Source organism: Cupressus sempervirens, chromosome 8 (genome assembly GCF_028749045.1).
Source record: "Cupressus sempervirens isolate cs-2001-9-10 chromosome 8, ASM2874904v1, whole genome shotgun sequence".
NCBI lineage: Eukaryota > Viridiplantae > Streptophyta > Pinopsida > Cupressales > Cupressaceae > Cupressus > Cupressus sempervirens.
The window spans coordinates 840,268,134-840,340,222 of NC_143125.1; the positions used below are offsets into that span (position 1 = coordinate 840,268,134).

The 72,089-nt window shown below is 34.8% G+C and overlaps 2 protein-coding genes across 2 annotated transcripts; both read right to left on the reverse strand.

Moving 5' to 3' along the window:
- Positions 1-30,070: 30,070 nt before the first annotated feature.
- On the reverse strand, positions 30,071-34,241 carry LOC149545036 (uncharacterized). The gene is made up of 5 exons (XM_089795537.1): positions 33,967-34,241; positions 32,306-32,611; positions 31,795-32,208; positions 30,483-30,573; positions 30,071-30,391 (listed from the first exon to the last, which is right to left on the reverse strand). Exons 3-4 carry the CDS (start codon positions 32,122-32,124, stop codon positions 30,517-30,519), a joined length of 387 nt encoding a protein of 128 aa, XP_089651663.1. The 5' UTR covers positions 32,125-32,208; positions 32,306-32,611; positions 33,967-34,241; the 3' UTR covers positions 30,071-30,391; positions 30,483-30,516.
- Positions 34,242-50,279: 16,038 nt separating this feature from the next.
- LOC149545037 (uncharacterized) lies at positions 50,280-58,136 on the reverse strand. The gene is made up of 3 exons (XM_089795535.1): positions 57,770-58,136; positions 51,953-52,225; positions 50,280-51,865 (listed from the first exon to the last, which is right to left on the reverse strand). Exon 3 carries the CDS (start codon positions 51,178-51,180, stop codon positions 50,767-50,769), a length of 414 nt encoding a protein of 137 aa, XP_089651661.1. The 5' UTR covers positions 51,181-51,865; positions 51,953-52,225; positions 57,770-58,136; the 3' UTR covers positions 50,280-50,766.
- Positions 58,137-72,089: the final 13,953 nt, after the last annotated feature.

Below are 72,089 nucleotides of genomic sequence, written 5' to 3' on the forward strand. Positions count from 1 at the left end.
GCACAACTATGAAAGCAAAAAAAATGGGTCCTGACAATAAGGCCTGATCAGGTACCCAATACAAGCAAATCTCTGTAAACTGGAGAAATAGAGAAAACCACATGGGAAAAACCCTACTCCAAAAAGAGATAGCAAAGAATTTTCTAGAAGAAGGAACAAAGAGAGATCATGAAGAGAACCACTGAAGCATGAAAAGCTACAAAACTTTGTCAAAAAGTGTTGATCTGTAGAACCTCCATGGAAACAGAAGGTACGAACTAAGTGTGTCTATATGGTAGATGATCCATCTCACCAAAATGCATAGGTAGCTAGCCACTACAATCACCTAGTATGTAGGATCAAGTACTAAATACATAGCTCACACTAATGAACCATCAAACCAAGGAAGCATTAAAACCAACAATATAACCCCCCCTTAATGCAGACAGGGTGAGGTGATAGGCAACTGAAAAAGTGGGCCAAAAATCTCCTACAACACAAGAACCAGACACATCAAGAGTGAGATACAAGCACCTATAAAGGCACGTGTCACCGACACTACATGAGGCAAAAGAGAAAGAGGGCAAAAAATGGAAAATAACTATCCCCCCCATGGCACTTTATAAAATAGTGTGAGTACAACGAATCACAATGATGAAAAGGATCCCAAAATGCAAGAGTGGCACTTTATCTTAGTGTGTTTGCATAAAGATGCTTTAAAATGATATTAACAATGATTAGAAAAAGTATAAGACTGATATAAAAGATAGTACAGTCCAAAACAAAGCAACTGAAGCAACAAAATCGATCCCCGGACCTGAAACAACCAGGATATCCACCAGAATGCAAAAATGCATAAGACTGAATAAAAGGTGCTTGGATAATAATTTGGAACAACAACCAACATCACTAGAAAGAGCATGGAAACAGCTTTCCAATGATATAAAGAAATCCAAAATCGGAGATCGAATGCTCAAGATATGCCTCCCAGAGTGCAAAACAAAACATCTAGCTTTGACTGCCAAAATAGGCAACCCAAACTACATCAAAAGTCCAAATAACCAACACCATCATGACGGGCTCAAAAAGAGCTTCCCGACGATATAAGATTTGTCAAAAAATACCTCTGTATGACAAAGATACGGCCAAAAAACCATAGACAGCTTTTAAGACAAAACAAATTATAGAAATGATGGTTTGAAAGCCATCAAATTTCAGCCCAAAGATGGATGATGTCAGCACCTACAGCTGTCAGACCTATGTTAGTACCTTGCTGATGTCATGACTCTGTCAGTACTTTGCTAATGCAGAGTCCTTTTTTAGAAGATTTAAAAAGGTTTTTTTTTTAAACAAAAAACAAAAATCTTTGAAAATTTTTTGTAAAAAAAGCATACGCTTTTTTTTAAAAAAATCATGAGCTTTTTTTTTTAATAAAGCCTTTTGATTTTGTGATTTTTTTTTTAATAAAAAAAATAAATTGTCTCTTTGGAAAGCATGCCCAAATCTTATAGCAAATTTTTGCCTCAAATTTCAGCTGTGTCCAAATTGGACAAATTTTATATGGAAATAGGAGTTTTTGGGTGCTACAAATCCAATGGTGAGGTCTGTTTGGGCTCAAAAGGCACCAAAAAAAATGGCCCCCACAAATCCAATACAAAATAACTCTAAAAATTAAAACCCTTTGAAATAAAAAAAGCATAGATCTGAAAGCCAAGAAAAATCTCTCATAAATTGAATAGGGGCATGAAGATCTAGAGCTCTGATACCATGTAGAAGTTGATAAAAGCTCAACACACAACTCCCAAGAATCACCTGCATGCAAACACCTGTTACAAAAAGAGAGAAAAAAAAGCTATGGAGGCAAGAATTGCAAGATCCATAGATGAGACATTCTTGATGAGCAAAAAGAGAGATTGCTATTATCAAAACTGAATGAATTAATTTACAAAGAGATCAATACTTATAAAAGGAGATCAAAACTTGAAAAAGGGTAACCTAAAGCCTAAAAAAATTAGGTTGTACATTATAATTAATAAAATATTAATTATATGCACCTACGAGATAGCTTAAGAAAACTAGAGTAATAGGCAACTTATTTAATTAAATCAAAGTGATTTAATTAATAAGTGAAAACAACTAATTACTCTAACACAAGTAATTGACTAGACATAGAACACACAAAATTTGTATAAATGTACTTGAGAAAAACTAAGGAAAAATAATTGTTGATGCAGGAGCATCTTGGGTTGATGAGTGATATTGCATCAACCAAAATAATTATTGCTTTTTGTACCTATCTTCAATTTGTGAATTTGTCATTTCTTCTTTTGGTTTTAGGGTGTGCATAATTGACATCATGTCAAGGACCTATTATAGATCCTTGGCCTATGTTTGCACATTCTAATGTTGCATATGGTTCGACTTCTATGTCATTGTTTGTAGTCTTTGTTCCTTGCATATTTCATCCAATGAGGCATGTTGTTTCATTTTGCATAGTTCGGATTTGACTCTTAACTCCCATATGGACCTATCTTTAAGTGCATGTGATCTTTTATTGTCCTTTTATTAGGTTTTGGTTTACTCTTCCAAGATTGGACCTATAATGTAATTAAACACTTGACCAGATGAATTGTAGCTTAACTAGCTATATAAAAAGCTTGGTTAGATGCAGAGAAGAGATTAGAAATGATTAGAGATTTAGATAGCAGATTCTAGATCTAGAAAGTAGAAGATGTGAGCTTGGAATATGAATTGTAATTCTTATTCTATATAAGGTTGCAACCTGGAAGGCCTCATAGTTGGGCATGTTGTTTTTTTATATGTGAATTTAAATAATTACACCTATTGAATTGCTACATATAGCCTCTTTTTACATGTTGTGTATTTGATTAAGCTCTATGTGTAACTATTAACAAGGGTAGTTTGGGGTTTATTTCCTTGAAGTAAACCTTAACTTGCGTCTAGTGGTATCAGAGTAGAGTTCTTTCTTGAGGCTTGTATAGTGTAGAACCTTCTTGAATTTGGTTGTAGGGTGGAAAATCTAAAATCTAACTGATAACTTGTAGAAGGTTACGATCTTGCAAGAACTATTGTCAAGATGGTTCATGGTAGAGGTAATGCTAATAATACTATTATGGACATGTTGAGGCACATTATAGTGAGACTTGAAGCTGTTGAGACAACACAAAGAAGAAGTGCACATCTTGAATATGTTAGTGATGAAGAAGAAAAAGCACCTAATCCTAATCTCAAACTTGAGGTTGAAAAAGATGAATACTAGATTTTTGAGACTTTTGTCTAGGGCAAATGCGAGACCTATTGTTGAAGTTTCTTGGTATGATGGAAGACCGAAGACTACTGATGTATTGGATTCGATCTCTAAGATGGATAAATACTTTGAGTATGAAGGTACTCCTGATAACAAGAAGGTTAAGATAACAATCATAAATTTGAAGGGTCATGCTTCGCTTTGGTGGGATCATTTGCAAACTAAAAGATAGAAGAGAGGAAAAGAAAAGATCAAGACATGGGTGAAAATGATTGGAAAGATGGAAAAGTTTCTCCTTGCTGATTACTAAGATAACTTGTCGAGAAAAATTCCAAATTTGAGGCAAAAGGACATGAGTGTGAAGGAATATACTGAAGAATTATACAAGTTAGATATCATATCTGGACATATGGGTGATGAAGTTGAGAAAGTGGCTAGATACCTAAATGGTTTGCGGACATCAATTCAAGATAAGATCATTTATGTTAAGATGGACAATGTGGAAGAAGCATATCAATGCGATATGAAGGCTAAAGAAATATTGGAAAATAAACATGATCAAAGATAGAGAGGAAGAGGTGGATCATTTCAAATAAATAGAGGTAGAACCTTTCAAGAAAATAGTAGATCTGAAGTGCAAGAGAAAGGAAAATATGATTGGAAAGATGACAATGCTGGTAAGAAAGGTAACTCTACTAGAGGTAGCTATACTGGTTACTTTAGGAATAGTAATAATTTGGTAAGAGGGATAAAATATCTTGGTTTAAAGGTACTTGTTATAAATCTGGTGAAGAAGGACATAAGGCTTTTGAATGTACTAATTATGGTAAAACTTTGGGAGGAAGTGGCATAAATGTTTTGTCTTGCGAAGAAGTTGCTAAAATATCTATTGAACTTGAAAATGGTGAGAATTTGATGATAAGAAGAGTCTTGTGGAATGATAAGTCAGATAAAGGGCCTATTTTGAGAATTCTATTCAAAACCAAATTTAATATTGATGGAAAATGTTGTAAAGTGATAATTGACAATGGTAGTTTAAACAATTTGGCTTCTAAGGAACTGGTAAACAAGTTACAGTTGTAGACGTTGAGACATCTAAACCCTTATCATTTTTCTTGGATTTAGGATGAGCATAAATTAATGGTAAGTGAACAATGCCTTGTAAAATTTAAAATTTGGAATTACTATGATGAAGTCTTGTGTGATATTATGCATACGGATTGTTTGTCACATTATGTTGGGTAGACAATGGTAATATGATAGACAAGCACTACATGATGGTAGACTGAATTAGTATACTATTTGAGGAAATGGGAAGAAGTAGATTTTGTTACCTTTTATTGAGAAACTTGATGAGAAATATTGTACTACAATGTGAGTTTTTTTGGAGGACGAAAGTCAATTCGTAATAGATACTAACCGACACCCAAAGTTATCCTAGACAATGTTTGGGAATTTCTTCAATAGGCAATTTTATGTCACTCAAGAAGGTTCTAGACACTCACACTTAATACCTAGGGCCAATACACCTTAAAAATACACATAGAGTTGGCCAAATACATCTTTAACATTTATTTTGGAAGTTTTGGTCGGCCCAACTTTGGAAGGCAATAACTCTCAAATCGTTACTTTGATTGGCTATTAGAACCACTTTTTGGAATCCTCAGCTCTTGATCTATAGGCTCAAATATGTGCAAGCACCCATTTGTCAATTTTTCAGGCCTTGTCCAAGCACATTTAGGCCTTCAACAGTGAGCCTAATGTTTTTATTCCAAAATTGCAAACCAAAAATCCATGAATACTCATAATATGGCATTGAGCCTCAATTGGTAGGCTAATATATCTAAGATGAACAACCACCTATGAAATTAGGACATTCAGAGCTCGTATGACTGATTTACTAAGTAGCAAGCCATCAGAAACAACAAATCTGCACTAAGACAACCCTTATTCAAGAAACAAAAAGGAAATATTTTTGGGTGATGCAAGATTGCTATTACACCCAAGATTCTACTTCATCATCGTCAAATAGAAGCTAACATACATAAACAAGAAACATAAATGATAAATCCATCACATATATAAAATGTAACTTGTAGCTAAAGTAAATAGAAAACATAGGATCATATGACATAGATATATAGAATTATAATCACATCATAAATGTATGTAAGATCGGTCCAGAAAACCAATGACATCAAATCATACATGTATGCAGGGATAACTTTAAGAAATCCCTCCCAAGAAAAGTATGTAAAATGTTGGCGAATTCAACATTAAATATGCAGGAAAAATTTCTAATCGAGGGTGATTTTTCATTCGAGGCAAGGGAGAAAATTATTTTCTATTGGCAAAATTTTCCTTTCCATATGAAAATTTAATAATAACTATGGCAAATTTTTTTAAAAAAATTGGTACGCAAATAAATGTAGGCAATTTTTTTTGTTGGTCATAAACATTTGTGTAATGTAATAGGCAAATTAATTATTTCATATAAGACAAAATATTAATATACTTGGATAATATGTCGGTTTCCAAAGAGAGATTATTTAATTTTTAGGTGAATTTATAGAGTCACAAGTAGCCCGTGACCCACATGCCAAGTGTACACTGTACAATGTACTTGTAATATGTCAATCCATTAAGATTCAATTAATAATGTGCCCTTTTTTATTTCCAACTTGGTCGTCATCACTTTTAATGTTGTCATTTTTATGGTGAAAGGAATTAATTTGGACCGTTGGTGTAATATAGATCAATGGCTTCAGCTTTATTTCAAGCCTAATTTTAAACGACATACCATAAAGTCTAAATCTTCCCGAAATTAGGACACATATCCAAAAGACCAAAACATAAAATAGTTGGCTAAATGGGGATAGTTCGAGACACACATGAGTAAAATGGTAGGCGATGTTCAACCTGAGGAAAAATATTATTTTATTTTAAGGGCAAAATAACATTGTTCAATAAGAAAACATTAGGGAAACGCTAGCGAAAATTTTAAAATAATTATGTTCTAAATGTAGATTACATTGGTGATTGGATCGAGATTTGAAACCAATTATGCATAAACTAATGAGAGATTAGCCTTGGATTTTGACCCAAATTATTGAATATCTCAGCGACATGGTTGACCCCATATGTAGGTTTTATTTGCCAAATTGTGATTTCCCAAAGAGATGGAATAGCCAATTGGTGAAGATTCGCCACTAAAAAAATTAGTTCATGTATGTAAGATTCATGATGATGAAACAATAACACTATGAACAAAAAACAAGTGTATCTCCTCAAGCCTCATCCTCAAGCTCAGTCCTAGCCTCAGCCACAACCTTAGACTCTAAGTATATTATATTTTCTACTACAAAGGCATTTAAGGCAGGTCCTAGAGACCTAAGTATCCATAGCCCCCACATGTGAGTTGGACTTGTGAGCAACATCAATAGGGCATGTGTCAGTGGTTGTGTGTGCATGTGTGCATGTGCATCTACCAGAACATGTTCTATCCTCCTCCTTTTCCATAGCCACAACCTCAACCTCTCTATCTACTTAGTCAACCGATTCAAAGTCCTTCATGAAGATTGGCTTAATAACCTCTGTGAGCCACTCTAGATTGATCTCCGCTAGAGTGATCGAAGAGGTTTTAGGTTCCAAAATCTATTTGGTCTAAGATAAAGGTTGTAATAAATTTTTTAAAAGATCATTCAACTTCTGTATAGACAACTTATTTCTCCTCTTCAAGTGGATATGCTCGAACATGGACCAATTGCACTCACATCTTGAAGTGTTTCCTAGTTGAGTCAATATACAAATCACAATTTTCTAAAGATTTGGGATTCAGGGACCAAACATATTCCGCCATCTATCTCAAATAAGGGTAAAGACAAATAATTAATCTCATTTACAAGTACAACTTTAAGCCTAAATTACAAAATCAAAAATTAAAATGCATAACTTTATAAGCCATAAACTTAAGAAGATTTTTTTTTTTTACCTAGTAATGATGTCCAAGAATCTATCATATCCTAGTAGAGAAAATTGCCCCTTCATGATTATTAAATTAATCTAGCTCAATCGTTGTAGCTGAGACATTCTCATTGCCACTCATCTTTTACATCATTGTATATAGGTTGGTAAGAACCTCCTCATCCACCTTGAAGTTGGGATGGTAAAAATCTTAACACAATCGAATCCAGAAACATACTAGTACAATATAATGGATTGTGGAAATTTGTTCTCTTTAATGGAAATGAAATGCTGAATACAAGTAATAAGTTGTTGTAGGGATGGGCTTGTGAAGTTGATTTTGTCATCTCCTATCAATGATCTCCTAAATGGGGGGCATACTTCTCCTGCACTCCTGAATACTAGGATCTAATGGCCTCCTTGGCCCTATCCATGGCCTTATATATGTAGCTCATAAAGGGTTTCTTCCCACCAACATGATTAAGGGTGCTCCCCTTAATATCACAAACACATAACAAAAACAAAAAAAATAACAATTGGCGAGAACAAAATATGTGTTTCTTATTATTGCCACAAATGCAGAATTACAAAATTTTGAAATTCAATATGTAAAATCACATGGATTTCTTTCTTACAATAATTTGCAACACAAAGCTAGGAACTATCACCTAGAGTTATCCTAAACAATGTATGGGCATTCCTTAAATATACATTTTTACACCGTCCGAGAAGTTTCTAGACATCAAACCCTAACCCTTGAGACTGACTAACTCTAAAATTACATATAGAGTCAACCTGATACACCTTTGACACCTATTTTGGAAATTTTGGTTGGCCCAACTTTGGAAGGTCATAACTTTCGAATCGTTGCTCTAATTGGCTATTATAAGCACTTTTTGAATCCACGGCTTTTGATCTATAACATTTGACTAGCGCAAGTTTTAGTTGACCCCATTTCTAAGCCCATCTAAAGCCTCTAAGGTCTTCAACGGTGAGCCTAAAATTTTTATAGCAAAATTGCACACCAAAAATCTAAAATAAATCCACAAATACTCATGATATGACACTGAGTCTCAATTGATAGGTTGATATATCTAAGATGAACATCTACTCTGAAATTAGGACATTTTGAGCTCATATGGTTGACTTACTAAGAAGAAAGCTTCTAGAATCAACTCTGCCCTAAGACAAACTTTATTTATATATATATATATATTCAATGCTTATATTCAAGGGCACAAATTAATATAAAGACTACATTTCATTCCTAGGGAAGCACAAATGAATTAATATTGTCAAAGGAACTTAGAAATAAACCCAAAAACATATTGTTAAATTTTGTTGAAAGAAATAGTGTCAAATAGAGAAAACAAAGTGTTTGTGTTTGACAAGCATAGTTTGGCTTCAAATAAGCTTACATAATATATTCCATCATTAAAAATTTACAATATTAAAATAAATATATGCTCTATATTTAGATCCAAAAATTATGACAAACAATTTCCCAACATCTCAAAATGCAATACCCCTTCTTTGTTATCATTGTAGACTTAGTTGTTAAAGTTCTATATAAGTCTTCTATAGATGTGTTAGCCCTTATTTAATACTTGAAATGTAATACTTGGATATGTTGAGTAATTGATTATGTCAGATTGTAACAATTTCCTACTTGCAATGGTGATGCTTTAATTGCTCTTAGTTAGTTAATGAAATTACTTATATGATGATGTCATATGGTGTGTCTTAAATATAGGATTTACTATTATACTTACTACATACTTGCATGTGTATGGCGTGTGTGTATGTTTTACATTTATGTTTGACATGCCTAGTATAGTTGAGAGAGGGAGTCGTAGTGACCTACTAATCGGAATATACACCATCTACTACTCTCTGACATTGTCTATTTAGCTTAGATATATATGCACATGTACATGCTCATCTTTTATACAGATTTGTAGGCATTGGATATCGACTTCCTTGAATTGTTAGGATGAGTGTGCCCCATCACAATAATTCAATGATAAGAATGAGGAGATTATGTTCACATCCAATCCAAGCCATGGCTTAATTACTTGTCTTGAGAAGAAGGACATGTATTTGACTTTCCGCCGTTTTTAAACCCATGAGTTTATCTTTGCATGTGTTGTTTAATTTTGAGTTTTAGTCAATTTTGGTAATTTTTTCTTTAATGTGGATTTGACTATGTGATTTATTTGGTAAGTGATTTAATTATAATATTGGATCAATCATATAATATTGAGAATCATAATATATTATTTGATAATAAATTATTAAAATATGAGAATATTTAATTAATTAAAAAATAATTAAATGCTCTTTAATTTAAAGGACTTAATTTTTGGAAGTCTAAATTTGGAAAATTGGTTAAAGAGAAATTAAAATATGATGATATTTAATTAATTAGAATTTAATTAATTATGTGTTTTAATTTAAAAGATTTAGTTTAAAATTATAATTTAAGAAGCTAGATTTAAAAAGAATTAGAATTTTTAAAGATTAAAAAATTAATATTGTTTTATTATAATTATTTATTTAATAATAATTAAATTAGAGTTGTGTCTAAACAATGAGCTCTAATTATTATTATTAATTTAAATAATAAACTATGTTTTAATTAATGTTTGCATTAATTAACAAGAGACGTGAAGCATCACACTTTCCACCATATGTTTAGTGGTTGTTTTGCTCCAAAGGAAGAGAGAAGATTGGTGTTAAGTAGGAAATAGTTCAATGAGAATCCTGATGTATACATTAAAGCTTCATAGATCTAACCAACAAATAAAGTGGAAGGATTTTGAATCTGGGAAGAAGCTTTTAGAGATGCTTGAAATGAAAAAATAGTACAAATGTCATGTAGTATGCGACATATATCATAAAATTGCATGTAATATACATTGACCAATTCATCACTTTCAGAATCATTATTATGTGTAACAGAAAATACAGAGAAAGGTTTTTCAATCCATAAAGAAGTTTTTGGAAATGCCTCAAATGAATAACAATATAAAATTAAAAATATTAATTAAAAAATTTATGTGTAATATACCCTAATGAAGTTTGGAAAACATTGAACGAGAAGAACATTCAAAATTTTGAAGCTCCATTACAACTAAAAGTGACTTAGTTTTGATGATGCAACCAAATCATTGAAAGTTGGGATATTGAAGATCAAGCAGCAAGTCAAAATGGTGCATCTATGGACTAGCCTTGGTTGAGTTCTGAAAATTAATCTAGCGAACAAATTCATTCCTATAGAAGTTTTTTCTATTCATCTATGTGTAGAGGCCACCAAATCTACATTGATCATTTCTATATGCTAGTAGATATATACATGTATTTAATTTGATGCTTATGGAGACACTTTGTAATGAGCAAAAAAATAGTAGAGATATATGTCATTGGCCAAAAGAATGTATCTAATAGAAAAACTTTGAAGACTGGTAATATATATAAGGTTGTTTGGTTGTCCAAATGTGATGCCTGGAAAATTGATAACATAGTTAGTGATTAGTTAAAACATGGACGTAAAATCTTTTATTTTTTGAATTGAGTAAATGCAAGTTAAGGCTGGGGTCCCATGGGCACCCGCTTGCTTAAAAATAGAGCGGGTGCCAGTGAGCTTTTTTAGGAACATTTAAAGGGGAGCGGTCTCATGGGCATTACATACAAATCTGCTTAAAAAATTTAACTCCTAAATTGAAGGAAATATTAAAAATATAAATTTTTGTTTTTAGAATTTTTGGCAAGATGATTTCAATTTGGAGGAAAATGAAGGGTAGGTTCTTGCCAAGTGGCAGAATTCTTCCCTAAATAGTAGGGGCTATTTCCAGCGCCCCCCCTTTTGCATCCGCTCAACTAAAAAGTAAGGGCTCCTAGTTAATAGGAAAAGATTCCAAATTAAGCTTTAGCCCCCCCAAAATATTATCATGGGACCTCCAGCTCCTTAAATATATAGCCCAAGCCCCCCCCCCCACATGGGACCCCAGGGTAAATATCAAAGTTTGCATAGGAGACATGAATGTTTCCAATGTTTACACATTACTTGTAGTTTGTGTAATTAGAAATTTACAGGCAATAGGTAGTCAAAGCATTTTCACCTTCACCAGTCATATTACTTATGGAATATTTGTTGGAATATTTAATGCAAGAGGTTGTTTTCCCCTGGAGCCAAATGCCCACCTACCTCCATGATAGCTTGTAGAACGATCAAAAGAATTTATTGCTTGGTAGGTGAGTTTTCAAATTTGGAAAAGAGGGGGAAATTTTTTGTGGTAGAAGACAAAAAGGAATGTCTCAAATTCATTCGACTAGACAGAGAGAGAGCAGTAGAAGTTGAAGTTGAAGAGCTCAGAAGTTGTAGAGAGAAGAGAAGTAATCAACAAATCCAGTCGTCAGAGTGCAGAGAAAGAAGAAAGTTCATTTCGTGCCTGCAGTTGCACGTATTTCTTCTTAGATCATTCTGTAAGTTTATTGTTTGTTGAGTTCATCTTGTTGAAGAAGTGATTGCTCCAGGCATTATTGTATGCATCCTTTAGAGCTACAAGTTTAAAGTTTTTTGAAGTATTGAAGTTGTTTAAAGTTTTAGGGTTATTTTAGGGTTTTTTGGTTGAAACCGAATGCTCCCATATTTTGTAATAGTTTAATTAAAGTTGAATAAAAAGCAAGCAGGCATACTTGAATCCTTTGTTCTTCTTCTTCTTCTATTCCTTGAATTTGAAAAGTTTATTTGAAAGCTTCAAGTTCTGGCTCTCTAGTTTTAATGGTGAAAAGGAGTTCATGTTATAGTTCTGTCACTCAGTATTGTCTTTGGTAGAAGTCATCCGCAGTGGCTACCGACCTCACTCTATGCTTTCTTCTATCGAGCTCCACCATCCTGTGGCTACCGAATTCACTCGGTAATCACACTACCGAGCTCACTCGGCATCCTTTGGCTACTGAGTTGTTTGTTCTTAATTTACCGAGATCACTTGGTAAACTCTCCTGCCACTCGATTTCTTAGTGTTTATCGAGCAAAACTGTCACTCAGCAATTGTGAGTGCCGAGCAAATTTTTTAAGTTTAGGGTTGATTTTTTAAAGTTGTTATTAATTTCTCACAAAATTGAGTCAAATTTGTCTTTTGAAGCAATTGGGGGTGGTTTCTAGTAGGTCTATTATGTTTTTGTAGTTGTTTGATCACTGTGGGTGCAAATGGGTATTCAAATCCCTTGCTTAGAAGGAAAAATGGGGATTTGTTGCATATCAAAGATGTCAGAGTGATGGTATCAATGATATACTATATTATCTGGGGATGCATTTCTTGCAAAAATTGACCCTGTCTCCACGTTCCCCTGTCCTGGAAACTTTTGGAAACTAAATTATTTAACACAAACATTATACGTTAAGGTTCTATAATTTATATAAGCATGTGTTATCCATGTTTTTATATAAATATTTAAAAGTTCTCTATATATTTTAAATTTTCCCTACTTTTTATATAGTTGTTCACACTGCCATCCCCTACTCCAACCCATTCGAAACCTGGGGTAACATAGATGATATACAATAATAAAAGGTGTGCCAATACAAAATTTGTGAGCAGTAATATACATCAAGAATGAAAGGGAAGTTCAGAGGTTCCAAAATATGGAAAGGATCATAAATATAACAATGATCTGTGCACTTTATTTACTATGGAAATAAACCACATTAAAAATATAGAGCAACATAGAAATCAACATGAACTTTACAGTAGTACTCAAGAGTTGCAGTCTTGTCAAAGGGTTGTTTGCAAATTCAAAGAATCAGAGTGTCAGAGTCACCATGGGATGGATAACAGGTAGAAAAGATTATGTCTTTATTGATATTCAATATATCTAAAGGACTGAAAGTCTCAAATGCTATTGTTTTGCATAATACAGAATGATCATCTACAGTCAAATGGTACAATCATGATGCCAATAGAGTTATGGACAGCGGCAATGCAAAAGCAAAATATCCAAACACTGGTAAATAATGGCACCGGCTACGGTGCAACTTATTTGCACCGTGCCGTTTATTTTCCGTCAGTCTCTCTGCATTCTCTATCGTACGGTCAGCCATCTCCTCCTCTGACATGCATGCTTCCTCTCTCTTGTAGTATTGTCAGGGTTTAATCTTATTGTAAATTTTTTTATATATATTATCATCTGTATAAATTTAAAGTTTTTGCTTTAACAACATAAAAGTATTATAGTTTATAAATTTTTTTAAGGTTAAATATATATATTTTTATTATTTTAAATATTTTTTTATAATTAATTATTGTAATAGGTCATTATTATTATTAAATGATAAATTATTCTGATTATTTTGTTTTAAAAAAAAATTAAAACTAAAAATGAAATATTTATTATCGATTAGAAATCATAGATTTTATTTAGTTAAAAGGTTTTATGTTTGAAGTTATCATTTGTAAATTTTGAGATTAATCGTAGTGTAATTTTAATATCACAAGTCAACAAAACCAAACACATTAATTTTAATTGAATCCAAGTTAATAAATTTAAAAGTAAAATAACATAAATAATAATAATTATCTAACCTTTAAAAATAAAAGTGATTATCTACAATGATTTAAAAAAATATTATTTCTATTATTTTTTTATAAATAATTAATATCATTTAGTTTGATAATAATATTATGAAAGTTATTATTTTATAAAAAATAGTATATGAAGTTTAAATTAAAAGTGTAATTAGAAAATTTATTTACTCAAAAATCAAGCCATCACCTAGTGCTTATCATTGTTCCTTCTAACCTTACAAACATCTCACATCCCCACCACCTCATTACACAATATCATGGAATTGATGTGCACAAACTTGTAATTGCAGGAGACTATTCATAGTACCTCAATTTGAACAAGGTCAAATCTATTATATTATAAAATTGCTTTAAGTTATATACAAATGGGTACTAAAAGTATGATCAAATGGATACACACATGAACAAAGTCAATATATCTTTTGTTTGGTTAGTGACAAGTTATGGTGCTTGTATGTGGTTTAATTAATGGTGTAAGCATTTAGGTTTGAACTAAATTGATCTTTTTGAATATGCAAGCATTACTTATCAAAGTAATGGCTCTAAACAACTATGGTTTTATTAAACATGTAGGTTTGAACTAAAATGATCTTAGCATTTTTTTTATCAATGTGGAGACAATAGTTGTAAAAATTAATTAGATTTTATTCAATGAATCTATCAATATATTTATCAAATGTATATACATTTAGACAAAGTTAATATAAGGTTTATTTGGTCAAGTTATTAAAACATAAGAAGACAATAGTTAAGGTTATTATTTAATTTTTTTAAGATTTGATTGTGTATTTTTTAGGCATTAATGTTTTGAGTCACACTTCATAATCTATCATCGTAATGTTGAAGAGTTTAGAAATTATTAATAATCTATAATTTCTTGGAGTATTAATAAAGTATTATAAATAATTATAATAATCTAACATTTAAAATTATATCATTGTAAATAAAATTTACAAATGATAATTTCAAACAAAAAACCTTTTAACTAAATAAAATCTATGATTTCTAATCAATAATAAATATTTCATTTTTAGTTTTAAATTTAAAAAATAAAATAAAAATAATCATAATAATTTAACATTTAATAATAATAATGACCTATTACAATAATTAATTATAAAAAAATTGATAAAAATTAAAAATTAAACCTTCAAACAATTTATAAACTATAATACTTTTATATTGTTATTTAGCAAAAACTTTAAATTTATACAGATGATAATATATATAAAAAATTTCACAATAAGATTAAACCCTGACAGCACTACGAGAGAGAAGAAGCATGCATGTCAGAGGAGGACATGGCTGACAGTACGACAGAGAATGCAAGGAGACTGACGGGAAATAAATGGCACGGTGCAAATAAGTTGCACCGTAGCCGGTGCCGAGAACACTTTAGCCATAAGAACAATAACATTACAAAGAGAGTCGTCAAAAATAAAATATGTAAAGAGATCCATATTTATCATGGGGTTTTGAACAGTAAAAAAAGGTACCATAGATTCAATAAATTCTCAAAAAAATTTGGAGCCTCATGCTCAGATCCCCATAGCACACAGATAAATGAAAACCCCAGATTGGAACCCACAACCAATATGTTTGCACAACATTTCTACCAAATTTTTAATAGAGAATTATATAATATATTTTCTAAAACAAAGGGCTTTATCATTTTCCCTAAAAGCTGAGGTTTGAATTGGAATTTGTAATTGAGGTCAAGGAAACGTAGTAGAATAGAATCTAAGATTTGTTAGCAATTTCAACTCCACCTAGTCTCCAGCTATTACGTACATTTACATTCAGTCCATTAACTTTGGATCACCGCTCAGTTTGAACTATCCAAAATTGAAGCTATAAGTTACGCCCAAATAGACGTGGCTAATGCAAGGTTAACAAATGTTGATTCATCATTTTTAACTGCCAGTTTAGATTGTCATGCATCAATCAAACTCATGATTGACTGCTACGTATGTAGGAGAAGGAATTTTTTTATTCAGTTCACATAATTATGATAACTGTTGTAAATGAAATGTAGTTGTGATTTTTTATTTCTCTAATCTGTTTAATATTACACGTTTTGTTATTTTTGTTATTTGCAAAGATATGTGTTTTTTTCTCTTCTCCTGCTGAGGCTGTGAATTTCACATGGTATAAGAGCAGGTTACAAGAAAGAAAAAATTCAATTTTCTTTTGTTGCAGGAATAGAATATCAGATCTGAAAATGGATTCTCCAGCCTCTGTTATTCTTACACCGTACAACTACTTTGATTCGAAGCCTAAAATTTTGCTCCAAATTTTACTCCAACTCTGGAGTAAAGGCCTTTATCGAATAGTTAAGAATATAGAAGTTGAACCCAATTCAGTAATAAAGAAATCTAAATACTTCAACCGTATGGATAAAGCATTTGGTCTGCTATGCTTCTCCATATCTCAAAAAATGTTGTTCCATGTTGAGGCATGCACAACTCCATGCCAAGTTTGGAATACTTTAGAGACCCTATTTGGAAAACAAGACGAAATGTGGGGTCATATCCTTGAAAATGAGTTCATCTCATTAGATCCAAGATCCAAGGAGTTTTGACAATGTCCAAGATTACTTCACAAAGTTCAAAGCTTTGTTGCTTCAACTGAAAGGATGTGGTATTGATAGGTCCAATGAAGAAAATTCTTTCCATTCTATCAAAGTTGGGTCCATAATATGCAGTATTTGTTTCTTTTTTCCATACAATCGGACTCACAATAGGAGAAAATTGGAAGATGCTCACACTCAATTCCTTCATTGAGTCTCTAATACATGAGCAGGATAAGCTTATTAAGATGGGTAACTTGAAGAATTCCAAAGCTCATGCACTCATTGCGCATACAACTGGGAAGAATAATCCTAAATCCAATCAGCAATCTAAAGGAAAATGGAAGAAGGATTCTGATCCATGTGGCAGCCACAAAAGATGCTCTTTCATCTTTGAAACCATATTCTGGTTCTCCTATTCTCATAGGAGATGGATCTCATGTAGAAGCAGTTGGAACTGGGAAGGTAGAGCTTGGAATTGGAAGTTTTGAGAATGTTTTGCATATCAAACTTTCTATAAATTTACTTTCTGTGTATCAAATGACACATAATGGAACTGGGAGCAAAGTTGAATTCACACCTAATTCAATCATGATCTATGACATGCAAGAGAACTCCAAAGTTATTTTTGGTAAGGTGAATCATCAATATCACTTGTACACTTTCTTTAATTTTGTTACAAGATCAGATTCTACTTTACTTCTAACACATGCAAATGATGAAAGTAGAATTTGGCATAAAAGATTTGGACATCTAAATTTTAGATACATGCAATAGCTTAGCAATTAGGGGATCGTAAAAGGCTTGCCTACCATGGAATTCTCTAATGGAGTAAATTGTGAAGGTTGCGCTCTTGGAAAACATCCAGAAGAAAAGTATCCCAAGGGAATCTCATGGAGAGTCTCTTCTCTAGAGCTTGTTCATGGTGATTTAATGGGTCCTTTTCTTGAGCCCTCTATGAGAAAAGCCATATATGTCCTTACATTCATTGATGATTACTCAAGGTACACATGGGTATACTTTCTTAAATACAAGTTTGAAGTGCTTGAGAATCTCAAGATTTTCAAAGCCCATGTAGAAAAATAATCTAGAAAATTGGTCAAGATCCTTTGCCCAGATAATGGAGGGGAGTATGTCAAAAATGGTGTCAAAATCTTTGTGATGAAGCAGGTATATAGTTGCAGAACATAGTTCCATTTACTCCATAATAGAATGGGGTAGCTGAGAGGAAGAATCAATCTTTAAAGGAGATGGTTAGTTGCATGTTGCATGCTAGGTCACTTCCCTCAAAATTATGGGCTGAAGCAATCAACTATGCTTCATATATCCAAAACAAATCTTTTCACAAATATGTTAAAAGAATAACTCCTTTTGAAGCATGGAGATGTATACAACTAGCGCTCTCTCATTTTTGTATTTGTGGATCTCATAAATGGGCTCACATTCCTACTGATAAAAGGAAGGCTTTGGAGCCTCAAAGAAAGTAATGTATCTTTGTTGGTTATCCAAATGGTGTAAAGGGTTATAGATTGCTAGATCTTTCTACAGAACAACTCTCCATTGAGAGGAGTGTTGTGATGTGGAGCCTAATCAGACTCAGAGATTTATTTAGCACAGTTTCCCTCTAGATTATTTCTACGGAGGTTTGGAGGTAGCACCTCCAAGATGGGATCAAGGGGCAACACCCCTGCGGAGTCTTGGGTTAGTGCCCTAGGTGCGCTCCCTGTCGCAGTACTATTTTTCTAAAAGGTGTTGGCTACTATTGTAAAAAGTTTTGGCTACTATTGTAAAAAGTTTTGGCTAATATTTTTCTATTATTCTAGCCTTAATTTTGTAAGTGAAAAAATCGTATAAAAAGGCTTAGTGTTAGGGATTTCATCGATGTATGGTGATATTGTAGCTTCTTGCGATGGTATTGAGCTATAAATGATTATGAATTTTAATCAAGTTGTAATCACTAGACAATAATAATATTGGACTTGTTGTTGGTGGACGTAGCCCAAGGATTGGGTGAACCACGTTAACTCTTGGTGTCCTTTGTTCTTTTTTATGTGATCTACTATTTTTTGGTATTGGTTATATTTGCATGTAACTGTTATTTTTGTTTGAGGTTAATCCTAACAAGGACTACATATTTTGATGAAAGTCCCATGCTAGCATCTCAAATGCAACATGCTACCACTTCTATGCTTCCTCCTCTCACAAATCTTGAGGATGATGGAGATACCACAAATCTGATTTTAGATCCATCAAAATTTGATGGACATAAACATGAACATGCATGTCTCAATTGGAATTCTAGTAATGATTTAGCATCTCCTATGAGAAGACAAAGAACACGAAGCTTGGCTGATATATATGATGCTTCTAATGCATTTTCAGCTACCGATTCCATTATTCCAATGCATGTTTATCTTCTTCAAGCATCATATCCTCAAACTTATGCAAAAGCTACAGGGAATCCTCATTGGGAAGTTGCCATGGACGAGGAGTAAAATTCTCTTATTGCAAACCAAACTTGGGAGTTGGTTCCACTTCCAACCAATCCTAAGATTGTTAGGTGCAAGTAGATGTATTGAACAAAGAAATCAGAAAATGGTTAAGTGAGTGGATACAAAGCAAGTTTGGTAGCCAAAGGTTTTTAGCAAGTTCAAGGCATTGATTATGATGAGAATTTTTCTCTTGTGGAAAAAATGGATTTGATTCAATTGGCTCCAGCCATTGCAGCATCAAAATAGTGGGAGATTCATCACATGGATGTGAAGAATGTTTTTCTTCATGGTGATCTTGAGGAGGAGATCTACATGGAGTAGCCACAGTGGTATGTACATAATTCCTCACTAGTATGCAAGCTCAAGAAATTACTCTATGGCCTCAAGAAGGCACCTTGTGCTTGGTATGCTAAAATGGATTCTTATCTTCTGTCTCACAATTTTATGAGATGTAGATCTGATCCAAATCTTTATATGTTAAGAACATCTGACTCTTTGTTTCTCCTTGTACTCTATGTAGATGATCTACTAATCATAGGTGATTCATGCTCATCAATTGCAGCGACCAAAGAAACTTTACATGATACATTTTCTATGACATGGGCCTTCTCAATTTCTTTCTTGGTCTTGAAATCAGTCAGAATTAATCAGGTGTCACAATTTCTCAATCCAAGTATGCAAGAGATCTCTTGGTTCCATTTCACATGAGTGATTGTAAACCAGCACCCACACCTTTTCTATCTGGGGTCAAGCTGGAAGATAGAAAAGATATACCATTGGCTGATTGCACACTCTATCATCAGCTTGTGGGAAGTCTTCTTTATCTCACTCATTCTTGTCCAGATCTATCATATGTAGTGGGTGTTGTTTCAAGATACATGCAATAGCCTCATGAGCTGCATTGGAAAGTTGCCAAGTGTATCCTTCATTATGTTCGAGGAACTATTAGCTATGGGATTCATTATTCAACTTGATGTACTTTGGTTCTTATTGGCTATATTGATTCTGATTGGGCTGGTGATAGCATTGATCAGAAGTCCACTTCAGGATATGTTTTCAATTTTGGTTCTGGTCCCATCTGTCTGTCAATCAAAAAGCAATCTTCCATTGCTTTCTCATCCATGAAGGTTGAATATAAAGGCATTGTCAATGCTACTATTCAAACTATTTGGATGCAAAATTTCCTCACTAAGTTGGGTATCTCATTTCCTCAACCGACCATCATATGGTGTGACAATCAAAGTACATTGAAGGTTTGCAAAGATCTAATACAACGATAGCAAATAAAGAACATCAAGATCCATATGCACTTCATCCGAGATCTCATCCATGATGACATCATTAATTTACAATATTGTCCCAGGTCTCATCAGATTGCTAACATTTTTACAAAGAAAAAATTTCAATTTCTCCAAGATCTTCTTGGGGTGAAAGACATTGTAACATAGTAGTTTTCTTGTCTTGTTAGCATCTATTTTGAGGGGGGGTTTTCTTCCCACTGGGTTTTCCCTCTTTCCTCATTCTCTTCTCAAGCTAAGCTAATCTTTAGTTAGAATTAATGGGGGGTGTTAGCAATTATTAATTCCAACTCCAACTAGTCTCCAACTATTATGTACATTTACATTCAGTCCATTAACTTTGGATCACCATTCAGTTTGAACTATCCAAAATTGAAGCTAAATTGAAGCTATAAGTTACGCCCAAATAGATGTGGCTAATGCAAGGTTAACAAATGTTAATTCACCATTTGTAACTGCCAGTTTAGATTGTCATGCATCAGTCAAACTCATGATTGACTAGTACGTATGTAGGAAAAGGAATTTTGTTTTTCGGTTCACATAATTATGATAACTGTTGTAAATGAAATGTAGTTGTAATTTTTTATTTCTCTGCTTTGTATAATATTACAAGTTCTATTTTTTATTATTTGCAGAGATGTGTATTTTTTTTCTTTTCCTACTAAGGCTGTGAATTTCACAAGATTGGTCAAGAAACGGAGGAATTCCCAAACTTTGTGTATGCTACAACACTAAAATCATCATAAAGTTAGAGTGGAAAAGGCATGGAAGTGAGAGGATATGACTTTAACAAAGAACTCAACTATGAAGAACTATTGAAGATAGAAGATTTCCACAATCCATGAAGTATGCCGTTATATTTCTAGGTCAAGATTATGTGTAAATTTTTAACCATCAACGTTTCGGATCATACTCCATGATCCATAATCAAGATGAGTGAAGAACTATTTCAATCAATGCTTATAGCAAGTTTTCAAGCTTCTCATCTTGTCGAGGCAATCAACCCTTTCAATACTATACTTGACTAGGATCTCGCTCACAAACTTGTTAATGAAGGAGGCAGTGTAGAAGCTTTCATACTAAGTATGAAGTGTAAAATATTATGCATTGTTATTTTCTACACACCCTAAAAAGTTAGTCAAATAATAAACTACAATTTGCAAAAATAAAATGACTTTTGTTTCTTTTTCTTATAACAAGGGGCTTTATTGTTTTCCCATAGAAATGACACAGAGAACAACAAAGCGAGCACAGGAACTATAAATATTGCAAGTTTTTAAATTTTATGTCTTAGCTAGGTTTTCGTTTGAAGCTAATAGTTAAGATTTGTTTGAGGCTAACAGTTAATAGGCAAAACATGAGTAGGAAAGCCTGTTAAGAGGAAAAATATGCAAGAAAATAAAGAAACCCAATAAATCTATAAAAGGGCATACCAAAATAAATGCAATGTAAACACACAAAGCATAAAAAACATGAGAAAAATTGTTGTTGCAGAGGACTTCAAGGGGACGGAACAACTTGCTTCATTACCTTTTTTTTCCTTTTTAAAGTCATTTCTTATGTCGATCATAGAAAGCGCTCTCAAAAATGCTTGCAAGCACTGAACTTGGAAGAACACTTGGTATATGGCTTAACACAAGCAGATATTTTTGGTAAGACAATGCTTCAAAAGAGAGTGAGCATTAATGACCATTCAATCAATAAATTAATACCAAATAATATGATTTTTAATTTCTACCTAATGTTTGTTCGAGGAAAATATTACCTTCCTGCATATTTCTTTCTTGTTGTATACAAATGTGCAGATTTTTTCCATAAGAATGTTTTAAATAATTAAAACATTTAATGCACATTTATTTCCAAAGCTAAGTGGCTTGTCTTTCATTGAACAATATATGTAGATATTTAATTTAGCAGGACATGCAACAAGCTTTTGATTCAATAATATATGTACATACTTTATTGTTCACTGTTTGATTTTTAAAATTTCTTTCTAATTTTTCTTAAGAAAAAATATTTTTCTCCTTGCCTTTATTGGTTGGGGCCAATGATATTTTAAATAAATAGTACTTTTATGATTTTAAAAATATGTTAAAAACAATAAGTTTTAGAATAAACTACATAGTTGAAAAAATAATAAAATTCTATTGGTCAAAATAATAACATATTAGCACTGCATGAATGCATAAGTATTCTTGCCTCTAGAAGGAACTAATAAAGTAGAGGAAAAGAAAATATAAGAATATTTTAATTAAAAGATTTTTTAAGTGTGCATGAAAGAATTAAATAATTAAAATATTGATATTTTTAATAAAGTTAGTGGCTTTTGAAATATTAGAGAAGGGAAACCCTAGTTAAGTTATGGTTCTTTATTAGGGTTTGGTAGTTCATTTAAGGGACACGCAGGTTTTGGAGAGCAAAATTTAGAATTAAAACAAAAGAATTGTTGAAAGTTTTGGAGGGGATTTTAGTTGTTTTGAGGTAGGGTTTGAAAACCCATTGTAAAAATTTATTGAAAGATCTATCTACTTTGTATCTTCCTGTGTGCTTGCATAATTCTTATTAATTTATTGTGTTGATTTTGGATAAAGAATTATATTGTAAATTTTGAAAAGGATAACTTATTGATAAAAAAAAAAATTGACTAAGGAAAATTGTAGGAAAACTGCAAAAAATTATTATGATTGTATTCTTTTAAAACCCTTTATAATATAGAGAAATTTCAATTATAAAAAAATTGGAAGAAAACAACAAATTGAATAGCTAAGGTTTCAACTTTAAAATTATCATTAGAACCATGTTATTATGATGAATTTTTCTAAATAACGATAAATATTCTTCTTACATCTAAATTAATTCGGTTATAAAATTTATTGGAAAAACAAAAGATTAATTGAGAGAATGTTGTAACTAAACTTATACATACATATGAAAACAAATATATTAAAAATTGAAAACTAAATATATTATGGTTGCATGATTTGAGAGATCAAAGAAATGCGAAAATAGTGATTGCATGTTTATTTTTATTTTATAAAAATATAATTTAATTTTCATATTTTTGTTTTTAAAAAAAAATGAATTATTATTATTTGTTAATTTCAAAAAAAAAAGAAAAAAAAAATCATTATTTATTAATTTTGAAAATTAAATAAATATTATTGATTTAGTTATAAAGTGAATGTTAGTATTAGTGATTCTTTAAGTCTAGTTAAACTCTTACTTGCATATAAATAATTTTATATTTACTATGCAAGCGAGAAGTTAATAAATAAATATTTATAATTTTATTATATCTTAAGAGTTGTGGTGGAGCTCACTTTGTAATCATCGGTTGGTAGCTATTTGACTTTATGAGAGAAATTATAAATAGTTCAATTAAATTTATAATTTTATCTCTAGTTGCATTATGATTTTATTTTTTAAAGTGAATTTTAATATTAGACTTATATTTAAGTCTTATCTTAATATTTTAGATATGAAATTGATATTACTATTTAATCTAATAATATACATTTATGTTATTAATTAAATCATTTACGATTTAAGATTATTTAAATTAATAACATCATAATGTTGCATGATATTTTATATGCACAAAGAGACTTGACATTCCAATACTTCTTGATTTAAATAAGTATATTAGCATAACATTTTATATTAACATGTATATTCTTACTTTATTTATAAACACGTTCTTATGACCCAACATAATATTTTATATGCACAAAGAGACTTGATAGTTAATACTTATTGATTTAAATAAGTATATTAGCATAACATTTTATATTAACTTGTATATTCTTACTTTATTTATAAACACATCCTTATGGCCCAAACTAAACAAGAGAAATTGATGGAATTAAATCATATGGTTGGGAACTATGTGTTTTCTTATATTCTATTTATAGTCATGTGATGTTTATTTTTGTGATGGTTTTTCTTTATGGGTTGTTTGATTGGCCAAGTTAGAATGTGCACCAAAGGCATTTTTAAATTTTCTTTTATGATTATTTGACTTGATGTGATGACGTATTTTATGATTTGAATTGAGATTTATGTTTTATGAGTTTTATGCTATTGAGCATTTATGAGAAATTGGGTTTTGAGAATCAATATTATTTTTTAATTGCTTATTAATAACTGAATTTGATTAGTATTACTTTTGTGGTATGAGACACAATTGTGGTTTGTGAGTTTTGGGAAGGTAGTCTATGTGCATGTCTATGGGAGTGGCTTGCAATGGAGGTCGGGGCCCAAAGAGGTTACCAGGGTAATTCATTGTGAGTTGTGTAACAAGTGATAACATGGTAATTTAAAATATTTAGACACGCATTAAAAAGATAAGTTAGAGATATTATCTCACCCCATGCCTTGAGCTCTTGTACAAGCTAAGGATGGGAATGGGATGATACCTAGTGAGAGGTATGACTAGTTTGTCTTGTCTTCATTAGAGGGTATTCTAATTTCGCATGTGTCACATTGGGGGTCGGGGTCCAGAGTGACCATTCCAGGGTAACTCAACACTAGAGGATCTGGGATCTAATAAGAGACTAGTTCAGAGTAACTCAAGTAGTTTGACCATGTGATGACACTCCCTAGTATGTAGCCTAAATCTCCTTCACAATTTTTTAATATTTGTTTCTAGTGGTGTACTTGTTGGATATTACTTTTGTTGGTGTATTTTTTGTGAATTGTTACATATTGATTAGATGTCATTATTTTTTTACAGTTGACTTTTATTGATGAGTGTCATATATTTATTGGTGATGTACTTTTTGGTGGTGTAGTTATTGATGGTGGTTTATTGTCGGATGTATCTATTTTTTATTATTACTTTCATTAATGGAAATTGATATTTTGTTGGTTATTGTACTTTATCATGTGGCTTTTGACTTGGAGTGGATTTTTTTGTTGATGTTATCTCTTAAATATTTTAAGACTTGATTTATACTTGGTGTTTGATGTTGACCTTGGTATGTGGTTTGTGATTGGTTGAGTGTCTTGTTTGACTTTGGTTATCTTTCTTTATCAATAGTTTGTGTACCCTTGAGGTGGTTTTGGCTATTAGGATTTCTTGCCTAGGAATGTTTTATGATTAATTAGCCATATGTGGATCGTGCATTATCTTCCTTGCACGGTGGGAGTGGAAGCCTGACTAGGTGACTGTGCAGTCGGGAGGTAGTGTCTTCTTACCCTTTGGGTCCCCCTCATATTTGCAGATGTTGGATGCTCATTGGTGCAATTGTACCCTTTATCATTCTTATTCTTATCTTGGAGACTTCTATTCATTTGATGTATCTATGTATCATGTTTTTTTAGATCTTACGAGATATTGTATTGTATATTATTGTACATGTATCTATTCTCGCATACCATGTGACATGTGTAATGGACTTTTTTATTAAGGAAAACAAGTTTTGAAGGGTGCTGAAAACCCTTTACATATCAAATGATTTACAATGAAGCCCAAACATAAAAATAGCAGTCCCAAGGTGAAATAGGTATCCCACCAAAACAAGGTGACCAGGGTAGCCTCACAGATAACACAGTGCTCTACTACCACCAAAACAGGTTTTAAATGGGATCCTGAAACCCCATGGTTGCAAAATAAGACAATTAATCTAGAACCATGTCAAACTACAAGACAACAGGCCAAAAAGACTAGGAGAAATAAAACAAAATGGGACATCCTCAAAAATATAGAAGGATAAGAAATCCAAACCTCAAGATTTACATTTTGGTCCTATATTTTGATAATGTAAAGACATATCAAATGATGGAATGGAGGGCTTGACCTTTCTACCTTTTACGGTTGTCCATCTATCCTCCACCATCCCTACAGCCTTCTACTAAGCTAAGTCATCCACACCACAAATAGCCCCCAAAACCCTCTCATCCAAAGAATAAAAACCACCACCACACAAAAGAGGGGCAACAACTCCCTCCAGAGAAAAAATCACCTGAGGAGCTACAATCAAATCCGAAATTGCATCATCTGAAGGAGGGAGATCTATATTGGTCACTACCGTAGGGGAAACATCTAAATCATGAGGAACAGCAATAGAGTCCACCACCAAAGAATCCTGAGAAGAGTCAACCAACCCATCCCCAATAGAGAGGGCTTTCTAAACAGTGTAGTGATCATCTGAAACCCCCTTCCACCAAGAAAATGACTTCTTCGATCTAACCTTACCAGAGGAACAACGCGCAGCAAGGTGGTCGATCTTATGGCATTTCTTTAATCTGAAAGGAATACCCTCATAATTGAGAAGTTGAATCCAAGAGCCATTAGAAGAAGCCAACATAATCATTTCTAGGCCACAGGGAAAATCTGGAATAAATCTAAAATGATAGGCTCCCAAAATTTGGAAATCCAAGCATGCAGATCAGACAAGGAAGCCCAAAAACCCCTAAAACGAAAAATGGCAGTTGTAGAGGAGAAGTCCTCCACATAAGTAGAAATCTCATCGACAATATCAAACTCTAGATTGATAATAATAGGGTTACTTACAACAACAGGCTCAGAACCATGGAGTCCCAGACGCATAGCCTGACTACCAAGGCCAGCCTCATAGGCTACCACATCAGCATAGGAAATGGCAAAACCACCCACTACCCTAGGGGAACGAACCACTCCAATAGCAGGAGAAGCTACGAGCAAAGACCGAAACCCTGCCCCAAAGGTGACTTGAGAAAGGGCAAGGGAAGAACGATGGTCATTACCAGCAACATCTCCACCAAAGGAGGCTTGATCAAATGCATTTCTAGTAGCAGGAGCAGCAGCCTTTCTAGTAGCGGAGGCGAGATCAAATGTCAGAATAGAGGCAGAAGCAAGAACGGATGCAGACACGGGAGCCATAAGTCAAATGGAATTGTTATCCAACAATGAAGGCATGAAACTCTAAGGGAAAATTCCAGTCCTCAAAAACTTTGGGGGAAAAGTCTAGTCCTATGCCCCAGGCCAGCAGAGCAGGTACTTGGCACGAAAGTCCCATAAGGGAAACTGGCCTATAGCCCTTCTCCATTACGAAGGGGAGTCAAACCAATGACCTCAAGGAAGTAAACCTCAAGGCATGTGTAGTGGATGTTATTCATTTGATGTGTTCTCATTGTATTAGTTTTATTCATTCATTTGCTTATGAGATGATGTTTTTGTTATTTCTTAAAGATTCATGAACATGTATTGAAGACTTAAAACTTATTAATAAAACTCTCTTAAAGTGACTCAACGCGAAGGAACCCTTGAGGAATGGAAAATTGTATTTGTAATTACTTATGTGTACCTGATGTGTATATGTATATTGCTTCTGAATTGTTACTCTTGTGTTCAAACTTTTTTTTAAAATAGTTCAGTAAACATTGTATCATGTTAGATTATTTATCTTAGGTTCTCGAGCATGGCGGTACACAAAATCCTTGCAAAAAACCATCAAACAAGATGTGAACAACCAAAATTAAGCAACATCAAACAGCTAGACAACCAATTGCTATTCCTTTCTGGATTCAATTGTGTAGCATTTTTTTGCATCAACATTTCGGATCACACTCTAATCCATCATCAAGATGAGTGAAGAAGCATAATGAGTAAGTGCAAAATGTAGCAAACTAGCTCTTGAAAAGGTGGATATAGAGGAGGCTGGGGAAAAATTCAGACAACCAACCTCAAAAGGATATGCTTTAACATATATGCACCCTATAACACACGAACAACATAAAAGCTTCTAAAGCCTTGGAAACTTTATTTTAATGTAATTTGTTCTCTATTCCTCAATCATCATCAAGAACCCTTTGGCTTTGTTAGAATCAACCAAAAAATTGGCAAAGCCACAATCATAGTACTTCGACTAAGTTCAAAGATGGCATTTAGTGCATCATAGACAACTTGTAAGTCTTTTCTTAAATGGGATTCATCCAATTTGATAACTTGAGGCTTAATGAGGGTCTCATTTAGCTTATCAATCAATAGAGACATCTCATCCATGGAACTAGCCATACTTCCCATCGTCTTTGCCCTCCTTGATGATGATGTAGAATGAGCTTGTTTGTCACTTTTCACGCTACATTGATTGAATATAGGTATACTCATATCTTCATCATACAACTCAGCAGCAGCCTAAACATGTGTATCAATATCCTCATAATCATCATCAAGATCTAGGATCTCATCCATAGTGTGCGCTCGTTTTGTCTAGAGTTGTTGCAATTGTGGCACCCTCAGCCATGTCATTCCCCACAATCAAGGCTAAGTCATTGTACTATTGAAATGCCTACCTCTTAAACATTTTGGCATTTTTAAATTATTTTCTCTACATATTAGCATAAGGATTGAATTACTTATTTGACTATCATTGATAACTTAATAAGTTAGATTTAAATAAAAAGAAAACATTTGAAAGGGCATGTTACCTTCAATAGCTCTTCCCAAACCATGTCATTGGCATCCATAGATTGAGTTGATTTATTTAACACAAAACCACTAGTATTTCTTAACTCTTTCATTATTCTATATCCCTGCTTCCATGTTTTGAGCTTGTTCTTGAAGTTATCCTTTGACAAGTTCAAGTTCAACTCTCCATTGAACTTCCTTTCAATGGTTGTCCAATACTCTTTTTAAAACCCTACCTCACCTTTTCTTCTAAGATTGACTTGTTCGTGGAGCTCTATAAACTTGCATTTGATGAATGGCTTCCATGAAGCCTTCTTCGAAGAAGAAGCTGTTTGGGTGGTTTGAACATCATCGTCCATACTCATCAGGGGTGTTGTGTATGACATCAGTCAAAAAAAATCAATCAATAATTTGTACTCCTTTCTTAATACTAAAAAATTGAACAATTGATCAGTAATATATAGACCAAACAAGGTATAGACATTCATCAAGCAACCTATCAACCTATATGAATTCACACTCACATTATTACTGACTGCAAAGTCACATCATTACTAGCCACTCACTCAACACAAACTATGACTAGCAGACTCATATCAGACAAAGCACTTAAAATACAATTAAATGCTACAACGATGATATATAGGGAGTTTACTTCAAGATTGAAATGAGTCAATCAATCTACCCCATCCTTGCTTATATGTCTACTAACTATTTAGACTTCTCTAAAACAAACTTACTGTTGTGTATACAACAAAAATGTGGATGTACATGCTAAAAAGAGAAATGTTAGTACCAAGAAAGTCTAACAATTAGTATCATAAGAGTAAATAAGACCCATATCAACACACATATTACTCTTAGGGTCCATCAGTTTGGTTGTTGGAATATGATTTCAAAATTGGCATTCAGAATCCTTGATTTGGGATTTTGGAACTTGAAATACAGTGTACAGTTTTGGGAATTTGATTTGGAACAGTTTAGTTCACCAATTTTTTATTATGGATGTTGGAATATGATTTCAAAATTGGCATTCAAAATCCTTGATTTAGGATTTTGGAACTTGAAATCCAATTTATAGTTCTGGAAATTTGATTTGGGACAATTTGGTTCACCAAGATTTTATTATGGGAATACGCATTTCCTCCCTTTGGTTGCACATTTTTGGAATTGGAATACACACATGAATAATTATTTATTTTTTGAAATTGTAAGATGAATGGAATGTGTTTCTAATACATCATTTTAGCGTTATTAAAATATACCTTAGACATTATATGATTTTAAAGCCATTATATTTATTGTCATTAAAACTGTGCTAGACATAGAAAATATTTACTCTGAAAACTACTATTACATAGAAAATATTTACTCTGAAAACTACTATTTTTATACAAATTAAACATATCGAGGTAACTCATAAAATATATAATAAATATCTATCTTTATTTAGCTTGTCGTTGCATAAGCTTCCAATATTTAAGGCTGAATAAGAGGCCAATAATTACACATAGAAGGCACTGTAAAACATGTAATAAAGTTCTATCTTTATTAAGTTTGTTGTCAAATAAGGTTCCAAAGTTCATTGTCAAATAAGGTTCCAATATAAAAGGCCGAATAAGAAACCAATAATTACACATAGAAGGCATCGTAAAAAAAAAAAAATTCAGCCTCTCCTGCCTTACACATTTTACATTTTACACTTTTCATCATATATTTCAGCTTTCGTCATTGAACCAATGTTAGCCCTAGCCACCTTTCGTGTCTTCGACGTTTTCCACTCATTTTTTTCATTATGTGCAATTGTAGAGTCAACCCAGCTGAAATGTCCACAACCATCGTTCCCCTACAATACAAAATATACATTAGTTTATACTAAATAGATTACATGTCATTAATTAGAAACATACGATATATAACATGTCATAATTAATGACCTTTTTACTCTCGGGACAACACCAAAACTCGCGCCTAGGATTGCTCGACATGGGCAATTATAAATTGGCACAACTCTCGAAGCCATGAATCCTATATCAAAAAATAATGCACCATGTCTTAATTTGTGTAGAGTATAAACATTCATGGGAATCAAGCGCAAGGAGGATTTATGTCGTTACTACATAGTAAAGTATAAATGTTATGTAATAAATAATAAGATAAAGATGCAAGGGGTTGTTAACCATCTGATATAAGGATAATGCATAGGGGTGTTAACAGTCTGATGGAAAGTCACAAACAAACATGAGATAAAGATGCAAGGGGTTGTTAACCGTCTGATGGAAAGATAATGCAAGGGGCTATTAACGGTTTGATGCAAAGGCACAAACAAACATGAGATAAAGATGGAAAGGGCTATTAACAGTCCGATGGAAGGCATAAACAAACATAAGATAAAGATGCAAGGGGTTGTTAACAGTCAGATGGAAAGATTAAAAAAATATAAAACACTGTCAACATTCTGTAAAAACCAATCAGCCAGCATCTTCAACACACCATTGTTATGATTGTCATCCATCAATAATGATAGCATAAATGTTCCTAAATAATACTTTTGAACCCGTAGAATAAAATATGAAATTTGAAGTTCTAGATTTGAACTAAATTTGTAAGCATGTCATTGGCTGCTATATAAAATTTGCCACAAATACATGACATCAGATGAGAGTTTTTCCTTTATATAGAAAGATTATGACATGAGCAGTACAGATACATAGATACTGATAAACAACTTCAGACCAGTCATCGTAAAATTCATGATATTTTAGAGTAATCTACATCAGACTAATTGCATTCACATAAAGATAACAGATTTGGAATAAAAATCATCATATTACTTTCATATTGATATACAAAGTTTCTGACAAACAGTTGCCTAAAATCTGAAAATCCTTGATCATGTCCATCAAATGGGATGTGAACCGACAAAATTTAGTAACATGTAACTGTCATAAAACCAATCTCAACAGTATATGAACAACAATAAAAGTACTAAAGCCCAAAAACATGGGTCAATGAGTTTGACTCAAAAATCACACAATTAAATCCTGATAGCAATATCACAACAATAAAGGTACTAAAGCCCTAAAATCTTTATTCGAATGTATTCTGCTCTCTCCTCTGCATTCATTATCAAAAAACTTTGGCCTTATCAAGATCAGCCACAAAGGTGTCAAATGCAGCAATCAAAGCACTAATACTAAGTTCACCGGTGGCTTTTAGCGTAGCCTAGACATCTTATAAATCTTTTAGCTTACGCTCTTGACCCAATTCAATAAATTGGGGCTTAAGTAGGGTCTCATTTAGCTTATCAATCAAATAAGACATCCCATCCATGGAACTATCCATACTCGCCTTCTTCCTGTTTGGTCTCCTTGTTGATGATGCTGAACGAACATATTTTCCACTTGCTGCGCTACACTGATTCGACACAGGAATATTCATATCTTCATCATCCAAATCAGCAGCAGGTCGAATAGGTGTATGAATGTCCTCATAATCATCATCAAGACCAATAGTCTCATCCATATGGTGCCCTTCTTCTATGTCTTGTGCTGTTGTAGTTGTGGTACCCTCAGCCATGTCATTTCCCACAATCAAGGCTAAGTCATTATAGTATTGAAATGACTATCTCTTAAAAACTTTTGCACTTTTAAATTCTTTGCTCTGCATTTTATCATAAAAATTGGATTACTCATTTGACTATCATTGATATCTTAATAAATTTTTAAATGAAAACAATACATTTAAATGGCCATGTTACCTTAAGTAGCTCTTCCCAAACACTGTCATCAGCATCCATTGCTTGTGTTGACTCATTCCATGCAAACCCACTTGTACTTTTCAGCTCTTTCATTATCCTGAAACCTGTTTTCCAGGTTTTTAGCTTGTTCTTGAAATTCCCTAGACAAGTTCATGTTCATCTCTCCATTGAACTTTCGTTCAATGTCTGTCCACGCTTCTTTTCTAAAGCCTCCCTCACCTTTCCTACCAAGAGTGACTTGTTCGTGCATCGAGTCTAAAAACTTCTGCTCCATGCATGGCCTTCAAAATACCTTCTTTGAAAAAGCTGTATCAACGACTTGAACATCATTAGTGTCCATGCTCATTAGGAGCATTGTGTATGACATCAAGACTCTGTTTAAACAAAAAATCTACCAAACAACTATATACACAATATTTAAGATAGGAGTGAATGCACATGTCACATGGATATGAAGAAATGATATGGTCAGACATTTTGAAGTCTGTTGTACATAAAAAGAGAATTGAAGTTTGCTGTCCATGAAAAGAGAAATGATATGCAGTCAGAGGTTTGAACTGTGCTCAATCTATGATCTTTCATTGGAGAGAAACATTGAAGGCAATTTATCTCAGAAAATGAATCTGGGGCAATCAGATAAAATGGAAGTAGAGTTTTTTTATGCCATTAACTAAACTAAGCAATTTATGAGATTGTAAGCCTCGGCTACTAAATTATAGCATTAAGTAAGGTTTCTTGTCCAACTTATATCAAAGAATATAAACTAAAAAATATGCAGGTTTAAAGAAGAAAACCTATCAAAATATAGCATCTAGTTTGTTATCCCTATCAAAATGACAAAATATTCACAGCAAGACAATAAATTCAACCATGCTGGCTTATCTTATCCCTTGGAGCATTTTTTCCCTCAATTTCATTGACAAGATTTAAGAAGGTAATAGTTTCAGCCAATCTCAACCTCTTAGCCAAGGAAAAAATCTGTAGAAACATTGTTAGTCTACGTGGAAGGAAAAATAGACTGGCACTCAACCAAAATCCTTATTTTATCACAAGAACTAATTATCCTCTTACAACCAGATACAAATCCTAATTATCCCATAAAAGGGTTACTGTGAACTGAAGATTAAACAAAATGCACAGCACAACTGCAAGTAGTTTAACTTTTCAACTGCTATCTGCTGAAATTGACCAAATCTAAAAGTAAAATCAAATAATATATTGTTGGATGAATTAAGAGGCAGCAGCTCACATGGAAAAGCCAATATAGAAATCACAGATCCAATTTTTATTCAGTTGTAGCAGCTTGAAACATGGGTATGCTAAACTGGAAAATATATTTCCGAATCAGAAAACAATCTTTTCCACTCACTAGGCATCATTCAGAAGATTTTGGTGATAATATGACCAAAAATTCTGAAGGCATGGCTGATTAAATCTTTCAATGATCGTATGGGCTGCTGGAATAGTATGTCTGTTGTGGCATGGTTTGAAGGCTGCTTGGTGGCTGGAAAAAACTGAATAGCAACTAATATTGCAAGATCTAACTTCCACAATGATGGTGCTCCAAAATAAATTAATTAAATGCGGGTTCGTGGCAAATAGTATGATTTGTGGCACTTCAAGCTTGGCTAAATAACCTGAAAAATTGATTGTGGAACTACCTTCTTCAATGCTGCTGCACCCAAAATGATGATGATGTGCTCACTGCAGCAGTAAATGTTGCCAAAATTACCAGCAAATGGTACAGACCTTTTTGGTACAACCAGATACAAATCCTAATGCTCTTATAATATTACCATTTTAAGTTTCTATATCAAAACAACCTATAAAGCCAGGCATTATCTTTATCAACAACGATATGTCCTCATTATCTGAATAAAAATCCATAACCCTTTGATTAGTATACTTCAAACAAAACTTCAGGTTCAAATCTAACAATTCCACTAGATCTGTAATATAAATTAAACCATAAAAGATAAAGAGATCTATATGATATCTGTGGGGATAATGGATCATGTAACAGCAGAAGTATACAGTTATTAAAGCTATATTATACAGTTATGATACAGCAGAAGTATACAGTTATTAAAGTTATATTATACAGTTATGATACAGCAGAAGTATAATGGGTCATGTAACAGCAACAGTATACAGTTATGATACCAATTTTTATGAGAAGATGGTCATAAACAGTCCATTGATAACATGCGAATATTAGGATGCTACTGCGATTTTTAAGTAGAGAATGTATAAATAGATTTAAAATATTAATCAGGGAAGACTGATGATTAGTAAGGAGCAGCAGCGATAAGAAATAAGTAGCATATAGACCAACCTAGGAGCAAATAGTTCACTACTACAATTTATGAAACTGTTTGGTAGTAGGACAAGTTATTTTGTTAGTCTAATTTGTTGGATCAGAATTTTCTTTCTTTCTTTCTTTAGTCATTGTGGATAGGGGTATTCTATCCTTCTGAAATTAAACAAGATCAAGGTCTTATATTAACAAACAAACCTCGTCATGTGAGTCATTTTGATTTGATAATAGTCATATTTGTCATATGTGTTCATATTTGTCAGTTGTTCTTATCCTATTGAGGGTCATTCTGATTTGATAATAGTCATATTTGTCACTGTGAATGAGAGGTAAGTTGTTCATATTTCAGAATGATTCAATCCCAAACCACGGGAGCTTTGACTTTATAACTTCACAGCAGCATCAATAACCAGTAAATAACCATATCATAATAAGATAGATTCAAATTCAGTTTGGGCAAGAGCATCTTGTTTCTATCACCTCCAAGATGTAATCAGGTTAGGGATATGTTCAAAAAGATGGAAGCAATGTGTAAGATCAAACACAAAAGAAGGTCACTTGCATGAAGTAGCATTCAACAAAAGTAGAGTTTGCCATATGGCATAAGTACAATATATTTGAACTTTCCATGTGGCATTAAGTACAAACATGGCATATTAGGATCGATTTCTGTAATCATCCCACATCCTTTTGGCTATATCATCTCTAAACTTCCCGCAATCATCTCTATCACGCTAAGTCATCTCATATGTCTCAAATCTTGGTACATTTATCCCCTCGTGATCATCTTCCTCTTCAATGTCAACTTTAGAAGGAACGCCATCCTCTATGGTAATGAAGTTGTGTAGTATGCAACATGCCAAAACAATCTTACTTTGGTTCATGATTTGATATGACGTCGCATGTCTTAGGATAGGTAAGTGCTGCTTCAAAATGCCAAACATACATTCAATTGAATTCCTAAGTGATGAGTGGCAATTGTTAAACAACTCTTGTGGGGTATTTACCGGGTTTGCCCACGAGAACTCTTTTAGGTGGTAACATGTGCAGCGATAAGGTGCGAGAAATCCAAGTACATTGAGAAATCCTCTTGAAGTCAAAGTTGTTTTTGTTGGTTTCATGTTTTGCAGTTGTCTGGAAGACGAATTCTTTTTTAGAGAGGGGATAAATGCAATCGGAATAAAGTAACTATTATGTTTAGTATTTGTTAAAGCTAGTCAGGCTGGGTAGTTAGGTGGTGAGGAAATGCATCAGCTGGTTTCCAACTAACCGACCCATATATAATTGTCTGGAACATTGGTATTGTACTCATGTTAGTTTTTGCTATTAATAAAGAAATTATTTCCTTGCCTCTTGGTATTGTGGTATGAATGGCATATTATAGGTTTTACTTCATATGTATCAATTGGATTATTCTGTGTATTTGTGAATTGTGTGATATTCCAATCTACACTTACAATTCCTTAAATTATGGCCAAGAGTATGGAGAAACATCGCCAACTGTTCTTCTAGCGTTGAGTGCAGCTTATTTTTAACAATTCCTTTTTTTCTAAGAATATCAGCTAGATGAAAGAAAGCTTGTTTACTCATTCAAATTCGATCATGACAATCAGTCTCATTCAAATAGATAATACACTTATAAAAGGGAATCTCGCCTCTTTTGCGCTTACATATTGCTCTTCTACCTTCTTGTGCAGTCACTGCTATAGATGTAGCAAAGGCTGCAAGACCAATAACAAGAGCACAAATGACTCTTATCTTCCTAGCAATGTGTCCTAGAATGTGTTTATGGTTCATTAGATCCATCAGCAACCTAAAACCAATGTAGAGACATGTTCATTAGATCCATGGAATTTGTAAAATACAAAAATCCTACGATCAACAACTTTGTGAGAGTTAACATCAGAATTCAATGACGAATACTTTCCATTCAAATAGTCCATAAAAACTATCAATTAAGAGATGACAGATTTCTTAAAATTTTATAACACATTGTTGCTGCATTTTATGTGTTAAGATCGAGATCTTCTTAAAATTATGTATGGTTGTAGCTAGGTTACCAATTTGATAGCATGGATTGAACACATCAGACTCATCTAGCAGTTATACTTTGAAAATTTATCAGACTAAGGCGGCAACTAGGCCATGATTGGTTTCTCTAACCAGAGGACTTGTAAAATCACAGTTAAAATAATTGTATTTTCAATCTACTTTTAGCTACAATGCCCACTATGATTACCCAAGTCCACCAACAGTTACAAGGTTGACAAAAAACAACTTAAAACAGTGGAACAAATCTACTGGCGGCAATACGGTGTCATAAATAAGAGAAATCAATCTGTAATCAGCAATCAGCATGTAATCAGCAATTAGCATGTAACCAGCTCATAATAAGACCATGGTGACCTTTGAGTCAATCTGCAATCAGCATGTAACAGATTGATCTTTCTTAGTGCCTTGATCTTTGTGTAACCTCATCGTTTCTTTTCCCTCTCCTTTTAAAGTTTGTTATTGGTCTATAATAACATTTTTACTTTTCCTTCTTGAACCCTTCATTAAAGATTCTAATGAATGTGATCTGAAAACTTGATAAATTTTATTTTAAACAATCTAAATTCAGAAACAATTGCATTATTCACTATAGATTGTAAAAATCTAATATCATTAATTTTAATAATATCAGATTTCCACAATCCATTGCTAATGATGATGTTGCTTCTGGATTTGATTGTGTAAGTTTTTTTATCATCAACGTTTCGGAACGTTGATGATAAAAAAACTTACACAATCAAATCCAGAAGCAACATCATCATCATTAGTTTTATAAAACTTAAAAAACAACATCTTACACATTACTATACATATTACTATAGATAAAAACCTGAAAAGATCAATAGACATTTTATTATATGGAACCTTTTTCCACATTGAGCTCCTACAATTTATGGTTTTGGGCAGCACCCACTTAAAAATTTGTCTAACATCTTGTCCATGGACCACTATTTTATCTATGGGAGTAGCTTTCAAATTCACTTGAATGTGTAAGTGGTATTATTTTTTTGTTTTGATTTTAAAACATTCACCATATTCTCTTATCCATATAGCACACTATTGTCTTGTTTTACTTTCAGGTTCATGCAGCGTCATCTGCTAAGCATGCTCAGATTGAAGAAACTGTCAAGGGAAAACCTACACATCCATCTTTAGGAACTACATGTGAGGAGAAACCTTTTGTTTTCGGAAATGCGAGAAAATACAAAAATAGAAAGAAGCAGACGTGCTTGATCCAAGCTGCTCAGGAGCAAGAATCATACAAAAAGAATGACAAAGGCTTGACAGATGTGCAGGAAACCACAAGAAGTCCACTAGAAGAAGAGTTGTATAATTCATCTTCAAAATCAGCACTTCCTCCAATTTCTGAGGGCCAAAGCATCCAAATAACAGTCACAGGACAAACTAACAATGAAACATGGGCAGTAGAGATGCCAGAAAGTAATTGCTCTCCTTCAGCGAAAGTCTCAGAAAGTTCTGATTGCGATAGGAAAAGACCAAGATAATGATATGGTACAAAGTGTTTCAAGAAATGAGCTTGCTTCTGCCTGTAATCACCTAAAAATGGTCATCTAGACTATTAGCCCCCTTTTCAACATTTTGGCTAAATTAATTTAATCACTTACCTAAGCCAAATTGCTAATAATCAATTTATTTGATTATAACCTATAGTTTGACTATGCTATCCTAAGTTCATTATTCGATTAAAAGAATATGTCCCCTTTTAATTAAATAAAACACCCCATTCTTCTAACCCACTTAAAGTGCACACATAAAGTCCTTTTTCTATTTTACAATTAAAAGAAAAGGCTTGTGAGACTTTTGTCTTATATGACAAGTCAACTTATATTCTATTGGTTGACTTGTGTGTGCACATGGATCACACCTATTTTCGAATTCCACCGTTGATCATCCACCATCTTCATCTTGATCTCTACCGTCCGTACGACTTTAAAAGGGAGAGAGCTTTCCCCCTCAAAGGATCCATCCATCTTTTGAATATTGTTATGCTGCAGGTTTTCTAACAGGTTTCTTGGGAGCTTTGTGGAGAACTTCTCACTCCTTGTCTACATTTTCTCATTCCATCATATTCGCATAAGATCATATGGCATTCTTAGCATAGTTGCATGTTAGTTTAGCTTTCATTCTTGTAATAATCTCACATAGTTCAAATAACGATATTGTAACACTCTCATTCATATTCTAGCATAGCTGCATCTTGCATTTCCATTCTAGTTTAGTCTTCCATCTTGTATTGCATATTTGAAGGATTGCTTGAAGATATTTGCATTCTTGCTCTTGTCTCAAAGAACCTCCTGTTGCATGGTTTACTAGCAAGAAGCACATTTCTAAGGCTTGGCTGAGAGCCTTCATGCTTGAATACTAGCTTCTTGCACTCCGTGGATAGGGAGCTCTAAGCCGGCATCCAAACATTCCAACTCATGGAATCGTTTGGATAGAATGGTTTAGAGTGTGACACAATTCGAGTGTACATTTTTGGCGCCCACCGTGGAGCTGGACTGTACGTTTCACCTTGCATTTTCCTATTTTCGCTTGCATTTCCCTTACTGCTCTGCGTTTTTCTTTTTTTTACAGTCGCAATGTTGGGCGACATTTTCCCAGTATCGCACGAAAGTTCACACTACTGTCGTGCGACACTTTTTTGGAAATAGTGTCGCACTTGAAGCCTGCATTTTGTCGCTCTCTGTGCAAAACTCTGTCGCACGGCTAAAGAAAAAGTATCGCCTGAACATAAACTGTCGCCCTGGTATACTGTGAAGTATCGCGCGACATTTGTTCAGCAAAAAGTATCGCCTGACAATTTTTTGCTCGTTCCTTGAGGGATTTGATCAAATTTCTTCTCAGCTGGCTAACTATTATTTTTAAGCAGATTTCTAAGCTGTTTTACAGAGGTCTAATTTGCAGTTTTTGTGATTATTTCATGCTAACTTGTGGGCTAACAAGTTGTGATTGCAGGTTGCCCTCTTTGTGAAGAAAAATTGAAACCTTGCATATAAAAGAACGCATGTCAAAGCTTCAAATGCGCAAGGGCTACTAACATTGTTTGCAGGGCTGCCCAAAGCATAAAAACCCAAACTTGCTTGATTTTTATTTTTTTTGTTTCCATGTGCGGCATTGAATAATTGTTCATTTTTATAGGCACATAAAACTTGTGATTGGAGTCTTTTGGTAATAGGAGAGTATGCTCTTCACCCTCGTGGTGAATCAGAAATCTTCACTTGCCATTTGGTTTCAAAAGCAAGGGATAACTGAATCTTCCTGGCGTGTTTGGGAGAAAACGATTGGAATAGGAGAGTATGCTCTTCACCCTTGTGGTGAACCAGAAATCTTGACTTCCGAAAGTTGATCCACTTTGTGTAGTTAGAATCCTTTAGAGGGTCTGCTCTCGGACAACCTAAGAAGAACGACCCAAGTGGGGACAAGCCGATTACCTGGCTCTTCCAACCCACTATAAACTCAAGGCTACCAAGGACACAAAACTTTGGTAGACGTAGTGTTTGTCTTCGCCTAGTGTGATCGCTTATGGGATTTCAACCATAGGTAGATCACTAGGCAAGAATGCTTAAGGTACTCTTGTGGTCGCGAGATCGGTTACTCATCGCAAGGTGAGGTGTCCCATGATTGGGAGCAAGAGGAACACTATGAACGGAAGCCCGATCTAAAAACCCCAAATTAGTAACTACCCTTTTTAGCCGCTCAACTTCTCAGTGCAAGGATCGATCCTAGTGGACTACCCGGATCACCCCAAGATTTACACTCAACATATGTGTTCCCTTGGTTGTGCTTATGGCACTTCTATGACAAAGCCAATATCTCTTGTGGGAAACCACTTAGTGTGAGGCAAAGGAGCATCAAGCGTGGGCCAAATTGTTGAGTAATGAACCGTGACTCTAAGGTAGATTGCTTGGCTATTGTTTTCGATGTTTTGACCAGTGTTAACATTCTTGCAACATAAACATTCCGATAAAAAGTTGTTAGGAAGGTCGTTCTGATATCCCAAATGCATATTGACAAGGTTGTTTTTACCCTTGATCAATTGTTTTGAGACATGTTAAAACACTTACTGTTTGCAAACCTTGCTGTTTACTGATACGAACTGAAATGAAACACTGTCTGATTGACAAATTGAAACGAACTCCAAACCAAAAATTGACTTTTTTTTGCACAAAACTAGCACTCTGTCGTACGTTTTCACAAGAAATATCGCGCGACATATTTTTACCCAAAAGTTTGTCGCATGTCAGTAGTAAATCCTATCGCACAATGTATAAAATTTTGTTGCACTCAGTTCAAATATCTGTCGCTTAGACAAAAAGTGTCACACCCTTGTTGAAATTATGTTGCGCGACACTATTTGCTGAACTTATGTCGCCCTCCTTTTGAGAAAGTATCGCCTAGAGTCATTTTGGGTCAAAAACAGAGTTTGCAGTTGGATTTATTTGGTCTAAGGAGCGTCACGTTTGTCACCCTTGATCCTGGCTACATATCAGTGTGTGAAGAATTCGTCCTAGGTTGAAAAGATGGGCTTAGTTCGTCGAATGTAAGTCTTGAAACATCTTGATGAATCACTTGTCAAAATTCAACTATTATTTTATTCTAGCTATCCACTATTGAGCTTCTCGCTCGTCCGCTCGGCTCGAGTCACTCGTGCTGTAAGATCTTGAGCACTGTTTGACAAGCCATCTATCACATTTTGACAAGTGACTAGTCCTAATCGTAAAAGCTTCAAGTTCGACTCGCTTTTCTTCTCCTACTAAACAAAGACAACTCTTTACATGCCGGTTAGAACTAGATATCAAGTTGGTAACGATAGCCACACGCCTTTTGTTTTCAAGCAATTGGAAACACCACCCAAACGTCCTCGCAAGCAACCTTGTGATAAGAATCTCGAATTTGCTCAAACACAAACGGCCAACGTTCGGCACAACCCACTTTATAGTTTTGAAAATCCATTTGGTACACCCTTTGAGACACCCAAAGATACAAGTGGTATAGTCACTATGGTGCACCCTGATGAAATTACACGTCGCTTAGAAGAACAAGCACGTGAAACCCAAAAGACTTTGGAGGCTATATACGCTATGGAGAGAGAAAATCAACAAGTTGAAAATAACAATCAGGCGCACTATGAAGGATATAAAGGAACTTGTCCTCGAAATCCTTTTGAGAACAATGATGGTAATCACACACCTCCAAGGACTCCTAGAGCTGCCGCCGGCGCATGTCCTTCACCTAAACCATCTCATCATGATAGTGATGAAGAAGTAACTAGCGAAGACATGATCAAATTTCAACAAGATGGCTTCGCCCAAAAACTAATGCTCAGAGCTTTAGAGGAAAATGGAGACCAATACTTCCGATACATGGCAGCTAGGGGATGGAAACTCCCTCAAGGTTTTAATGTTGAGCATATTATTCCAAAACGAGAGCCCACTGAGGCTGAAATCTTAAGGGAAGAAATACAGGAACTAAGGAAACAATTTGCACAACTGCAAACTTCAAAAGAGCCACCTAAAACATCATTTGTTGAATCAATTTGCGCTCTTCCATTTGATAGGAGTCTATACATGCTGCCATTTCCTAAGAATATAGAGGTTCCTAAGTATGATAAATATGATGGAAATGGTGATTCTCACGACCATGTGAGACATTTCTATGCTATTAGCATGGACTTTAGGCATGAAGACACCTTTCTTATGCGTCTATTCCCCAGAAGTTTGAGAGGACAAGCCATGGAATGGTTTACCAAATTGAGTCCCCCTCTCAAGACGTTTGATGAACTCGCACAATGCTTTATCCAGTAATATTCATACAACATTCAACATCCTGTGACTGTGCTAGACTTATGCAACATCAAACAAAAACCAGGAGAATCTTTTGCAATATACCTTCAACGATGGAGATCTTTATACTCTCGATATCCTTGGCAAGTGCCTGAGGCTAAAAAAATTGACATTTTTGTCAATACGCTTGTACCCGAATTATACTTTGATCTAAGAAAACAGTTATTCACATCCTTCAACGACATGGTGGAAAGTGCATATCGCATTGAGGATGTTGCTATCAAAAGAGGTGACATTGCCATAAACAAGGATAGAGTTAACAATGGAAACGGTAAAGACAAAGGCAAACCTTGGAACAAAAACAAGTATGTTGTCAATGACGGAGTAGTGGACACTCCTAAGACTAAGGAGCCTGCATTTAACCTTTCCAATGCCATCTATGCAACAAAACAACAAGAAGGTTCAAAGCCACAACCCTTTGACAAAGGCTCTAAATTTACAAGGAAGCGACGTGTTTACACACCTATGGTTGAACCTTATGAAGTGGTTTTAAAAACCTTAATTGCAAACAAATTGGTTACCTTACCAGACAACTCATGTCCTTATGATCCACCCGTTAGACCTCCATGGTGGAGAGAAGATCATACTTGCAGCTATCACCGAAGTAAAGGACATAACACAGAAAATTGCTTCAAACTCAAAGATGTAATTCAAGACCTCATCGAAGCTGGCAAAGTTGTTATAGATGGCCTTGTTAAAAATGTTGATCATAAGGCTTTCCAAAAACCATTACCTGAATACGAAAAGGGTGAGACCTCAAGGGTAGCTGCCAAAAAGAATCATGATGCCAAAATCAGTTATGCTTATGTTAACACTGATAATGTTATAGGCATGCTTGAGCCCGTTGAATACATATGTATGGCAAGCTCCAACAATGACAACTGGCCAAATTATGACGCTGAAGATGAACGACCAAGAGTGGTCTTAAGGACACGATCCACTCCTCAAGAGCATACTGATACTAGACCCAAGGTGGTACTCCGAGTGGCTGAGTCTTCATCTTCTCAGGATGAACCACTTAACGCTGTCACTAGGGGGCAATCTAAGGTTGTCCTAAAAGTTGCTAATAATCCTAAAAATGCTTCATCATCTAAGCAACCAATTACTTCCAAGATCTCCAACTATGATCTTGTTAGCCAACTGCAACGCACACAAGCACAAATCTCCATTTTCGAATTGCTAGAGTTATCTCCTTTGCAGAGGGATATCCTTGAGAAAGCTTTACGTTTGGCCAACGTTCCCACGAATATTGATGCGGAACAATTCCAAGCTATGGTGAACCACATCTCCTCGCCTCACTATCTCACCTTTTCTGAAGAAGATGACCGAACTCTCAGTCATCCCCATAACCTTGCTCTTCATGTTGAAGTTCAAATCTTTCGTACCCGCGTCCGCCAAGTCCTGATAGACATTGGTGCAGGGTTAAATATCATTTCATTCAATGTAATCCAATAGTTGGGCATGTCTGAATTTGCCATCGATCCTAAGCGCAAGATCACTATAAAGGCCTATGATGAGGTCGAAAGGCCTTCTAAAGGTCTAATTGTACTTCCAATCAAAGTTGGTCCAATTGAGAAGAATGTCGTTTTCCAAGTCTTAGACATACCACTTGCATACAACTTCTTGTTGGGACGGCCATGGATTCACGATATGCAAGCAGTACCCTCTACGTACCATCAGTGCATTAAGTTCCCTTTTAATGGTACTGAAGTAGTTGTCCCCGGCGACAACTCCATGTCTATCAACACATTATTTGCTGTTGAAACGCTAGTCCCGCACAATCGCTCTTCTCATGAGCTAGCACCATCTTTCACAAAATGTGAACAAAAACTGAAAATGATGAGCCTTGGTATGGGCGAATACACTTTGGACTCTATTGCTGCCTTACCAATTTCCCCTCGGTCCTATGGGAAACCAACTATTGCAAAGAAGTCTTCTGCTTCTGCTATGACACTTTTTGGCGCTTTTGTGCAATCTTCCATACCACTAGAAGCAGAAAAGGAAGAACAAGCCATTAGGGACTGGATCTACAGAGAAGAGGAAGACGAGGAGGTTACAGTGACTACTCCTATTTCTCCAAAAAAAAATGGAAAAGGCTATAAATTTCTGACAAAAATGGGCTACCAGGGCCACAGGTCCTTAAATGGTTGTAAGAATGCTCTAGTTGAACCTTTAAGTCACACTCAAGGTCGTGATACTCAAGACACTGCTGGTCTAGGCTTGGGGCTAAACAATGATATACCAACCTGTGATCGAAGATTGCTCATGTCTAGTGAATCGGAGGATGATGACCCTCCAGTAATCGCTACCACTTCACAAGATGAAGACTTTGTTCCTCTCACTTCCCTCCTTTGGGGAGAAGAAATAATGACTGCTAATAATGAAGAAGCTTCTACCTCCCAACAACAGGACAGGACGTAAATAGAGGATGAATTAGGCAGAATATTGCTCATCTCATAGCTAGGGATCAAAGTACAGATTCTCATGAGTATGAGTGGGAAAGCCTCTCTAATGCATCTTGTGAACTAGGGGTGGATGTCATTCATGCCTATACAACCCAACCCGATGTAGTCGAACGGTCTAGTATAGGGTCGGATGAGTTTGACTCACAACATGTCTCAATGGATCACGCTAGTTCCTCTAGGACTATTCCTGAGCTGAACTCCTTTGCGACATTTTCTATAGGCTCAACTTCACAGGTCACCAGAGATGACTCCTTCCATGTCAATCACATTGAAACTTCCCCCTCACTCTCGCTAATTCACCCAGATCTCATAGATTGGTCTATCCAAAATCAAAGACTTGAAATACGGTCTTTCCAAAACGACTATGAGATCGCTTGTTATCTGAACGCAATTGAACCTATCATTTCTTCCACCAGCGAACGCACAGTTAACATGACAGAATCAGATATCAAGTACCTCAGTCAAAAAATTAAAAGGAAAAATAAGCGATCAGATGGCGAAAACCACATTGTGGCGGTGTCTGATCCTCAAAAAGGTAAAAATAAAGGCGTATCTAATGGTGAAAACCTCTCTAAGGCACCTACGGAGGAGGTACTTGGTAGTCTGCCAAGCTATTTCCAAGATAGATCTTCGGTTCTCATTGAACCTACACAGCCTATCAACTTGGGTACAAAAGAATGTCCTCAGATTATCCATGTAGCTCAATCTTTGTTAGACGAAGAAAAGACACAGTTTACTCAATTCTTTCAAGACAAGAAGGTCAACTTCGCATGGACATACTCTGATATGCTAGGGCTTGATACAGATCTCATCCTGCATCACTTATCAATCTCACCAGATGTCAAGCCTGTCAAACAGAAGTTTAGAAAAATGCATCCACATGTGGCCCTACTGGTCAAGACAGAGTTAGAAAAACTATTGAATGCAAACTTCATTAGGGCCATTGATTATGCAGAGTGGATTTCCAACATTGTACCTGTCTCCAAGCATGACAAATCCATACGAGTTTGTACTGATTTTAGAGATCTCAATAAAGCGTGCCCCAAGGATGACTTTCCACTACCAAACATCAATATGATAGTGGACATGACTGCGGGTTATGAGATGTACTCGCTCATGGATGGATTTTCTGGGTATAACCAAATAAAGATAGCTCCAGCAGACCAAGAAAAGACAGCTTTTACATGTGCATGGGGTACCTTTTGCTAGAATGTCATGCCTTTTGGGCTTAAAAATGCTGGTGCTACATATCAAAGAGCAATGACAACCATCTTTCATAATATGATGCATAAAAACATGGAAGACTATGTTGATGACACATTGGCAAAATCAAGGAAACGAGACACACATCTCAACGACCTTAGTTTGATATTGGACCGTATGGAACAATTCCAACTTAGGCTGAATCCAAAAAAATGTGCCTTTGATGTCACTTCTGGAAAATTGCTAGGTTATATCATTTCAGCAAAAGGCATTGAGGTTGACCCTGAAAAGGTCCAAGCTATCATGGATATGCCTCCACCAAAGACTATCAGTCAGCTTAGAGGTCTGCAAGGACGTCTACAATCCATAAGAAGATTTATCTCTCAATTAGCTGACAAGGCTCAACCTTTCAATAAAAATCTGCATAAAAGATCTACCCATATTTGGAACAGTGACTGTCAACAAAGTTTAGATCAAATCAAAGGCTACTTGGCAAAACCTCCAGTTTTGATGCCACCCGTTCTGGGAAAACCTTTGATCTTGTACATTTCAGCTACGGATTCTTCTCTAGGAGCACTCTTAGCCCAAAGTGATGAGATGGGTAAAGAAAGAGCCATATACTATATCAGTCGAACTTTGGTGGCTTATGAACTAAACTATACAAGTATAAAGAAGGCATGCCTTGCTGTAGTTTTTGCCTCCCAAAAACTCTGGCATTATATGTTGACCCATACAGTTCACTTGATTGCTAAGATAGACCCTTTGAAATATTTGTTTAAGTAAAGTTGCACTTACTGGTCGCCTTGCTAAATGGATGATGATTCTTTCCGAATTTGACATTCAGTATGTGGAACGTAAGGCAATCAAAGGACAGGCCAAAGCTAACCAGTTGGCTGACTTCCCACTTGAAGATGTAGCACCTATGCAAATTGAGTTTCCAGATGCCTCGATCATGTACATTTCTGACAGAACATGGAAGATGTTTTTTGATGGATCCTATACACAAAATGGAGCTGGAGCAGGGATTTTGTTTGTTTCCCCTTATGGTTATACAATTCCAAAGTCCTACAAACTATTGTTCCCATGTACAAACAATATTGCAGAGTATGAAGCATTAACAAATGGGATCAAAATGGCCCTTGAATCGCGAATAACTGAGCTACACATCTATGGGATTCTCAACTGGTTGTGAACCAAGTGAATAATGAATATCAAACAAAGGATGACAAGTTGATCCCTTATAAAAATTTGATAGACGCTATAAGGAATTATTTTACCTTTGTAACATTCCAACAGATTCCTAGAGCAAAAAACAAGGCTGTTGATGCTATGGCCATCTTAGCATCTATCCTCCAATTGCAAGAACATGAATCGCGATTTGAATTCCTAGTGGAAGAATTGCGTCATCCAGCCTATGATTCCTCAGATAACCAAGTAATCTACACTATTGTGGGTCACGTGCAACCAAAAACGCCAACTCCTTCGTAATGCCTCACACTACACTTTGGTCTCTGGTGACTTGTATAGGAAGGGTCTAGACAAAATGTTGCTTAGGTGTTTAGAGCTAGAAGAGTCCGAGAAGGCACTTGCCGAAGTCCACGATGGCATTTGTGGGGCACATTCTAATGGCCTTGCACTTGCCCGAAAACTGCTTAGGACGGGTTATTACTGGCCCATCATGCAAGTTGATGCTGTGCGCTATGCAAAGTCCTGTCAGAAATGTCAGCTCCATGGCAACTTGATACATGCTCCTGGGCGAGAGCTAATCCCTTCTGTGACGTATTGGCCATTTCAACAATGGGCCTTTGACTTGGTAGGAAAGATTCATCCAAGCTCATCTAGCGGTCATAAATTCATCATCACAGCAACGGAGTATTTCACTAAATGGGTTGAAGCTGTACCATTATCTGCTGCTACAGGCAAACATGTTGCCCTGTTTATACTGAATCACATCATTTGCCGATATGGTATCCCATCCTCTATTGTTATGGATAATGGAGGGCAGTTCAAGAATAAGGACTTAAAACAGCTGTGCAAAAAGTTTCGAATTAAGCAACACTGGTCCTCTATTTACTATCCCCAAGGGAATGGCCAAGCTGAGGCCTCTAATAAAACACTGCTGAAAATCCTACACCGCACAATTCACAAGTCTGGGAAAGATTGGCACTTGCAAATGAATCCGGCACTTTGGGCCTATAAGACCACCATTCGTACTCCTACAGGGACTACACCCTTTTCTCTAGTCTATGGCTCTGAGGTTGTTCTCCCGTTAGAAGTTGAGATACCTTCCTTGCACGTCTCCTTACATGGGTTAATAACCGATGAAGATCATAGAGCTATGCGAGTACAAGAACTGGAAACTCTGGATGAACGTCGCAAGGCTACTTTTGATCACATGAGAGCTTATCAAAAGCGCATGTCTACACAATATAACAGGAAGGTTCACCCTCGTGAGTTCCAAGTTGGTGAACTCGTGCTTAGAGAGAATCCAAAAAATCAGCAACATCGAGAACAGAAAGGGAAATTTGAACCTAACTGGTTGGTTCCTTACATTATCACAGCAGCATTCGGGTCTGGTGCTTATCAGTTGTCTACTTCAGAGGGTGAAGAACTTGCAAAGCCTATCAACATCCTACACTTGAAGAAGTTCTATACTTAGAGGCTTGCTGCTCAGCTATCTTGTATATACATCTATGACCCTGAAAAAATCCTAAAAATCAGAAAATGCCCTAAAAAAAATGAGCATCTTAGTGAAAACCTAGCAATAGGCACTTTGATGTATCACCAAAAAAATAAAAATACAAAAATACAAAAAAATTGAAAAAAAGGTCCTAAAAAAATCTGTCAAGTGGTGAAAACCTAGAAACAGGCGCTACTTGAAACCCTCGCACCTATGTCTATCAATCTCAATCATCCACTTCGCTACACATTTCCTGGCTTGGAATTGTTTCTTGTCCTTGTCTCGGGGGCATAGCTACTTAACCTACTGAGGTATTCTTGTGCATTAGGGTTTCTTTGACAACTCACAAAACAGTGTTTCTCAACACTTCTCCCACTTTGACATCAAGTGTTTTTCAACACTTTTCAGATAGTTTACCTACAGTCTCTGATATCGCGATATTTCTCACTATCAGAATTAAGTCTTGAAGAAATGGCCAAGTGACTTACACACATGCACTTTAACACTTAAATGACTGAGTTGTGCTGACCTTTATCTACTTTGTGTGTTGTCTATGACGATTTCTTTGCCATGTGTTCCCTCCCTAATAGTCTTTCGAGGATGTCATTGACTAGAAGACTGGGGGCATGGGACATATTTTCTTGATTTCTGCTTGTGGGTATACTTTGTTTGTCTATAGTGTTGTAAGCATTTATGCTTGTCGTATTCAACATTTTGACTTACAAATGTATCATCCTTGACTGTTTTGCAAGACCGCACTCAGGGTTTATCCTGGCGCTTATGCCTTGATATAGGTGTAATCTTGCTAAATTAAACTTAGGGAATCTAATCGCGTAGTTATCTTGACTTACATGTCTATGATGCTTAGATTGGATTTCCACATACCTATCTAATATCGATCATATTCATATCCTCATAGTTATACTAGTGATGGTTGTATGATCTCATGATGTCCCTAATCAACACTCAATGATGAAATTAAGAGTCTAAATGTTATGAGTTTCTTGCTGTTAAACCACTTTGCATAGTAGCTTGCATTTTAGGTTCCTGTCTTTTTTTTCTAGTTGCACATTCCTACATGTAGGAAGAGCTCTCTCTCTTCATCTTTTTCATGGACATATCAACTAGCTGCTTTTGCATGTCTTTTCACCTTCTTAATCTTTCGCTACATTTCTTTGCTATCCTGTCATCACAAGGGGTTAATCCAAAATCATCACATACGATCTATCCAAGTGTCAAATATTTTCACAAAAAAACATTTAAGTCTTTACCATTCATATGAGAGATCAAAATCAATACACATAAGCATATACACATACATGAGCTGAAAACAAAAAACTGAAATAACACATGAAAGCTAAAACATACATTTTGAGACAAGTACACAAGAATATCGCTAAACCTAGTATCTCATATATATATCAAATGTGTCATGGTACATATACAAATGTGAGATCCAAAATCTGGATATATGTCTCAAAAATACATGAGGTACAATCAAGGCATAGCTATCACTCGATGTCATGTCTGACTGCCACCCTCTGCGGCTGGTGCTGACCTTGGTGGAGCCTATCTCATTTACGGTGCCTGCACTGCACCCTCTGATCTACCCGCTCGCTCTGAATAATCAGGAAGACCCTGTCTTGGTGGTACCACACTCCTATAGGCGGCATAATAATATGCAACTCATGCACCATGATGTGTTGCCTCTCACCTCGCAGTATCCCGCTCTCAGCGCAGCTCATCTGCTCCTGCCTGCTCATCCATCAGCTGCTGATCCCGTACTGCAATGGTCACCCGAGCTGCCTACAGCTCTGCCTCCAAGGCACGAATCCTCACACCCTGCTCCTCTCCTCCTGTTGGCTGCTCTGCAAGTGCCTCTACTCTACCCTCACCGCTCGCCGTCTCCTTAGGGGCACCTCCTCCTCCCCACCATTATCACCATCAGACTCTAATGACTCCTCCGCCTCCTGCATCGCCTGCGCTCGCATCCTCCTCCGCCCTGCTCGAGAACTCTCCCCCTCCATCTGCCTGTCGCCTCTCCCCCTCCCTCTCCCTCTGCCTCCTCCGCCGCCGCCGCCGCCTCCACCTCCCACTCCTGCAGGCACCGCATCTGGATGTATGAACCGAGGGAACGGGTGTCTCTGCATCTCATAAAGATACCCTGGATCAGCCCCTGCATCTGCCACATCTGAGCGATAATCCCAGGGAGTCGCCATTAGCATTGTTGTATCTCGAACTGCTGTCTGATAGTCCAGCATCAGTAACCATCCCAATCCCTCATCTATGCGCATCCGGGCATAGGTCGTGGTCTCCACTGATACCACCTACCGCTCTGCAAACTGCAGCCATACACGACTGATCACAAACCGCTCCACAATGTCTATGCTCCGACCCACCAGCGAGTCTGCTATACCGCATGAAGTCTAACTCCCATGAATCTGACCACCTCTGACACTCCCGGTACGATCACCATGTGAATGCCGTCAGCTCATCAAACATGCATCGATAGTAGGTCACATCTCCACTATGCCTCTGTGGGATGAAACCTCTATAGCAAAAAATATAAGGCTGGTTGCGCTCTTGTGGCTGCACCCGTGGTTGGATCACAGTGATGTGCTCCCAAGCCTAGATCTGCGCTAACACTGCTCCACATGCCCATGACCCACCCTCATGGTATACTATCTCATGGAGCTCGTGGTACATCTCTGCCAGTATGGTAGGCCCCCATGCCATCCTACGTGGTCGGGAGATCAAATCATACACCAGTCGACTCCATCCTAGCGGGAAGCCCTTCTGGCCTCGGTCTGTCACCAGGGCCTGGGCTACCAAAGAGCATAACAAGCTGGGCAAAGGATAATCATATCCGTACTCAGTCATCAATCTCTCCCAACTCAGGTGACGGTCCAGAATGGTCACATCCTGGAATAGCTCCTGCACTCGCACTCGCCCCTCTGTCGGGGTCATATCATAGTACACCTGTGCCATCATCAAACTTGACATCAGTACACTTGGCATCCAACATCGAAATTGCTAAATCAACAAACTACTAATCAAACAACTTACCGGCTTGCCATGACATGGCACTCGCAAAATGCGATATACGTCCTCCAAGGTAATGGACGCCTCGCCGGTCGGTAAGTGAAAGGTGTTATGCTCACTATGCCACCTCTCTGCCAGCGCAGACAGCAAACCGTGGTTTGCTCGAATATGGGGCATCCGTACAACCCAACGCAAGCCCATAGCCACTAGTGCAGTCTGCTCCTCATCGCTCAAATGCTCCACAACGCGCAAACCAACCACCCTGGGAGCTCTAATCTGTAATGCCGAGAATACCTCCTGTCCAAGTAAAACAAGCAATCATCAGTAATAGTCACATGACGAAAAAGCATTAAGGAAAACAACAAAAACTATCCGTGCGACACTTTTTACATAAAGAGTGCGACACATTTTGCTGAAACAGTGTCGCACGATACTTTTCCTAAAGAAGTGCGACATTTTTATGTCGTGCGACATTTCGCACCGCATCGTGCGACATTTGGGTATGCCTGAGGCGATACATTTTTCTAAGAGGTGCGATACTTTTTTTGAAAAAAAGTGTCACGCGACATTTTTTCCATGTCCGTGCGATACTTTAAAAGTATCGCACGACTTTTTTTCAAAAACTCTTAAAACGTGTGAAAAAGCGACAAAAAGGTATTTACTTACCGGCGCCCCATATCGCTCTGGCCGGTTGTGCAACCGGCTGCGCTCGAAACGGTGTCGATGAAGAGGAATGTTCACCTGAGCCATGATGCTATGTGGACCACACAAAATCTCTCCAATCACAAAAAGACAAATGAATAGTGAAAATGACACTTGGACCCCTTTTATACCCTCCAACCTCATTTTGACCTAATTTTCAAACTCCTCGGAATTGCGCGAAAATTACACCCTTAGCTAATTTCGACGTCTTGGATCCATTTTCGGGATCGAAATCGAAATCCGAGTTCATTTTGATGGTCAAAATCGTATTTTAAAATTTTACCTTCTTCTGAGTAGTTAGCTGACCGTTTGAGGTCTAATCTTTGAATTATCGCTGGGGCATCTTCATTTCTTCATGTCTTCATCATTTCTATGCTTCATATTTACTTCTAGTCACCTTTTCACATCTAAATCATCTTTCTACTAGATTTGACCTAATTTTTATGCTATATCCTTCAAGGTCAACTCTAGTCAAACTGGGGCATTTTATCAGTTTCTTATAGTCATTCTTGGGTTCTAACATTTATCTGTCATATCAGACATTGCTATATCTCGATTTTCTCATGTCTAGCTAGTTTCTGCTTCCTCTTACCTCATTTCGATTTCGATCCCGAGGGGGCAGAAATACTCTATTGCTGATTGTTACAGCTATCTATTTCTTAGGAGCATTTGTTTGACCTTATCACTTGCTCTTGATCTATTCGCTTTGCTAGGTTTTAGAATTCTTTTCGGATCCTAACATCATCTTCCTAGTGTTCAGTACTACCGCTATCAGGCTGTGCATTCAAGACTTACTATCTATTTCTGCATTTCATTCTTTGAAATCAGATATCTATAACTATCACCGCCTACTTGGCTTTCTATTTTCTTTGACATAATGTGTTCCCAGATCGATCACGCATTAGTCAAAGAGGGGCAAATGTAATCACCTAAAAATGGTGATCTAGACTATTAGCCCCCTTTTCAACATTTTGGCTAAATTAATTTAATCACTTACCTAAGCCAAATTGCTAATAATCAATTTATTTGATTATAACCTATAGTTTGACTATGTTATCCTAAGTTCATTATTCAATTAAAAGAACATGTCCCCTTTTAATTAAATAAAACACCCCATTCTTCTAACCCACTTAAAGTGCACACATAAAGTCCTTTTTCTATTTTACAATTAAAAGAAAAGGCTTGTGAGACTTTTGTCTTATATAACAAGTCAACTTATATTCTATTGGTTGACTTGTGTGTGCACATGGATCACACCTATTTTCGAATTCCACCGTTGATCATCCACCATCTTCATCTTGATCTCTACCGTCCGTACGACTTTAAAAGGGAGAGAGCTTTCCTTTCAAAGGATCCCTCCATCTTTTGAATATTGTTATGCTGCAAGTTTTCTAACAGGTCTCTTGGGAGCTTTGTGGAAAACTTCTCACTCCTTGTCTACATTCTCTTATTCCATCATATTAGCATAAGATCATATGGCATTCTTAGCATAGTTGCATGTTAGTTTAGCTTTCATTCTTGTAATAATCTCACATAGTTCAAATAACAGTATTGTAACACTCTCATTCATATTCTATAGCTGCATTTTGCATTTCCATTCTAGTTTAGTCTTCCATCTTGTATTGCATATTTGAAGGATTCCTTGAAGATATTTGCATTCTTGCTCTTGTCTCAAAGAACCTCCCGTTGCATGGTTTACTAGCAAGAAGCACATTTCTAAGGCTTGGCTGAGAGCCTTCATGCTTGAATACTAGCTTCTTGCACTCCGTGGATAGGGAGCTCTAAGCCGGCATCCGAACATTCCAACTCATGGAATCGTTTGGATAGAATGGTTTAGAGTGTGACACAATTCGAGTGTACACTGCCTCACTTACTATGGAAGAGGAATCAAGGACCAATGCTCACTCTCAGTTTCAAGCCCCAACAAAACCTTCAAAATCATTTGAATGAGTGAATAATCAGCCTTGTGAAAATTTAACAGAAATACAATCCCATTCAAATTCATCTGTTGACATTTCTTGCCAAGATTCGCAGATAACATTCACTTCCCTTGAAGCATCTGTGGTCATTTCTTGCCAAGATTCGCAGATAACATTCACTTCCCTTGAAGCATCCGTGGTGGGAGACCCTGGAAATGGGGCATCATTTGTTGGTCATGATAGGGTAGATGTTCCCACTGGAACTCCAGCAAGGATATCAGGCATTTCATTCCAAGATCTATCTAATGAAAGAAACAGTTGCCCCACAAAAAATATTCCCAGCAAGGCTAGTCAAACCTCAGTGTGCCATGTTTAAGGCTGCCCAAATTATAAAAGGCTATGGAAGAAATTATAAAGAAGAATCGATAGACATTTGTAAATGGGGCTACGGCTAGTCAGACCTCAGCATAGCTATGGAAGAAACAGTTGCCCCACAAAAAATTGTAGGACCGAATTGTGTCGGCATAAATGATGTAGCAAACAAGAGAGAGAAGTGTATATCTATCCAAAAGCAAGTCTTGAAAGAGAATGCAGCAGCCCAAAATAATATATCAAGCCTTTCAAACACTTGACGAATGCTTCAGCAGTTCTTAGCCCTTCAAATAGACAGTTCATCTCGTTTGGTAGAGATCATTCAGCAGCATGCATATCACACAGAAAGGGTTTTGGTGGATGCCCTGATGCCCCTATTCTATGGTTTCAACGGTGCCCCTATTCTATGGTTTCAACGGATTACATGATTGGTTGTACATAGCATGGATGGAATGAAATAATGTCAGTTCTGAAGAAGACTACAATCCACCACAGAAAGCAACTAAAACATCTAATTTATAGATATCAGAAAAAGAAATGAAGGTGAACTTCTACAGAGAGTTTTCCTCTTTCACTGTTCTGTCAGAATCACATCTGAGTAGCTTTTAATTTAGCAAATCCTGCTAAGTTCCATGCAATTAGGCTTCAAAATTTAGCTTGATCATGGCGTAGATTTCCACTAAAGAGGCATAATGCTTTTTTTCACCCCTTCAACTGGTAGACACGGCTTCTGCAAAAAAATGCTTAAACCCTCTTAAATCTAAAGACGAGGGAAACAAAAGAGGTGGAGAGGACAGCACTACATGTTAAACAATCGTGGTTGAATGGAAATCAATATTAAACAACAAACATAAAACTATTCTGAGACAAGGATTCTCAAAATGGAAAGCTGCAGGTTGAAAGACGACAGAAAGCCCTAGTTATAGGAAAAAGGAACCCACCAATGAAGATTGCAACCAAACTTGCGTCCTCACCTCTGCAACTTGAAGAAAATGATGAATGTTAAGGAGAAATGGAGAAGTAGAAGGTACCATCGTGAGCTACAAAGCACAGAAAACACAAACACATACCTGTGTCAAGCAAACAGAGAAGAAGGGTGAATGGTAATGGCAGCAACGGCAATATATTTTCAAGCGCGAAACCAAATAGGGTTGTGGTGGATACCATAAATTATTGGTTTCAATAAATTTCGAATGCTCATTTTCTTCCAAATTGGAATTAAAATGGATTTATCACCAATTCCAAGTATTTGGATGGAAGACGAAATCCTTGAAATGGAGTATAAACGAGGATACGAAATCCCAATTTTACCAAATTCTAATTCATTTTTTGCACACCCAAACAGTGGATTGGAAAAATTTTAGAATTCCAAATTCTAATTCCTGCTCAAATCCACGATCCAAACAGGCCCTTAGATATCAGAGCAAAGGAAAGAACAAAAACTTGGACAAAATTCCAGAAAAAAGTCAAACCCTGAAATGAGCAGCATCCGGAGACACGTTGGCTGTTGGAAGAGATATTCAGTAATTGAAGTGGTATTGGCTGTTGGAAGTGATATTAAGTAAAATAGCTAAATATAAAAGGTGTATTTTTATATTGTTATACTGTTTACTTATATGAAAATTGCAAAATCTATGATCTACATACGCCATGAATGTTGTTCTAACATATCTACCAGAATGTTGTATTGTATCCTTTTGCTCTTAAACAAATACATTGGAATCAATGCATGTTTGCATCATCCAATATTATGAACATAATTAGAATATTCCTATGACCACCTTGACGTTATTAACAAACTCGACTCATAACTATTCCTTATTGAGTTTTTTGCAACAGTTCAATGTTATGAATATAGCAAACTATAGATTAGCGAAACATCTATTTTTTCAAAACCTTTATAATGAATTTGATAGTGTAGCGATATCTATTTAGTCAAAGGCTATCTTATATCTCATATAGTTTCAAGATTTATCATTTGGTCCAACCAAAGGACTTCAGCCAGTAATTCGTGTGGGGATCCTATTCTTCCACTTGAATACAAGGATGAAGAGTTGTACCACGATAATACAGAAAATGTAAAATTGATGGATTACATTAAGTAAAATTAACTGTGTTGTTTGGAGACACGTCCCCAAGATTTTTGGGGCCCTTAAATAGCTGGCGAGGCTCCATAGCTGCAGAGATTCATCCTTCTAAACTACACGATCAACGGAAAGCTCTCGAGAATCACAATACACAAGCAATTCAGTAAACAAGTTTCAGAATTTCACAAGTTAATGTTCACAAAATGATGCAATAGTTATCAGCTATTACAACTGGACACACAATGTGACAAATAATTCTGGAAAGAAAAGAGTCTCGGGCAAAAATAGCATTTCAGAAGTTGTTTGCAGCAAAATGCTTTCCATCTAAATTGCATAAAAATCAAATAGAAATTTTGATAAAATGTTTTACAATGGAACAACATATTCAAATAAACATAATAAATTACATGGTTTCTGTACTATCAGGCATTTAATTTTGAACTTTTTTTTCCGCAAGCAGGACCGTGAGCATAGTCCAGCATTCCTAACCAATTGCTAAAACTTGATTAAAATTTTAAAAATTATAATACTAATAAAACTAAATAGCAATCCTCACTAGATGCCTTTACGCTATTACCAGAACAAGCAACCTGGGTAAATTTAAGATTAATAATTTAAAAATTATAATGCCAGAAAAATACGATAGAACCTATCTAACAATCCTAGGTACCCTAATACTTTTGACAAAACGAGAAAACCTTTGATCCGAAAATAGTTATACCTATAGACCAAGGAAGATTGAGAAGGATTCAAAATTTTACCTATTTTTAGATTCTCTTTTCTTTCTGATAATAGACATTGTAATATACGGGAAGATGAAAATATATATATATTCAAGTTGCTTCTGCCTCTTCCCCTTCTGTCCGCCCTCCATCTTTTTTTCTGTCTTCATCTAACTTTCAAACCCATTTAGAATTGTTGTTTCTAACCAAAACCCACAAAGCCAAGTGTAGTCTCGGCCCCGTTACGTGAGTTGAGTTCTGGACATTGGAATGATTTTCCAGACATCAATGGATTCAGGGCCCTAGACGAATAAATGGCCCGTGTAACCCTAACCCTAAGTGGGACGTCGCAATGCGCATACGGGACTGAGTTAATCATTAGTTTATGCACAAAACAGTATTTTTTAGGTACTTTTTTAATCTAATGGACAACGATCCATTATGTATTTTTATTTAATCAAACTTAATTATTTATATATTAATAATTTAAATTCAAATATAAATTATTTATATTAGTGTGACAATTTTTTGAAAAAAATGTATTGTTTTTGAATTAAAAGTAGTCAAAATTAGGGGCGGGCCCATTAACAAATAAACTGGTCGACTACCAACAGATTACCATACAACAAAATTACCTCCTACTGCTTACTAAATCAAAAACAAAGTTCAAAACCATAATTAATAAAGTATCAGCAGGCGTAACCAACATATTGCTTGTTTTAAAACTATAGTAATCTAAAAACAAAGGCTTAACAACCTTGCAACTATTCAAGTCCAACAACCAGTAGATTGCCAACATAAAAATAAAAAAGGAGGGGACCCTTAAGACTTCTTGGCCCCCTTCCTCCCCAGGAGGATGTTGGCCCAATCTTCTGCCAGGAAGTTGAACAGCATCTTTGAGTCTTCTTTAGGCAGGTCTCCCTTCGTATCTTTGAGTAGGTTTAGAGTGGTGGCAGCCGCATGCATCACTTTAACTACGAACTTTGTCAATAGGCACATTCTCTCTTCTAGCACATGGATTCTCTCCCACACCTCACTACCAGCCTTCTACATCTCACCAGGGAAACCTTCAGTTTGTGTCTTAGGAGCTTCCTGCACAATCGGGGGGTTAGCAACAACATTGGAAAAGGCCTTAGTAGGGGAGGAGATGGTAATGGGGGAAGGCACCCTATCCATCATATTAGGGAATTGGTCCCTTGTTAAATCCACACACCCCAGACCAATGGTGTCTGAAACATGCAACACATCCTTATTCTCCTTTGTCCCCTCACCCAAGACCGACCAGGAAGAGTCTAAAATCTCCTCTTCCTCCTCCTCCATTCTTCCCTCCCCAAAATTTATTGCCTTTTCTTTCATTCTCCATTTGGGGTGGCTTGAATCCTCTGAATCTGTCTCCTCCTCCTGAGATGCCCCCGCTTTCAATTTCCTCTTAGCATTAGATTTTGCTAGCCTCCCCGACCTCCTCCTACCCCCTCTCCCCTTCTCCTCCAACTTCTCAAGCTCCTTCTCTTTCCCTTTATCCTGCTTCCCTCTTTTCCCCATGGGGGTGGATTTCATAGGGGATCCACTAGGTGAAGGTTGGGGGGTAGGAGCTCTAGGACCCGTGATCCTAAGGGGAACCATTTGGGGTCGGGGGTTTGAGTGGGCAAGTATGTCGATTTCCACAATCCTAGGGGGGACCAAGGTGAGGGGACTAAATTAAAATATAAATTATTTATTTAATTGAACAAGGCTTGGATAAAAAAATTTGAAAAGAAAGATTTAAATATAATTTTATTTTTTACATTTTCAACGTCAATTCAATTTGGAACACAATGGAATGGTAATTAAGAATTTTTGTGCCTATTTTGTAGGTAATGCAAATAATGTTTTTATTTAATAAAATTTATAGGTAATGCAAACAATGTTTTTAATTAATAAAAGCATATAATTAGAAGATATAAATATGATTTTAATTTTTCATAGTTTTGTTGTCTTGGTATTTTATCATGTCCAAATTTCAAATGTTAAGTTAAATGGGAAAAAGAAATTAAAACCACCAATTCTTAGAACCAACTTTTACTCTCTCTCCATGAACCACAACCTTTTGAAAGGTTAAGTGTGGTTAGAGAGTTAAAGTTGTGAAGTTGGAGTTCTCTCCCCGAACCTTTCTTATTCTCTCTCCCTCAACCTTAACTCTTCAAAAGTTTTAGTTGAGATTTAGATTTGGTTTCGACTCTAAATTTATGCCCTAATCTTGACCAAAACTAAAATCCTAATGTCATAAGTTTGTTGGGTACCATTCTTGATTGCTCAAAATCTTCCTCACGGCTGCTCGAGCACATTGACAACTTGTGGATGCATTATTTCTCATATGATTACTTTGGCATTCAAGATACTCTTATGGAAAGTTTCTATTAATTTATAATGGAGCCACAAAGTCGTTGAAGTTATTGATGCCAATGTGAAGACTATGAAAAATTGGAAAGGTATGTCGTTTCAGGGAGTGCATAAAAGCATGTAGTAAAAGTATTACCTCTTGATGAGTGCATTCCTTATCAAGTTGCATGAATGAGCTCTCTAATCTTCCTAGCAAAAAATGAGTCACACATTTATGTCATTTGTGGCAAATCTCATGGCGAATAAAATGATCATGAACTTAGTTTACCTTGTTGTAAGGTGTGGGCAGTATGAATATGTAGTTTGAAACCACAAGCTTTCTAAGGAATCTAATATGAAGAATGGAAAAGTTGGTCAGCAAGAGACGTTCAAAATAGGGAAGTAATGGTAGTTGCAAAAATATAATAGGCTAATAATACTTTCGAGAAAACACACGTGGCAATCTCATGGCAAGAAATTATTGTATGTTCCGTACAGGAGTGCAAGATGGAGCCACATAATAGTATCATCAAAACATGTTTGAACAATGTTGTTAATGTAGATTCGTGTAAAGTGCACCCAAGAGGCTTGAACGGGAGCAATAGGAGTAAAGGCTAGAAAGTTTCATACAATCGCTAGTGAACTTCCTATAGAAATAAAATAACATGAATCATGCATCATAGCCATGAAAGGAGAAGGTGGTATGGTTGATAGACATCTTTCTCAAAATCACCTATCTTCATATCAACGGATATGGTATTCTTTCAATCTCAGATGGTAAATGATAAGTGACAGAGAAGCCTCAAAGTTTTACTTTGTATCTTAAATGAAGATTCATGGTTCCAAATCATTAGCTTCGAGATGGATATGGTTATGGTATAAATCTCTATGGAAATTTGGTATTGAGTTTGATTTATTAGATTTGGTATTGAGTTTGATTCATTAGGCTTTAGTCAACCAGTCATCTGTGAAAAAAATCCCAACATCTATAAGAGGAAAATGGTTCCAATGATGGTGTCACATGTTCGTATTGGATAAAGGCACAATGTGGATATATATGTAAAATGTTTGGCAAATATTGCAACTTTGGAGTTCAGGTTTTAGTTGAATTTTTTATTTCTCTTTTCAAGTTAGGATTTAGGGTTAACTTTTGCAAAGTTAGAGTTAATTGTGAAATGCATCCCAAAACTTCCAAACTATAACTTTTTAGGTGGTTATGAGTCTCAAAAGTTTTAACCTAGAATTACTTATAAATTCATTAACCATACATGTATAAGGGACTTTTTGTACTTTAGAATTTGGGAACACTTATATTAGAATTTTGATGGTAAGACAATTTTTGGAAAGTGTGTATATATTTTGTCTTTGTAATTGAAAATTTCTCTTATGTTCTTGGTGCAAGAAAATAATGGAAAGCGCATATGAGTTCTTGTTCTAAAATCTAAAATTGTTGAAGTGTAAAACTGTTGATTCTCCTTGCAATGAATGTTTTCATGGTATTATACAAATGTTCATGAATCAACATGGTGATAATGATCATCTCCAAGCATAGTTCTTGATTATATTTATTATCAATTTATGTTAATCTAAGAAAGTCGCGAAGTCGTTTGGTGCATTTGTCCTCATAGTTTTCTCTTTAATCTTCAAGTTTGAATACATCTTTATTGAAAAATCAAAACTTATATCTTACAAGGGAGTTGTCCCTCTCAAACGCAAAGGAAGATTGTAATGTGATAGTGATAGTTCCAATCTCTCCAACCATTGGCATGGTTGTCACTGTTCACAAGGAAAACAAGGTCAGTTTCAAAGGTAACTTCACAGTGACCAAATCTGTTTACCAACAAGTTTCAAATTCAATTTAATTTGGAACAAAATTGAATGGTGACTAAGGTTTTATAGTTAGTGATGATTTTTTTTTATTTTTTATTTTTTCTCAAAAAAATTAGATAATACCTTATCATGCTACTTTGTTGGCCGATTCATTTTCTTCCAACATTGTTGTAGTGATGGTCAAGTCTGATGTGCTGAGCATAGTCAAGTGATTGTGTTGTAACAATGGTCTCTTTTCTATATCGTTAATGCTTTTAATTGCTTTGTAATTCTTAGATTCTTATTCCAATAAATAAATAGATAATACAAATAATGTTTTTGACGGTGATATTGCTATCACAATTCAACTGTGATACTATATCTCATATTTATCAATACTTTTAATAATGAAATCATATAATATTTAACTTATAAAAATGTGTAATTTCAAATTTTGATGGTTTCAAGATTCAATTCAATTTGTTTAATAATATGATATTTTCATATTTGATAAAGTAAGTTGTCAAATTTTTTTTAAAATATTAATTAACAAACTTTTAAAAATATGAGCCTTTTTCTAAAGAAATTTTCGAAAATAGAAAGATTATATTATGTTAAAGTCCATGTGAATTTTTTTTTATGAAAAAGCTATAAATTTTTAGGTGGAATACTTTATTATGTTATTATTTTAAAAGCTACGATATATATATATATATATATATATATATATATATATATATATATATATATATAGACACTGTTGGATACAATTGATTAATTATGTGTTGTCTTTGATGCTACACAAATGTCATAATCATTATCAATCAGTATATGCCAAGCTCACTCAGGCAGTGAAGACAGTTCTCAGTGTCTACTAAGCGTTCATGTGTTTGCCTAGTTTAGAAGGCAATCCACTTGGGCGTCAAAGGAAAAGTTGCAGAAAGAGAGTGTTAACCGAGCTCACTCGAGTAATGAAGGAAAGTTGGATGGAACCAGTGTTAACCGAGCTCACTCAATTGCCAAAGAATTTTTATAAGTTTGCAATGTTAATTGAGCTTTTGTTGATTAACAAAAGAAATCGCTTCAGAGTCAGTTTCTACTGAGCAGGGTCGGCTAGCAAAGGATTTTTCTATTTTGTTATCTATTGATTCTAGCTGATTTAGGTGATGAATATTGATTATTTTAAGTTGTATTTGAGCTGACTTGACAAAGTGAAAGGTATAAGTATAAAATCAAGTTGTGATTTCAATGTGTGGAAGAAAGTGTGAAGGTGAGTGCAAGAGAATATGTGAATTATGGTGTTGAGATTGAAGATCTATTAGTAAGCAAAAGAAGCGAATTTGAAGGATAGGCAGAATATCCTTGTGGTGCAACAAAGCCATATTCGATCAAGAAGGATCAAGTATAAGCCAAAACAAAGATCTGAAATTAGCAATCAAGTTGCATTCGAATCAGGTCAACTCATTGTTACTTTCTAACCATTGTAGCAGTGATCTAAATCTCTTAACAGAGTTGGCTTAACAACTATTTGCAAATCCTCTAACAAGGTGGCAATTCCATTGAATTGTTCTCAAGATCTCTAACTAGGCCACTCCTAACAAGGTGATTAAATCCTTTAACAGGGTCACACCTAATAGTGTGTTTTGTAACCTTTAACAGGGTTGGCTCCTAACAAGGCTCACTTCAAAAGAGTGAAAATCAGTAACTAGTTGCTATTGGTGGTTTTTTCCAAATTGGGTTTCCATGTTAAATCCTTGTGTCAGATGTGTTCATGTTATTTTCTTTATGTGTTTGCAACTAAGTTAAAGTAATGGTAATCTCAGATAACATCTAATGGTTCTTAAGTTAATCTTTTATCGAGTTAATCCAATTACTACCGAGTTACAACATTCTGTGTGTTTGCCAAGCTTCAATAGTATTCAGTTATTTGTCTGGATTTTGTACTGACATCAAAAGGGATTTGGAATATATTTTTGTAATAACTGATTCACCCTTCCCCTCTCAGTTACTCCTCTTATATTTTCAACAATTGGTATAAGAGCTTTTGGTGCTTGTAGAGAAGGTTTCAAGGACCTAAGCTAAAGATCAAGATCTCTTACAAAAGAAAGATTCCCAAGCTGAATAGAGACAACTTTGTAGCATGGTAAGGACTAATGAGATTGCATCTGGCTACCATTAGTGATTCAAGTTGCAAGTATCTTGATTCTGAATATAAGACTCCTACTAGAACATTATCAGTTGAAGATATTGCTAAAAAGAAGAATCATAATAACCTGATGATTGATATTACATTTGCTCTCAATTATGCTGAATTTGATGAGGTAAAAGATTGCAAAACTGCTTTTGCAATGTGGAACAAACTAAAAGATATCTATGGAGGAGATGACAATGTGAGAAGAGCCAAAGCAGAAAGCCTTAGAGGAAAATTTGATCAAATGAGAATGAGAGAAGATGAAAATATTGAAAAATATGTGGAAAGAATCAAGGCTGATGTTAGTGCAATCAAAGCATTTAGAGGAGACATCAAGGAGGAAACTATTGTAAGTAAAGTGCTCAAAACTCTTCTTCCTGTTTATACAATTAGAGTATCTGCTATTCAAGAAATGAGATGTGATCCAACTAATGAGATAGGGTTGGATACTCTAGTCAGAAGATTAATAGCTTTTGAGTTAGACAATTGTGATAACTATGTTCCTACTTCAAAGAATATTGAATTTTTATTTAAAGCTAAACTCTCACTCAAAGAAAAGGGTAAAAAGTCAAAATTCAGTCAATCAGGAAGTAAAGAAGATGGATCATCATAAGAAAGTTCAAACAATGATCTTGAAATTGTTGAAGCTCTACTTGCAAGAAAATATTCCGAAGGAAGAGGGAAGTACAAAGGTAAAGTTCATCTGATCTACTTTTCTTGTGAAGAAATTGGTCACATTGCTGCTAGGTGTCCAAACAAGGAAATGAAGGATGAAAAGAAAAGCAACAAGCATAAAGGAAAGAACTCCAAGAACTACAAGAACTTCAAGGACAAAGGTAAGAAATCTTGCTTCATAGCTAAAGATTATGATAATAGTGAAGATGAAATGGTTTATATTGATGTGAAAGATGAATTTGATGATGAAGGAGATAAGATGGTTCTTATCTCTCATGTTAGCATAAATGATATATAGATTATTGATAGTGGTTGCTCACATCATATGACTGTTGACAAAACAAAATTTGAGCATATGGAATATTATGATGGAGGTAGTGTAAGATTTGGAAACAATGAACCTTGTAATATAAAAGGAAAAGGATGTATCATGTTAACTAAAGAACTTGTTTATGATAATTATTATTGGTTGAAGGACTAAAGCATAATCTACTAAGTGTGGCACAACTAAATAACATTGGATTCAAGGTAGAATTCATGAATGGATAGGCCAAACTGCTGGATGGGAAATGAAATTTGGTTGGTTCTAGCAAGCAAACAAAAGGTAATCTATTTTATCTCGATCTTAGTTATTGTTAATGTTTTATTGCTCAAGTAGAAGAAAGCTGGTTATGGCACAAAAGACTATGTGATATGAACTTTGATAATCTGGTTAAGATAAGAAAACATAAAAGAGTAAGCTCGACATTCCTAGTTTGAAGAAGCCTGACATGGGTCTATGAAAGAATTGCCAAATTGGTAAGATGGGAAAGACAGGCTTCAAAAGTAAAGACTATCAGTCAGAAGAAGTCTTGGAAATTGTTCATATAGACTTATGTGTACCTATTGGAATAGAGAGTTATAGTGGAGAAAAGTTTTTCATTCTCTTTTTTGATGACTACTCTAGGATGATGACAACAATGTACCTAAAAGAAAAATTAGAAGCTTTTCAAAAACTCAAGTGGTATCTGACAAGAGTAGAAAAAGAAACTAGAAAAAATTTGAAATGTCTAAAATCAGACAGAGATGGTGAATTCATTTCTCATGAATTCAAAAATTTCTACATGAAAGAGGAATCAAAAGACAAGTATCTACTCCCGATACACCACAACAGAATGGTATAGCAGAAAGAAAAATAGATCTATCATGGATTGTGCAAGAACCTTGATGATTGAAAAGAATGTTGCTCTCAAATATTGGAAGAAAGCTATCAACACTACAGTTCATACCTTGAATAGAGTTTAGTTGAAGAAAGATTCAAACAAGACACCTTATTAGCTATAGTATGGCTACAAACCTAATGTAAGTTACTTGAAGGTGTTTGGCAACAAATGTTACATATTGAAAGAATCTAGAAAAGGAAAATTTGATGTAAAAGGTGATGAAGGCATATTTCTAGGATACTCCTGCAGAAGCAAAACATACAGATGTTTAAATTTATCTACTCACAAAATCATAAAAAGTGCACATGTCAAAATTGATAAATATGCAAAAAAGAGTGAAGAAGAAAGCAACAAGGAACCTAAAGACTACAAAAGATTTGTTTACTATGAACCTGATACCCTTCCTAATCTATTTGAAAGAAAAGATGCTTCAACTCCTAAGTCTCCAAAAACTCCAATAGCTATCGAGTTGCAGACAATGCAACCCAAGTTGCAAGGACCCGAGTCACAAACAGAGGCTATCAAGCTAGTTCAAACCGAGCCTAATGGACCTGAGTCACAGATAGAAGGACCTAAGCTTCAAACTAAATTCAAAAAGAAGATGATGGAACTCATTCAAAGACCAAGGAGCCTGTATTAGCAAGATATGTTAGAAGACATCATGCACCTAATCAGATCATTGGAGATAAATTAGATGGAATAATAACAAGAAGCAAATTAAAAGGTACATGTTTACTTGCTGAATTTGAACCTAGAAGTGTTAAAGATGCTTTAGAAAATGAAAGTTGGATTGAAGCAATAATGAAAAGATAGAACAAATAGAGAAGAACAAAACTTGGACTCTTGTTCCTAGACCCAAGGATTAATTTGTAATTGGTACGAAATGGGTATTTAGAAATAAGTTGGATGAGGATGGAAAGGTATCAAGAAACAAAGCAAGACTAGTATGCAAAGGTTACTCTCAAGAAGAAGGTATTGACTATGGTGAAACTTTTGCTCTTGTAGCAAGACTTGAAGGTGTTAGAACTTTACTAGCTTATGTAGTACATAGAGGATTTAAGGTATATCAAATGGATGTTAAATCTGCATTCTTGAATGGAATCCTTGATGAGGAAGTTTACATTGAGAAACTGGAAGATTTTGTAGATCCTCGCAAAGGAGACATGGTTTGCAAACTACACAAAGCTTTATATGGTCTCAAGCAAGCTCCTAGAGCTTGGTATGAAAGACTCCATAATTAGTTGGTATAGATTGGTTTTCAAAGGACTAATGATAACAGTAGGCTATATATCAAGGAAGGACCAAATAAGAAGATTGTGTTAGCATAAATATTTGTTGATGATACTTTATTTATAGGAAATGATGATCTATGCAAAGCATTCTCAGAAGAAATGAGTAAAGAATTTGAGATGTCCATGTTTGGTGAAATAAAAAAATTTGTTGGATTGCAAATACAGTAGAGCAAGAATGGTATCTACATCACTTAATCTAAGAATGGTATCTACATCACTTAATCTAAGTATATCAAAGAGATAATAAAGAAATTTGGAATGAAAGATTCAAGACCAATTGGAACACCTATGTCTACTGGACATAAGCTTTCCAAAAATGATGATTCCAAAGAAGTGAATAAAACTACTTACATATCAATGATTGGAAAATTGTAGTATGTAGTTCACACAAGGCCTAATATTGCTTTAGTAGTTAGAATAGTGGTAAGATTCTCAGCAAATTCCAAAGAAAATCACATGATGGCAATCAAGAGAATCATGAGGCATCTAAAAGGTAGTAAAGACTATGGTTTATGGTACAAACTTGGAGGCAATTTGGACTTAAAAGTATTTACTGATGCTGATTGGGCAGGAAGTCTTGATGACAAAAAATGTACTAATGGTGGAGCATTCTTTCTTGGCAAAAGACTAGTATCTTGGACAAGCAAGAAGTAGAATTGTACTTCTCAATCCACAGCATAGGCAGAATATGTAGCAGCAGCAGTCAATTGCTCTAACATTGTTTAGTTCAAACAACTCTTGGAAGGAATGGAGGTAGAAATCAAAGATCCAATTGTTATATATTGTGATAACACTAGTGCAATCAGCATATCAAAGAATCTAGTAATGCATTCCAAAACAAAGCATATTGCTATAAAAGATCACTTCTTAAGATAATCAGTGCAAGATAAAGAAGTCAGATTGGAATATGTGAATACAAAGAAATAGATTGCAGACATATTCACCAAGCCATTACCTAAGGATGCATTTATGTATCTAAGAGGTAAGCTAGGGGTCATTCCCCTATCTGAAATTCACTAAATGAAGTTTAGTGAATGCATCAACTTGAACCTATTGAAGATCAATCAGTTGATGTAGAATTGGCAAGGGCATATTGTAGATGAATCAGTACTTAAGGTACATTGAAATTTACAAAGTTATTTTCTTTGGCATGTGTTGTCAAAGAGGGAGAAGTTTATTGTCATATCTTTGAGAAATTTTTGGAACCAGAATAAAGTCAGAAACCAAAGAGGGAGAAGTTCTCAAAAAAAAAAATGAAGTATGTTGAAAGAGGGAGAATGTTCTAAATGAACTTGGTAATAGCTGTTGCAGACAGAATTCAGTAAAAAAGAAGAGCTCATACTGATAGAGGGAGTTCTCAAATCCAAAATTTTATCGTGCTATGACATGTTGTGTTGCCATCAATGCCAAAGAGGGAGATTGTTGGATATAATTGATTAATTGTGTGTTGTCTTTGATGTTACAAAAATGTCATAATCATTATCAGTCAATAGATGCTGAGCTCACTCGGGTAGTAAAGACAGTTCTCAGTGTCTATCGAGCGTTCTTGTGTTTGCCTAGTTCAAAAGGCAGTTCACTTGGGCGTCGAAGGAAAAGAAAGTTGCAGAAAGAGAGTGTTAACCGAGCTCACTCGAGTAACGAAGGAAAGTTGGATGGAACAAGTGTTAACCAAACTCACTCGATTTCCAAAGGATTCTCAGAAGTTTGTAGTGTTATCCAAGATTCTGTTGGTTAATGAAAAAAATTGCTTCAGAGTTAGTTTCTACCGAGCAAGGTCGATTAGCAAAGGATTTTCCTATTTTGTTATCTATTGATTCCAGCTGACTAAGGTGATGAATATTGATTATTGTAAGTTGTATTTGAGCCAACTTGAAAAAGTGAAAGGTATAAGTATAAAATCAAGTTGTAATTTCAATGTATGGAAGAAAGTTTGAAGGTGAGTGCAAGAGAATATGCAAATTATGGTGTTGAGATTGAAGATCTATTGGTAAGTAGAAGAAGCAAATTTGAAGGATAAGCATAATATTCTTGTGGTGCAACAAAGCCATACTCCATCAGGAAGGACCAGTATAAGCTAGAACAGAGATCTGAAATCAACAATCAAGTTGCATTCAAATTAGGTCAACTCATTGTTACTCTCTAACCATTGTAGCAGTGATCTAAATCTCTTAACAGAGTTGGCTTAACAACTATTTTCAAATCCTCTAACAAGGTGGCAATTCCATTGAATTGTTCTCAAGACCTCTAACTAGGTCACTCCTAACAGGGTGATTAAATATTTTAATAGGGTCACACCTAACAGTGTGTTTTGTAATCTTTAACAGGGTTGGCTCCTAATAGTGTTCACTTCATAAGAGTGAAAATCAGTAACTGGTTGCTATTAGTATTTTTTTCCAAATTGGGTTTCCATGTTAAATCCTACTGTCAAATGTGTTCATGTTATTTTCTTTGTGTTTGCAACTAAATTAAAGTAATGGTAATCTCAGATAACATCTAATGGTTCTTAAGTTAATCTTTTACCGAGCTAATCTAGTTTCTACTGAGTTACAACATTCTGTGTGTTTACCAAGCTTCAACAATATTCAATTATTTGTTTGGATTTTGTACTAACATCAAAAGGGATCTGGGATATATATATTATAATTTATAGTTTAAATTTTCAAAATTTATTTTTTTTCACGATTTTATTATAGTGCAATAAGTTATTTTGAAAAAATTACGTAATATTAACTTTGATTAAAAGTTATAAAACTGAATATTTATATTTTTTATAAAATTAATAAATTAAATATTTATATTTTCAAATTTTTAAAATTATTTTTCCCCATTGTAGATTAAAAAAATTGTGCACTAGTAAATTTCTCAATGATCCCTCAAGTTTTAAAGGATTGTACAATTATTGATAACAATATCATAATAATTAAAGAATTTATTTTGTTTATTGGGTTCAAATATTACTTTTTCTATGATCTAGTATTAGGAGAGTGATTTTTCTTATTATTAATTAGTGATTTAAAAAAAATAAATTTAATATAAACACTGCTAAATAGTTGAATATGTGTACAATGATACATTTTAAAAATCAAGATATATAAGTAACATGCAAACTATCTCTAAATATGCTTTAAATTCTCTCACATCTTTATCAGTATCTAACATTTTGCTAGTTCAATTATTTGGTATCGTATAACAACAACAACAAAAATAACTACTTTTTTTTTTTGCAAGAACTTAGCCATCCTTATTTTAAATAACTTTGGCAGTGCTAAAAGCATAAACTATTTAACTACAAAGAAACAAGTTTTAAAAAAATATTTTTATTTAAAATTAATTTAAAAATAACAATTAAACCTATGATCATAATGTGATGGTAAAATAAAAATTAAACTCAAGATTAAAATTTTTATAAATAATTTAAATCTTATTTTAAATAAATTAAATATATCTTAATTAATTATAATTTTGATCTCAATTTAATTAAAAATACTAAGCTTTATGTGGAACTTTGTTCACCCCAATAACTTTCTGTAATAACTTTTTCTTCTTGAAAAAATATGTACTCTTCTACGAAAGTTTTCTTTTCCACTGCATACTTCATTATTAGTTCTTACCAAAGGCACAATTGCATTCATTCATTGAATGCAATTTTTCAATTAGATTAACCAATGAAATCAATGAATTTAAAAGTTTATATGGAACTTACAATGTGTATATCTATTTTTCTTGTTTTTTCTTATTTTATAAATGACATTTTGTGTTCATTCTATTGGTCCATACTATTTTTGCTAGGAAGAAAAATCAATTTTCCTTAACAAATATACATATATTTTTTCAACAACAATAATGACATGCATTAATGATAGCTTTTTTTTTTCAAAAGTTTTCAAAAAGTAACTATTTTATCTTCCACCTCACTATCTAAGACATAAATGCATGTCTAATCAATAATAATTAAATTATTTTTCTTAACAAAGATTTCAAATATATCAATCTATTATTAGTTCCTTCCACATGTAGGAATACTTATGCATTCATGTAGTGCTAATATGACATTAACACTAACCAATCAAATCAAAGAATTTAAAAGATTATATGAAATTTCAAATGTTTATATCTTTTTTTAGTTTTTCATTATTTTATAAATCATACTTTTCATTTATTTTATTGGTTATACTATTTTTGGTGGGGGGGAAATTAACTTTCTTCAACAAAAATACAAATATTTTCTAACAACTTCATCAAATGCATTAATTACAGCTTTAGCTTTTTCACATTTTGACAAATTGATAAGATTTGTCTTTTTTTTTTTTCAATCATTTTATCTTTCACCTCACATAACACATAACATGTCTAATCAATATTAATTATCACAATCTAATTTTCTTACTAAGTTCAAATATATAATTGTCTCTTTTTAATATAATTTCAATATGTTAAATCTTTGTATTTGAATTTCTAATTTTTTTTTAAAACTTTGATTTTTTAATAAAAGTAGTTAAATAATTACTATTATTTTACTTTTATAAAAATAAATTAAACAATATTATTTTTAATTATATTTTATAATAGTGTTTGTAATATGTATAATTAATAAGTGTTACAATTTATAAATTATATCATTTATTATTATTAATATTTTTTTATTTAAACAATTTATCATTTAGCTTAAATATATTTAAAACTTAAATATATATATTTTAATATTAAAATTAATAATTATATTTTATATCAAAAAATACTAAAGAAAATAACCACAAAAACGAAATTATTCAATTCTAAAAGATATATAAATTATTATTAAGTTTTTATAAATTATGTATTAAAATTAAATA

Excerpts from the sequence above, each read along its gene's own strand:
- LOC149545036 (XM_089795537.1), bottom strand. The coding sequence starts at position 32,124 with ATGGCTGAGGGTACCACAACTACAACAGCACAAGACATAGAAGAAGGG. Across the intron at positions 30,574-31,794 it reads AATTGGGTCAAGAGCGTAAG|GATTCATGGCTTCGAGAGTT; the intron begins CTAAAAGATTTA and ends TTTTTGATATAG.
- LOC149545037 (XM_089795535.1), bottom strand. The coding sequence starts at position 51,180 with ATGCGCATAGATGAGGGATTGGGATGGTTACTGATGCTGGACTATCAG.